The following is a 72,089-nucleotide window of genomic DNA, read 5'->3' as shown; positions in this document are numbered from 1 at the left end:
ATCCACCACCATGGGGAAGGATAAGACGGCGGCGCTGGAACGCGCGAAGAAGGCGACCGCGAAGGCGAAGGGCAAGCGGACCAGCCGGGGCAGATCCTCGTCAAGGTCCGGCCTGCCGGCGGGCTGGATCCAGGCGACTGGATCTGCTCGGCAATCACGCAGGACGACCTCGACTACCTGGTGGAGGGGGGATTGATCCCTCACAAGTCGGCTCGGCTCCCGGGGGATGAAACCGAGCCGTAGCCTAGAGAGGGTGAGTGTGTCCTCCTTGCAACCCACATAGATCGCGGATTCTCACTGCCTCCCCACCCTTTCTTCCGGGGTTTTTTGAACTTCTTTGGGGCTCGGCTCCACCATTCCACTCCGAACACCATAGTCTATCTGGCCGCTTTCATGTCCATGTGCGAAAACTTCTTGGGCTGTCGACCGCACTGGGGGCTTTTCAAACACATCTTCACTTGTCGTTCCCAGTCGGTCAAAAAGGCCAAGTCAAGTGATGAGAGGACGCGGGTAATCCAGATGTGCGGTGGTCTGGGGATCCAGATGAGGAGCAAGAGTACTTTCCCAGCCATGATCCTTCCTGACTCGGTCCGGGGCTGGCAGTCGACTTGGTTTTACTGCAAGGATCAGCCAACCCCTGGCCAGTCGACTGGACTTCCTCCTTCTTCCTTGGCTCGAGTGGAGAAGCCTGCTCCCCTGAAGGTAGTTCCAAAAGAAAAAGCACAGGTTAAGGAGCTGGTTGAATGGGTCGTCCAACTTGTCCGTGACAGAGTGAACGGGATGGATCTGCTGGAGGTCTTTCTCGGTCGACGCATCCAACCTCTTCAGGCGCGCGATCATCCGATGTGGATGTACTCTGGGCTCGAGGATACCACTCGGATCCACCCAAAGGAGGTTAGCGAGGATATCTTGGAGAACTGGTTGAGGGGAATCACTGGCAACAAAGACAACCCTCGGGGATCCAGGAGGGTGATTCCATTCGACAACTCGCACCAGCCGGAGCAGGTATATTTCTGTTTTATCAAGTATCTTTCCAATTCACCACGTGATGTCCCTTTTGTGGTCGACTGAATGTCTTTTGATTGTTATCCTTTCAGGCCCTCATTGAAATGTACTCGATGCCCAACGGAGTGAAGGACCCAGGCGCTGAAGAAGAAGGGAGCGGGGGCGAGAGCGGCGAGGAGCATTCGGAAGCCGAGGAGGACGAGGAGAGCAATGAATTGACCGATGAGGAAGAAGTCAACTCGCCTCCTCGCAGGGAGAGGAGGTCCAAGCACACTCATGACCCGGCACGCGCTCCGGACTTGGTGGCTGCGCCGATCGGGCAATCCTCGAAGTGCCCCAGGACGTCTTCCCCGACGCCGACTGAGAAGCCTCCAAAGCAATCCAAGGTCGCGCCACTTCCAGCGTCGAAAGTGCCGAAAGCCATCTCTTCCAAACCGCCCAAAGCTTTGCCCCGGATCAAAGTGACCGTTCCTACTATCTCCGGGTAACCATCTGACTTGTCCTTTATGTGGATTCGATTAACTGGGTGTAACCGATTGAATGCGGGCCTTTGTAGTGCTGCTATGTCAGGGACCTCTTCATACCAGTACTGGGACGAGGAAATGGAGGATGCGGTAACCTCTAACCCAGGTATGAACTCTTGCGATTTCGATTCTTGATCCTTTTAGGGTCGAGTGGTTCACTTGGGGTCGAATGTTCTGTCTTGCAGCTCCACCCAACATCATTGATCTTCCGGACGACGACGAAGATGTGGCTCCTAAGCCTAGGAAGAGCAAGAAGGTAACAGCTGGCAGGGTGGCTTGGCAAGAACCAACTGCAACGCCTCCCATCCGTCAAGCTGAAGACGCGGGCAGGGCCACTGTGACGTTCGCTGCATCCTTGCCGAGTGGGCATCCCACGCGGTCGACCGCGCCTGTGGTTCCTTCAACTATCCAACTCCACACCATGGAGCCTCAAGCAGCCGCACCTGGGTCATCTGCACAATTTTCACCGGCTACCCCGTCCCAGACAACCAGTCGGAAGCGGCTGCGGAAGCCATCCGACAGGCTGATATGATGATGGAGCGGGTGAAGATAGTGCACGAGAGTAGTCAGGCTGCCTACGACGCTAGTGCCGCCCTTCGGGCCAACGTCCAGGTGAGTAGACTTTCCGACTATTTTTTGTTCTCGAAAAATCTTGTTCTACACAATCTCCTGTTGTTCGCGTTGAATTAGAGCACCCACTGGGTGTTGCTGTTGTTTTTGGTAGTTTCGCTCTTCCACTCGGTCTAGGTGAGTGGGATTAGAACCGGTGGGGGCATGCTAAGTGCACCCACTGGGTGTAGTCCCCGAGACCGCGGTCGACTGCTGGCAGTCGAATGTGGTCTGAGTTCTTCTTTCTTGACGGCGCAATTGTTCTTTCTCTCTCTTTTTTTACTCCTTGCACTCGACTCCGGCGGGCCGGTCGAGTCGGATCAGAACCAGTGGGGGCACGCCAAGTGCACCCACTGGGTGTAGTTCCCGAGACCGCGGTCGACTGCTGGCAGTCGACTGGGGTCTGAACAGCTTGTTGTCCACTTCTTTAGGTTTTATTCACTCGGAAATGAACTGCCTTCGAACCTATCGATTGATCTGTCTCTTGTCTCCTGCAGAAGTCTTGTACTCTTATCTCCAAGTTTGCCGAACTCGAAGAGAAGCAGAGGCAACTCAACTTAGACTTGGAATTGGCTCAGCAAAATCTGAAAAAAGCTCAAGACGAGGCCGCTGGTATGGAATGTAACTAATTGCCGACTGAATTTCAATATATCTCTTTGATCTCTTCTTTGATTCGATTACTTCTTTTGCAGAGAAAATGAAGTTGGCTCTGGACAAGAAGGACTCGGACCTCGCCGCCGCGCAAAAGGAAGCCCAAGACAAAACCGCTCTTGCAGACAAGAAGCTTGCTTCAATCGGAACGCTTGAAGGAGAGGTGAATAAACTAAAATCTTGTATTAATGAAGCTAACCGCGAAGTGACCAGCCTTAAGAAGGACAAGGTCGTCCTGAACGAAAAGTTGGAGTCTGCGATCCGCAAGGGTAATGACACAGAAGCTTATCTGAGGACCCTCGCCAAGAAGCTTTATCTCGCGCTGGAAGGTATTTCTTTTAATCCGACTGTGTTGATGCTTGCAATCGGATTTCGCTCGGTTGATGAACTGACTTTTGGCTGCAGAACTCTGCCAAGACGTCGACGAAGAAACTGGAAGGGTCGAGACGGGTCTGGACCCTATCGCTTCCCCAGTCTACGACGAAACTGCGATGAACGTTCTCCGACTGGAGTCCCGTATCGCCAGCGCCACAAGCTACCTCGCACGCCTGAAGGAGGTTGTCTCTTGAATCGACTCGACGCTTTGGCTGGGGGCGACGCTTCAGAATGATCTGGAATCTCTGATGACTCGACTGAACGAGATCCCTGACCGAGTGCAAGAATGGAAGAAATCCTCCGCCCTGTGTGGTGCTGATGTGGCGCTGTCCCTGGTGCGAGTCCATTGCAAGGAGGCTCGTGAAGACAAGCTGGCTGCGATCAAAGTCGCTAACACCAAAAACACGTCTTCCAGTCCTTCATGGAGACTTTCCTTGCTGCCGCCACTTGGATCGCTGACAGGATCGATCTGGACTCATTCGTGGAGCCTGCCAGCCCTCCTCCGGCCGAGTGAACAATCTTATGAAACTTGGATACGCTTTAAATTTGCCTCGGAATGCCGAGTGGTTTCTGTAACCGTTAAACTCCTTCGGGCTTGGTGCCCAAGTACTTTCGATTTGCTGCTTGGAACTTTTTTAGGATTTATCTGAATTTGGTTTATCTCCGAATGTGCTTGTGTTTGTCTTCGGATGGACTTTGCTTGCTGCACCTCTTCGTCCTTAAGGATAGGGATGGATCGGACGTTGTATTTGTGCCGCAGCTCCGAAGGAGAAGGTTGCAGTCGACCTGCACCTCATCGTCCTTGCGGATAAGGATGGAGCGGACGTTGTATTTGTGCCGCAGATCCGAAGGAGAAGGTTGCAGTCGACCTGCACCTCATCGTCCTTGCGGATAAGGATGGAGCGGACGTTGTATTTGTGCCGCAGCTCCGAAGGATAAGGTTGCAGTCGACCTGCACCTCGTCGTCCTTGCGGATAAGGATGGAGCGGACATTGTATTTGTGCCGCAGCTCCGAAGGAGAAGGTTGCAGTCGACCTGCACCTCGTCGTCCTTGCGGATAGGAATGGGTCTCAAACTTAGGCGAGTACTGGACTGCAGCTAAGCCCCCCAGTGGGAGGGTTGCTCTCCACTCGGTAGGATTTTTCCAAACTTAGGCGAGTGCTGGACTGCCGTTAAGCCTCTTAGTGAGAGAACTTAGGCGAGTGCTCGACTGCAGCTAAGCCTCCGAGTGAGCGGATTTCTCTCCACTCGGTAGGGTTTTTCAAACTTAGGCGAGCGCTGGACTGCCGTTAAACCTCTTAGTGAGAGAACGTAGGTGAGTACTCGACTGCAGCTAAGCCCCCGAGTGGGAGGATTGCTCTCCACTCGGTAGGATTTTTTCAAACTTAGGTGAGTGCTGGACTGCCGTTAAGCCTCTTAGTGAGAGAACATAGGCGAGTACTCGACTGCAGCTAAGCCCCCGAGTGGGAGGATTGCTCTCCACTCGGTAGGATTTTTTCAAACTTAAGCGAGTGTTGGACTGCCGTTAAGCCTCTTAGTGAGAGAACTTAGGCGAGTACTCGACTGCAGCTAAGCCCCCGAGTGGGAGGATTGCTCTCCACTCGATAGGATTTTTTCAAACTTAAGCGAGTGCTGGACTGCCGTTAAGCCTCTTAGTGAGTGAACTTAGGCGAGTACTCGACTGCAGCTAAGCCCCCCGAGTGGGAGGATTGCTCTCCACTCGGTAGGATTTTTTCAAACTTAGGCAACTGCTGGACTGCCGTTAAGCCTCTTAGTGAGAGAACTTAGGCGAGTGCTCGACTGCAGCTAAGCCCCCGAGTGGGAGGATTGCTCTCCACTCGGTAGGATTTTTTCGAACTTAAGCGAGTGCTGGACTGCCGTTAAGCCTCTTAGTGAGAGAACTTAGGCGAGTACTCGACTGCAGCTAAGCCCTCCGAGTGGGAGGATTGCTCTCCACTCGGTAGGATTTTTTTCAAACTTAGGCGAGTGCTAGACTGCCATTAAGCCTCTTAGTGAGAGAACTTAGGCGAGTGCACGACTGCAGCTAAGCCCCCGAGTGGGAGGATTGCTCTCCACTCGGTAGGATTTTTTCGAACTTAGGCGAGTGCTGGACTGCCATTAAGCCTCTTAGTGAGAGAACTTAGGTGAGTGCTCGATTGCAGCTAAGCCCCCGAGTGGGAGGATTGCTCTCCACTCGGTACGATTTTTCCAAACTTAGGCGAGTGCTGGACTGCCGTTAAGTCTCTTAGTGAGAGAACTTAGGCGAGTGCTCGACTGCAGCTAAGCCCCCGAGTGGGAGGATTGCTCTCCACTCGGTAGGATTTTTTCGAACTTAGGCGAGTGCTGGACTGCCGTTAAGCCTCTTAGTGAGAGAACTTAGGCGAGTGCTCGACTGCAGCTAAGCCCCCGAGTGGGAGGATTGCTCTCCACTCGGTAGGATTTTTTCAAACTTAGGCGAGTGTTGGACTGCCATTAAGCCTCTTAGTGAGAGAACTTAGGCGAGTGCTCCACTACAGCTAAGCCCCCGAGTGGGAGGATTGCTCTCCACTCGGTAGGATTTTTTTGAACTTAGGCAGAACGGATTCGCGACTAAGCCCACCCACTGGGGGATTTCAGGAGTAAATAAGAACAACACAATCGAATGAGAGAACCGTAAGCTCTTGTCTTTGATAAACAAATTACAAAAGGTGTTGCTTATTAGATTTATTCGAACGAGTGTTTAGGTATAAAAGGGGCGGAGCAGCTCCGCGTTCCAAGCCCGTGGCTCGTCTTTCTGATGCTCGATATTAGAAAGATGGTATGGTCCGTTGTGGAGAACTTTGGTGACGATGAAGGGGCCTTCCCAAGTTGGAGCGGGCTTGTGTGGTTTCTGCTGATCCACTCGAAGAACCAAGTATCCTTCTTGAAAGGCCTGACCCCTCACATTCCTGGCATGGAATCGACGTAAATCTTGCTGATAAATGGTCGAGCGGATCAAGGCCATCTCTCTTTCCTCCTCTAAGAGATCGACTGAATCTTGTCGGGCCTGCTCTGCTTCCGTTTGGAGAAGAGTTCAACTCGGGGTGCATTTTGGAGCAAGTCACTTGGCAGAACAGCTTCGGCTCCATAGACTAAGAAGAAAGGAGTTCTTCCAGTCGACCGATTAGGAGTTGTCCTTAAACCCCACAGAACTGACGGAAGTTCATCAACCCAAGCACCTGCTGCGTGTTTGAGATCACGCATCAGTCGGGGCTTCATTCCTTTGAGAATTAGGCCATTGGCTCTTTCTGCTTGTCCGTTCGACTGCGGGTGAGCAACAGAAGCATAGTCGACTCGAGTGCCCTGAGAGACGCAAAAAGCTCTTAACTCATCGAAATCGAAGTTCGATCTGTTGTCCGTGATGATGCTGTGTGGGACTCCATATCTGAATGTCAATTCTCTGATAAAATTGACAGCGGTGCTAGCGTCAAGGTTCTTGATAGGTTTGGCTTCGATTCAACGAGCAACGGTAAATTTCTCGACTGCAATGAGCACGTGAGTGAAGCCGCTTTTGCCGGTTCTCAGCGGTCCAACCATATCCAGTCCCCAAACAGCGAAGGGCCAGATGAGGGGGGTGGTCTTCAGGGCTGACGCTGGCTTGTGAGACATATCGGAGTAAAATTGATAGCCTTCACATCTGTCGACTATATCTTTCGCCATCTCATTTGCTCGTGGCCAATAGAACCCAGCTCGGTATGCTTTAGCCACGATGGCCCGAGAGGACGCATGGTGACCACAGGTCCCCGAGTGGATGTCATTGAGGATCATTCGACCTTCTTCTGGTGTTATGCACTTCTGACCGACTCCAGTCACACTTTGTTTGAACAGCTGCCCTCTTATCACAGTAAAAGCTTTGGATCGACGGACGATCTGTCGAGCTTCTTCTTCATCCTCTAGGAGCTCTTTCCTGAGGATGTACGCAATATAGGGCACCGTCCAGTCGGGAGTAATGGCCAGAACCTCCATGATCAGGTCGACCACAGCAGGGACTTCGACTTCAGTCGGATCCGTGGCGCTCTTGGGTTGCGGGGGCTCTTCAGTGAAAGGGTCTTCCTGAACTGTCGGCGTGTGAATATGCTCCAAGAACACATTGTTGGGAATGGCTTCTCTCTTGGAACCTATCTTTGCCAATTCATCGGCTGCTTGATTTTTCAATCGGGGGACGTGGTGGAGTTCTAACCCCTCGAACTTCTTCTCAAGATTTCTCACCGCGTTGCAGTAACCAGTCATGGCTGGACTTCTGACGTCCCACTCCTTCATCACTTGATTAACTACCAAATCTGAGTCGCCATAGACCATGAGGCGACGGACGCTGAGTGAGATGGCCATGCGCAACCCATACAGGAGTGCTTCATATTCTGCTTCATTGTTGGAGGAATCAAAGTGAATCTGGAGGACATATCTGAGCTTGTCTCCTCGGGGGGATACCAGAACTACTCCAGCACCAGAACCGTTCAACATCTTGGATCCGTCAATGAACATGGTCCAGTGCTCAGAGTGAACTTGAGTCGGCAGTTGCTGTTCGATCCACTCGGCGAGGAAATCTGCTATTGCTTGGGACTTGATAGCTTTCTTTGCCTCAAACTTGATATCCAAGGGAAGGAGTTCAATCGCCCATTTTGCCACTCGACCGGTTGCATCTCTATTGTGCAGAATCTCTGACAATGGAGCGTCGCAGACGACCGTAACAGAGTGATCTGAGAAGTAGTGTGCAACCTTCTTCGTGGTCATGTAAATTCCATAGACAAGCTTCTGATAGTGAGGATATCTCTGCTTTGACGGGGTCAAGACTTAAGAAATATAATAAACTGGGCGTTGGACTTTGTACGTTTTTCCTTCTTCTTCCCGCTCGATCGTAAGTACTGTACTGACAACTTGTCCAGTGGCTACTATATAAAGCAGTAGAGGCTCTTTGCTGACTGGAGCAGCAAGCACCGGCTGGGTGGTAAGCAGGGCTTTTAGCTCTGCGAATGTTGTATCAGCTTCTGGAGTCTACTCGAACTTATCTGATTTCTTCATCAGTCGGTAAAGAGGCAGCACCTTTTCACCGAGGTGAGAAATGAATCGACTTAGGGCGGCCAAGCAACCAGTAAGCTTCTGGACATCATGCACACGCACAGGGTGTTTCATTCGGAGTATAGCGCCTACTTTCTCTAGGTTAGCATCAATTCCTCGTTCGGAAACAAGAAAACCGAGTAACTTGCCACTTGGAACTCCAAACGTGCACTTTGATGGATTGAGCTTGATATCATACCTTCGGAGGTTGGCAAAGGTTTCAGCGAGGTCGGTCAGCAGGTCGGAACCTTTACGTGACTTGACCACAATGTCATCCATGTATGCTTCCACATTCCAACTGATCTGAGTGAGCAGGCACTTCTGAATCATCCGCATAAATGTGGCTCTGGCATTCTTCAAGCCGAATGGCATTGTGACATAACAGAAGCACCCAAACGGGGTGATAAAAGCTGTCTTTATTTTGTCGGGTCCGTACAGACGGATCTGGTGGTACCCGGAGTAGGCGTCCAAAAAGGACAAACGCTCGCACCCAGCAGTCGAATCGACTATCTGATCGATGCGAGGGAGAGGGAAGTGATCTTTCAGGCAGGCCCGATTGATATGCTTGAAATCGATGCACATGCGGAGTGAGTCATCTTTCTTTGGGACCATGACAACATTGGCTAACCACTCGGAGTGGTAAATCTCTTGGATAAACTCGGCTGCCAAAAGCCGAGCCACCTCTTCGCTGATTGCTTTTCTTTTCTGGACGGCGGACCGTCGGAGATGCTCTTTGTCTGGTTTCACCTTCGGGTCGACTCGCAAACGATGCTCAGCCAGTCCCCTGGGAACACCTGGCATGTCAGAAGGCTTCCATGCAAAGATGTCCCAGTTCTCACGGAGGAACTGGATGAGCGCTTCTTCCTATTTGGAGTCGAGTGTGGTTGAAATGTGGGTCGGAGCTGCGTTGGGGTCCGTCGGGTGAATATGAACATACTTCGTCTCGCCAGACGACTGGAATGCTGAATCTGTGGCTGACTTCTTGGCTCGCAGCAAGTCACTCGGGTCTGCATTTTTCTGGTATTCCTGCAATTCTACCACGGCCATCTGGGCATCGGCGATCTTTGAGCCCTTCTGGAAACACTCTTCCGCCTTTTTCCGATTACCAGAGATAGTGATCACTCCTCTGGGACCAGGCATCTTCAATTTGAGGTACACGTAACAAGGTCGAGCCATGAATCGTGCATAAGCTGGCCTGCCCAGAATTGCATGATACGCACTCTGAAAATCCATGACTTCAAACGTCAACTTTTCCTTGCGGTAATTTTTGCATCACCGAAAACCACATCGAGTGCAATCTGACCGAGGGACGCAGCCTACTTGCCTGGGATGACCCCATGGAAACTCATATGGCTTTCACTGAGTCTGGACATCGGAATGCCCATTCCTTTCAACGTTTCTGCATACAGAATGTTCAGGCCACTGCCACCGTCCATCAGGACCTTTGTCAGTCGAGTGCCTTTGACCACCGGGTCGACCACCAGCGCTTGCCTCCCAGGGGTGGCGATGTGCGCTGGATGATCAGACTGGTCGAACGTAATGGCAGTCTGCGACCATTTCAAGTAACTGGGTGTCCCCGGAGCGACCATGTTCACTTCTCTATTGATGACTTTCAATCGACTCTTGTTTTCAACATCAGCAAAAATCATCAGAGTGGAATTCACGTGAGGATAACCATCATCATCTTCTCCTTCACTCTTAGCCTTGTCTGCCTCCTTCTCCTTTTCCTTGGGCTGTTTCTCTCGGAACTGCTGGATCAGGAGCCGACACTGTCGAGTGGTATGCTTCGGGTAAATGAAATTACCTTCTTCGTCTTTTTTGGTGTGGATATGGTACGGCAGATCCAACACGTCATTTCCATCTTGATATTTTACTTTCTTGGGGTTCCACGGCCCTTTGGGCTTCCCCTTGAACTTTCCTTGAACCACAACCAAGGCCTCACCCGGAGCAGCTGGTTCGGCCTTGCGTTTCTATTTCCGACTGGAGTTTCCTCCTCCGGCTTCGTGGGCGACTGCTTTGTGCTTGCCGCTCCGCAGTCGCTCTTCCTCTTCACCATTGGCATACTTGGTGGCAATTTCTATCATCCGAGTCAGAGTCATGTTTCCTGTCCGACCGAATTTCAGATTCAACTCCCGGTACCTGACGCCTTCCTTGAAAGCACAAATTGCCTGATGATCAGACACATCTTCCACCGTGTGGTGCAGGGTGATCCACCTCTGGATATAATCTCTCAAAGTTTCATTCGGTTTCTAGACGCAACACTGTAATTCTGTCAAACCTGCTGGCCGTTTGCAAGTACCCTCAAACGTTCTGACAAACACTCGGGCGAGATCTTCCCAAGTATAGATGCTTCCAGGTGCCAACTGATTCATCCACGCTCTAGCCGAGCCCTCCAACATCAAAGGAAGGTGTTTCATGGCACCTCATCATTGCCGCCACCAATCTGGACAGCCACTCAGTAGTCTTCGAGCCAGGTGTCAGGCTTGGACTCTCCAGTGAACTTACTGACTCCAGTCGCCAACCTGAAGTTGGGAGGAATCACTGCAGCTCTGATAGCTCTGCTGAAGCACTCTGGGCCAGAGACATGCACCCTATTGCTGGTTTGCGGGCCTCTGTCATGGCCATCTCGGTGAGCTCTGTTTCTGTCAACCAAGCCTTGTACGAGAATAGATCTCGCATCAAAGCCTGGCTCCATGTGGTCGACTGGAATACCTCTTCTGACGCTGTTAGGGCACCTGTCTTCATGTGGCCACGGCACGTATGACCCACTCCTTGGAGGGGGCGTGGGCACTCGACGGCGACCATCGTGATCGGCTCGACGATCATACTGCTCCTGGTTTCTGTACTGATCACGCCGCTCTCCAGGTCCCTCACGCCTCGGGGGCGATCTTGGGCTATGGGTCGACTGGACCGTATCTGCGACCACAGATCTGCTATGGATCCTATCCCGTGACTGAGACACGGCCATATTCTTCTCTCCTGCTGCCCGGAGCAAGGCCCTGATCTGTGCCAGACCTCGGCCAGCTTCTGACTGGGAAGGTTGAATCGACTCTGCTATCCGGGCAGCAGCTGCTAGGTTTTGGATCGGTGTTTGGTATACCTGAGCCGGAGGTGGAAAAAGTTGGCGTCGGCTGGACTCGGGAGCATGTTGACGAGCGCGATCGTCGAGTGCGCGCTGGAGGTTCTCCAGCCGAGTGCGCTCAGCCAGATTGGCCAAGCGAGCCTGTTCCAAGGCCTGGGCCTCGGGCGTTTCTCCAACTATAGGAGTATGCAGGGCATCCATGTTTTGGTGACGAAGTTCTTCTCTCTACTGCGAGGAGAGAGGCTCGGGATGGTACTCCTCGTGAACGCGCGACGGATCGCCGTTCCCGTCACCTCCGTCTTCATGATCGAAGCCAGGAGGACCGCGTGGTCCATTGACCATCAGGACTTCCGCTGCCGAGTCATTGCTTCCGCACTCGGATGCAGTCTCTACGGAGCCAGTTGACAGATCGAACAGGCCGTAGAGAGACTCGTCGGGATCAATCACCGCGACTTGAGGGGTGGCCGACTGGCGGGCCACCGCATGCTTCACCCACCGTTGAATCCTCGACTGGCTGGTGCGCTTGCCCCGGCGGGTCGCAGGGAGGGGGAAAGCCGTTGGAGTCGACTGGTACTGGGTCGATGGTTGCCGCAGGAGGACACCGCGGACGCACGCGTGAAAGTGTGTCGCCCCGCGGGCGGGGAGCGTGTCGATGTCGAGTGGTGCCTCCTGTAGCCAAGCGGAGTCGTCAGCGACAAACACGAGCGCGCCGAGACGGATCTCGCGGCCCTCAGCCAAACCTCCGCCTAGAACCATGATGATGGGGATCGGAAAAATTGCAACTCCTCCAATAAGTCGCTAAGACACCTGCCCCACGGTGGGCGCCAACTGTCGTGGATCTAAGATTGACAGTAGAATGGGGGGTAGGTATGAGGAGGCAAGATCCTAGCTATGGAGTAGTTGTACACACGAGTTTTACGAGTTCAGGCCCTTCTCGGAGGAAGTAACAGCCCTACATCTCGATGCCCTGAGGTGGTCGACTGGATTATATGTGTGTGTGTGTGTGTGAGTTTACAAAAGTGCGAACCCCTGTCCCAGAGGAGGGGGGTGGCTTATATAGAGTGCGCCAGGACCCCAGCTCCCCTCCGTTACACAGGGTTCAATACTCGTAAAGGAAAGGCGTTACTGGTAACGTCTACAGTAAAGTGTCATAAATGCTCATAATGCTATGGTTTAAGTCCCAACCGTTTGCAGACTGGAGGGTTCCTCATCTTCTGGTGGTCGAGTGTCTTCAAGGTGGTTGAGTGAGTGCATCTCCACGGTCGAGTGGATGATGGTTTCTCTTCGAATGCTTCTGATTCTTTGTAAAGATGTCCTTGGGGAGGGTATGCTGGACAGGTCCATGACCCTACCCCAGGTACATAGCTTCATCAGGGTCCGCTCGTCACAGAAAGTGGATTAAACAGAGTTAAAAACTAATCTAAACATAGTTAGTTAAACTACTTGGCCCACCTGTCAGTGTCTAATTATGTTAACTAATTATCTTAATTAATTTCGTTAATTAGGGGGCAGTGGGCCCCTTCTGTCAGTTGCACGGGCCGGTCTAGTCAGCATAGTTGACTGAGTCAACTCAGTCAACAAGGCCCCATGGGCCCACGGTCAGTGGCTCAGGGGGAGGGGCCCCAGGCGTGCTCGTCAGCCCACGTCGGCGCTGGTGACCGGAGTTACTCCGACGGGCCGTTTCACGGCGGCGCATCACCTGCGAGGTTCGGAAATAGCCGTCCGGCGTCTATTTGACGAGCGAGAGGCGCCGTTCGGACGCGGTGAACGAGCCACCTCGAGTGGCGACCGCAGCAGCAGCTGGGGAGGCCGGAAAGGGCGCCGGCGACGAGCTGCAGCGGCAGCGGCTTCTGGGCAACAGCGGAAATGATGCTAGAGAGGACGGTTGGATGAACTGGAGGGCGCTACGGGTCCTTACGGCGTCGAGGAGCACGACCGAGAACCTGATCGATCTCAATGTCGATCGAAACGATGGCGGCGAACGGCGCGGCGGAGACGTCCTACGACCATGGTGGCTAGCTGGGCTACGGGGACGGAAAGGAGCAGGGGAGAGAGGGGAGGACGTGCGGTGCTCACTGAGGAGCACACGGGTGGCTCGTCGACAGCTTAGGAGCGCAGATGGCGAGGAATCACGGTGACGGCGTCGCGATGGCCGGAGAAGGGGATCGGGTCACCGGCGTTGCTGCGCTGCTCCCCGACTTGATCCAACGACACCAGACGAAGGGGTTAACGACGCAGGGGCTCCCGGACAAATCGGCGGGGTCGGAAGGGCTCGGTGGCCGCGGGGTCGACGGAGATGTGGCGGCGGCCACGCTCGGTTGTGCTCGGCAGAGAGAAGGGAGGAGTGGGCGAGCTCTAGGGAGAGGGACAGGGGGAACTGGGCACTAGGGTTAGGAGGGGGAGAGAGCCGGGGCGTGCCTTATCATCGCTGGGGAGCGGCGGATGGCCGACACGGTGACGCCCTGGACGGTGGATGGCCGCCACCTCCCCTGCTTCTCTGTAGCGAGGAACAAGACAACAGGGGGAGGCAGGCTGGGCCGCCACTGTGCACTTGGCCCAGCGCACAGTGGGATCTTTTACCTTCTTTTTTATTTTTAGCTTTCCTTTACTATTTTTCTTTTTGTTGACCCGTTTTGCATTTTCTTTTAGTACCAGTTGAGTTTTGTTTTGAACAAAACTTGACACATAATTCTAGCACGATATCTTGAGATGGAACAAAAAGTTTGGATTCAAAAGGAGTTGTCTAACCATTTTTAGAAATTGAAAAGGCCAATTGAATTGCTGCTAGAGCACTAAATTAATACCCAAAGGGATTTTGGGAATTCAAAAGAGGCTGGTTCCAACATGAAAATGGTTTGGGGAATTTATAGGACAAAGTGAACATTTTTGTTTTACTGCTTGAAGAAATAAATATTTGACTTGCATTTTAAATTTGAAATTGAGGTTGAAGTATTCTTAATTATTTTTCTTAGGGCATGATGATGATAACTTGGCATCATTAGTGTGGAGTTACTGTAGCACGATTCTCGGGGTGTTACACAGTGCTTCAAGGACATATGCTTTCTTGGTAACTATGAGGATGATCCTCAAGTTACGTACCCAATCCGTATAGTTGCTACCATCGTCATTCAGTTTGGTTTTCTCTAGCAATGTTGAACTTGAGGGCAACATTAACGTGGGCCATTTGATCTACAAGACATATTGTAAAGACATTTTAGACTAAGTTCATGATAATTAAGTTCATCTAATCAAATTATTTAATGAACTCCCACTCAGACAGACATCCCTCTAGTCATCCAAGTGATACATGATCCGAATCGACTAGGCCGTGTCCGATCATCACGTGAGACGGACTAGTCATCAACGGTGAACATCTTCATGTCGATCGTATCTACTATACGACTCATGTTCGACCTTTCGGTCTCTCGTGTTCCGAGGCCATGTCTGTACATGCTAGGCTTGTCAAGTCAACCTAAGTGTTTTGCATGTGTAAATCTGGCTTACACCTGTTGTATGCGAATGTTAGAATCTATCACACCCGATCATCACGTGGTGCTTCGAAACAACGAACCTTCGCAATGGTGCACAGTTAGGGGGAACACTTTTCTTGAAATTTTAGTGAGGGATCATCTTATTTATGCTACCGTCGTTCTAAGCAAATACGATGTAAACATGACAAACATCACATGCAAATCATAAAGTGACATGATATGGCCAATATCATCTTGCGCCTTTGATCTCCATCTTCGAGGCACGGCATGAACACCATCGTCACCGGCATGACACCATGATCTCCATCATTGTGTCCTCATGAAGTTGTCTCGCCAATTATTACGTCTACTACTATGGCTAACGGTTAGCAATAAAGTAAAGTAATTACATGGCGTTTTCATTGACAAGCAGATCATACAATAAATTAAGACAACTCCTATGGCTCCTGCCGGTTGTCATACTCATCGACATGCAAGTCGTGATTCCTAGTACAAGAACATGGTCAATCTCATACATCACATATATCATTCATCACATCCTTTTGGCCATATCACATCACATAGCATACCCTGCTAAAACAAGTCCTGCTAAAACAAGTTAGACGTCCTCTAATTGTTATTGCATGTTTTACGTGGCTGCTATGGGTTTCTAGCAAGAACGTTTCTTACCTACGCAAAACCACAACGGTGATATGACAATTGCTATTTACCCTTCATAAGGACCCTTTTCATCGAATCCAATCCGACTAAAGTGGGAGAGAAAGACACCTGCTAGCCACCTTATGCATCAAGTGCATGTCAGTCGGTGGAACCAGTCTCACGTAAGTGTACGTGTAAGGTCGGTCCGGGCCGCTTCATCCCAAATGTCGCCGAATCAAGATATGATTAGTAACGGTTAGCAAATTGAACAAATCATCGCCCACAACTGCTTTGTATTCTAATCATGCATAGAATCTACGCATAGACCTAGCTCATGATGCCACTGTTGGGGAACGTAGAAATAATTTAAAAAAATTCCTACGTGTCACTAAGATCAATCTAGGAGATGCTAGCAACGAGAGAGAGGGAGTGCATCTTCGTACCCACGAAGATTGCTAAGCAGAAGCGTTGTAAGAACGCGGTTGGTGAAGTCGTACACGCAGCGATTCAGATCGCGGTCCATTCCGATCTAAGCACCGAACAACGGCGCCTCCGTGTTCAACACACATACAGCCCAGGGACGTCTCCTCCTTCTTGATCCAGCAAGGGGAGAGGAGAAGTTGAGGGAGAACTCCGACAGCACGACGGCGTGGTGGTGATGGAGCCCGTAGTTCTCCTACAGGGCTTCACCAAGCGCTACAGAGGAGGAGGAGGAGGAGGAGGAGGAGGTGTAGGAGAGGGGAGGGGCTGCCCCGGGGGAAGGGGTGCAGCTTCCCTCCCCCCACCCACTATATATAGGGGCAAGGGAGAGGGGGCCGGCCCCCTAGATGCATCTAGAGGGGGGAGGGGCGGTGACGAAGGGAAGGCTTGCCCCCTAAGCCAGGTGGGGGGCGCCCCCTCTAGGGTTTCCCCCAACCCTAGGCGCATGGGCCCTAGGGGGAGTTGGCGCCCAGCCCACCTAGGGTCTAGTTCCCCTCTATATTCAGCCCATAGGGCCCTCCGGGGCAGGTGGACCCTCACGGTGGACCCCCGGAACCCCTTTGGTGGTCCTGGTACAATACCGGTAACCCCCCGAACTTTTCCGACGACCAAATAAGGACTTCCCATATATAAATCTTCATCTCCAGACCATTCCGAAACTCCTCGTGACGTCCGGGATCTCATCCGGGACTCCAAACAACCTTCGATAAACACATACTATTTCCCATAACAACTCTAGCATCACCGAACCTTAAGTGTGTAGACCCTACGGGTTCGGGAACCATGCAGACATGACCGAGACATCTCTCCGGCCAATAACCAACAGCGGGATCTGGATACCCATGTTGGCTCCCATATGTTCCACGATGATCTCATTGGATGAACCATGATGTCGGGGATCCAATCAATCCCGTATACAATTCCCTTTGTCCATCGGTATGTTACTTGCCCGAGATACGATCGTCTGTATCTCTATACCTCGTTCAATCTTGTTACCGGCAAGTCTCTTTACTCATTCCGTAACGCATGATCCCGTGGCTAACTCCTTAGTTACATTGAGCTTGTTATGATGATGCATTACCGAGTGGGCCCAGAGATACCTCTCCATCATACGGAGTGACAAATCCCAGTCTCGATTCGTGCCAACCCAACAGATACTTTTGGAGATACCTGTAGTACACCTTTATAGCCACCCAGTTACGTTGTGACGTTTGGTACACCCAAAGCATTCCTACGGTATCCGGGAGTTGCACAATCTCATGGTCTAAGGAAATAATACTTGACATTAGAAAAGCTTTAGCAAACGAACTACACGATCTTGTGCTACGCTTAGGATTGGGTCTTGTCCATCACATCATTCTCCTAATGATGTGATCCCGTTATCAATGACATCCAATGTCCATGGTCAGGAAACCATGACCATCTATTGATCAATGAGCTAGTCAACTAGAGGCTTACTAGGGACATATTACGATCTATGTATTCACACATGTATTACGGTTTCCGGTTAATACAATTATAGCATGAACAATAGACAATTATCATGAACACGAAAATATAATAATAAGCACTTTATTATTGTCTCTAGGGCATATTTCCAATAACTACTTCCATTGACCGCACAAGTGCATTTGGTTCGATCTGATCTAGAAGCCCTCTGCCCCTCTCAAGTCTGAATTATTTGCTTGTTTGGCGCTCCGCTACACATTATAACTCTTTCTTCCATCTTAATACAAAGACACACAGATCTCCGCGTTCCTGAAAAAATGATGGTGCGCACTCATCCTCCTTTCTTCTCGGCTCTTATATTAGCACTACTGGGTTGGATCAGTAATTGCATGTTGCTCCTCAATCTCGTGGTAGTAGATATGAGTAAGGGAAAACGTTTTCACTAAGAAGTTGAATTGACGACTTTGTGTACATGGTTTAGGAAGTGTGGGATTCGGTGCCTCCTGTAGTCAATCTGTTTAAGTGCCTAAGCGCAAAGCTGAAACACACGACGAGGAAGCAATTTAGATGGATCCTTAAATATGTGGATAACGTCAAATTACGGATCCTACTATCTACCGATGTCATCCTGCATTTCGATGTATTTGATGGAATTGCGGCAGTTGTCACCTCAGGGATGAGAGACACGTCCTTAGCGCAAGCTGGCATGCTTGTTCTCACATGAATGAACGATCGAGGTCTAAGGATTGGGGGGGGGGGGTCCTATCAAAATAAATTGGTCTATTATTAGTTTTAGGGTTCCAATTTTAGGACAGCTCATAGTAAAATTACTCAACAACTTAAGAATCAAGTTTTAAAGAGTACTAGGTATCAAAAAACTCATAATGTGCGAGTAAGTTACATAGACAGAGTTGATGAGATGCAAACACAAGGGGTTTGACGTTGTTTTCTTCGTGTATCGGATATACGATATCCTACTCGATGTTGATGGAGAATTTGAACCTAAAATCACAAGGTTCTTGATTGCATCACCCACCAAGCGGTGAATGTGTACACACATGAGTCCTATATTCATATATTGCCCTTCAAGGCAAATTAGATTGCTCACACCGATAAGCCCACTAGTTTACCAATGATAACCCACCTATCTTCTATTTCTTGTTGCTCCATCAAATGTCATCACCCATCCTAAGGCACTCGTAGGTCCCCTCGTGGCGGCAAGCACGTGACCCCTCTGATATCAAAAGTTAGGCTTTGCCCTCCAGATCGATCTCATTAAAATCACGGCAATGCAGCAAGTCTCATTTTTTTTATAGTTCTATGTCCTGATCATGGGCAGCCAGGCCTGAAAGCCCGGCATCTGGGTTGGGCTCAGGCTTGACTTTCCGCATGAAACCTGGCCCAAAAGCTCGAGATGATCCAAAATACATTATTTATTCAAAAGTTAGGTATAATATATTATTTTTATACCTTGAAAACGATTATTTTAATTAATAAATGTCATTGTTCTTGTGTTTCGGACCGGGTTGGGTCGGGCTTGGGCTTAGATTGTTAACTTCAGGCGTTGTCAAGCCTGGCCCAAGCCCCAAGGTATGATTAGGTTTATTTTTCTGTCTGAGTCTCATGGTAGTACCAACTCACGTAGGGCTCAGCTAATACCATGCATACAAGCCGACTGAAATAGGAGTACAAGAAATAGCTTGAAGACTAGTACTAGGCCACTATCTGATTAATTATTTCTATCTAGCAGGGAGATCCCGATGTTGACCCCAGCGCGTCTTTCCCGGTACACGGAGAGCCACCATGCACGGTCACGGTCAAGCTTCCTCCGGCAGCACCATTCAACGCTGGCTCCGCGGCCGCCACCGACGACGACGACGACTGTGCCTTCCCGTGCTCGCCGGGCAGTCCCGCTGCCTGGGCCCGGCAGAGAGGGCACGTCGTCCTGGTGCGCAGCCAGGCGTCGACGCACTCCAAGTGGAACAGGTGGCCGCAGTTGGGCAGCTCGCGCGCCTCGTCTCCGTCGGCGAGCTCGGCCAGGCACACGGCGCACTCAGCCCTCGCGGCAGCCCCGCTCTCCTTCTGGTACGCGGTGACCGGCAGCGCCGAGAGCGCGGACGCGTCCAACCCGTGCCGCCGGCTGCGGATCACGCCAACGGACCGGAGGACGCCGCCGGCGAGGCCGTGGCCGCCGCCTCTGCGTGACCGGGTGATCATGAGGTAAACCATGAGAGGGATGACGACGACGACGACGGTGATCATCAGGATGACCAAAGAGACGGTGAGCGCGAGGCGGGCGCTGAAGTTGTAGGTCGCCTGCGGCGCATACGGCTCGGGAGCACCCGGCGCGCCGGCCACTGGGTTCCCTGACATGGCACGGCGACAAGCTCTCTGTCTGGTACTACAAATCAAGCACACTAGGAAAGCAATGTGAAAGTGCAGATGGATTTATCTCATAGCTTAGCTTGGGCAAGACGGTGCTCGTGTCAACTGTGGTGTCAGTGTCACGTACACTAGGATATGTTTGATGCGACGCTGACACACGGGGTGACGAGTAAAAAATTGCCACTGAGACGATCATTGTTCCTTTGGATTAATTTGATCGGCGCGGTTTGACTAAAAGGCTTTTTTAAGGCTTCCCGAGCTTTCGGTAAACAGAATTTTCTCCCGTTTGAGATCATCTCTAGCGGGCCCTTAAACCGCGAAACTGAAAACACATTTTTCAGCTTGCGGAAAACATATCTTAAGGATCAATTTAAGCTGCGGCTGAACAGATCCCACAAACTTAAACTGTAAAATCGGATATTCGCTTATATTTTTTTCCTATGCCTTCTTCTTCCTCGCCTCCCGTGTCCACAGTCAGCTAGAGATGCTCTGAACATGCATACATACATTTGATTTCGACGAATTGAACGCATGCGCACGACATGTACGTACGTTCACCCGTGCAGCACTAGTGCTCCACGACCCAGTCGAGCGCCGAGAGCCCCGAGATGGCGAGCGTGCCGGAGGCGGCGAGCCCCGCGACAGCCAGCGCGGCGGGCACGAGCAACTGACTGAAAAGAAGGATGAGAGGCCGCCGGGATGGGCAGGGCGGCGGACAGGATAGGCGGGGCGGCGGCTGCGGTCCGGAGGGGTGGGGCGGCTTCCCAGATGAGCAGGGCGGTGGCCCGGGCGGGTGGGGCGGCGGTCGGGGACGGACGGGGCGACGGCAGGGAGCGAGACATGAAGGTTCCGATGGCAGTTGGACTCCCGCCAACAGTCTTTTGCATATACAGGGCACCCTCGGGTTGGCTCCGAAATCCTTATTTTCACAGGTTCGGTGGGAATGTTTTTCACGTCCCTTAAAAAAAATTATAGGTCAGAGTTGTTTACGGGTTCTATTCGGGTCATTTTTTCCGCCTAAAACTGTAAACTAGCAGTTATTTTACAGTTTCCTGTATTTTAAAGCATATAATGGTGCTCTACATATATGTAATTAAAATAAAAAGGTGCACATCAGTGCACCCACAATAACTTTTTTTTTGCGGGGACAATAACTTTTTATTTGCTTGTAGGGTTTGTTTGACTCAAAGAAATTTCATAGCAATATTAGAGGATTCCATTTCTTAGGATTTATTCTTCTATAAAGCTTGTTTGGTTTATAGGAGTGGAAATGATAGGAATTTTCCCATGGTCTGCTTTGCATACAACTCCAAACGAACAATTCCATTGTGTCCAATCTCATAATTTTCTTTGTTTTTATGACAACTCTGGCTTGCACCTAACGCTTTGGGAAATTTCCTCCGTATTTTCTTGATGCAACCATACAACTTCTATTATCTTCGACTTCCCATGACATCTAAATCTATGCTTTGAGAAACATTACCACTGACACGGTCGGTTATTGCTCCTGTGGATTAATTTGATTGGCGTGGTTTGACTACAAGGCATTTTTAAGGCTATCTGAGCTGTCGGTACACAGAGAATTTTCTGCCGTCTAAACTTGTCTAAGTTTGGTCAGAGCGGCATTTCACGTTATAATATGATAGACAAGAGCATATATGTACCCTAGTAAAATAAAAATGTATACATCAATGTACCCACAATAACTTTTCATTTGGTCTAGACATGTGCGGTTTACTTGTAGGATCTGTTTGGTTCAAAGAAATTCGGTCGGAATTTTAGAGGATTCCATTTCTTAGGATTTTTTTATCTATAAAGCTTGTTAGGTTTATAGGAATGAAAACTATAGTAATTTTCTTATGGTCTGCCTTGCATAACAAATTCAAAGGAAAAATTCCATTGAGTCCAACCTCATAATTTTTCTTCATTTTTATCCCAACTTTGGCACGCGCCTAATGTTGGGAAAGTTCGTCCATATTTTCTATGATGCAATCAAATAACTTATATTTTTTCAGACTTCCCGTGTTTTCAATTCCTATAGGATTCAACATGACATGACATGACATCTAAATTCTATGTTTTTCATATTCCCATTTTTTAATCACGTGAACCTAAGAAGCCCCTAACCTTTTAGTTTTGTAGCATCACACTGGTACTTTTCAAAAGAATACAAGTGTGACAAAACTACAAGTAATTTTTCATCATATACCCTAACTATTGCACAAAACAAAAAACCATATACAAAAGTTGTTTTTGACCCACAACAATTCATAACAGATACCAACATATGTGTTTGTGATAAAAAAAACATGGTTGTCCTATAAACTGGCTTTTCGTGATACAAAGTTTTTTTTCTTCCAAAAAATACAAGTGCATGACCTCAAAATTGAAATGTTTCTTTTAGTGATATACAAGTAACTATATACTCCCTCCGTCCCAAAATTCTTGTCTTAGATTTGTCTAAATACGGATGTATCTAATTACGTTTTAGTGTCAGGTACATCTGTATTTAGACAAATCTAAGACAAAAATTTTAGGATGGAGAGAGTACTAGGCTACTAGCTATTAATATCCTGTTCATGACATAATCACATAAGATACTTTTAGATTCAGAAACATATGTAGGCTGGCTGTCATTGGTTTTAGCTAAGCAATTCTAGCAAATTGGCTAAATATCATCGTCTTTACAAACACTATTATTATAACAAATAGAGTGCGGCTCCGAGGCGTTGCTCCTTAGGGGCATGTGCACGAAGACTTCCCGGCTGTCATCGACAAGGTCAGGCCAGCTCCAGTATGGGAGCGGTGACAACTGCGCGTCGGCGGCTCGTTCTGACGGCAGCAATGGTCGTTCGGTGGTCCATTAACCTCGATGTAATTTTTATTATGTTTGAAGCGTTTTGTACTTCCGGTGAATTTTTATAATAGATCTGATCCTTTTCGCAAAATAAATAAAGAAATAGAGACTTGACACGTGGCAAAATCACATTCTAGCATATTCCCTAAATCTTACTCAATACTAAATCATTTGAATCCCAACTCTTCTTTTATTCGTCCAAATTCTAGCTTTAATGTGTACTTTCATCCTAAAAGGGTATGTAACTCGGTAGTCTATATTAGAGGGGGTTGTGCACACCCGTGCGATAGAGTCCAATTTTATTTGTACTGTACACTAACGAGAGTGGGCCCCACCGGATGACCATATTTAAAGCTGTTGGAGGGGCTTTTGTACAAAATTTTAAAAAACCCAGGGGTTTCTGCAAAGAAAAGATCACAGGTTGAACCAAGCGCCTCTGACACTACCATCCACTGACAGTGGGCCTCTGCCATTTTTCGCATGCCACACATACATGGGATATGACGGGATACAGGAGAATGCACCATATATGAATGCGAGGACAAGTTCGTTGACTAAAAACATATTTTGTAAATTTTTATACCATCAAATGTAAGTTGTAGTACTCACAATTTTTTATATTTAAAGAGAATAAGGATGACCTCGTCATGCTGGATGTTGGAAGTATGAACCCATATCTAGTTTATACATGTTGTTTATTTGTTTTTTACATTGATTATATATCTAAAAATAGTGCGACTCACCTAAATTGTGTACCCACTCTGGACAACGACTTGCCATTTCTGCAGCTAGCTCGAGACCAGTTATCTTGAACCAGCTAAATTTGTTAGGTTCTTTGTATCCACATGCTATCTGGTTGCAAAAATCATAAATCTCCTTAGAAATTATAGATGTGCAACCATATTGCTTGTATATGTGAGTATCGTACTACATATTCATTTACATTTGATATATCCCAAATGCTTTCGAATGTGTGTGCTTTTTTTTTGGCTGGGCGACTTAAGGCCGCGATATAGATGCTGTCACGCTGATTTTTCTCACTTGTAATGCAAGGACACTCCAAGAAATTACAAGGGGCTACAAGAAATTACATGTATAACTCCAGATTAGATGATGTCCGCACCGTGCACAACTATCCTGAATATTATAATGCATTTTTTTTCGAGTTGACCACACTACGATTAGTCCCTCCGTTCCTAGATATAGGGTGTACCGTTTTTGGCACAGAAATTAAAGAACGCACGTGGAGGAAAAATTTCACAAATTTTGGGCGAGATTACACCTGACTAATTGACATGAGGAAATAGAGAAGCTTGCCCGATAAAAGGAAATGTAATCAAATCCCTAAAAAAATTATCCAAACAAGTGATGCAATGCAATACACCTTATATTTCAGACTTTTTCTCAAAAATCTATACACCTTATATTAAGGAACGGAGGGAGTATTAAGTTTATACGGTTTTAAAAGTAGCATGACCTGAAAAATGCAAGGATGGTTTCTTAATGTCCTTCTTTTGTAAGATAAAAAAGTTTTATTGCTTACTTAAGCAGGCATACATTCACGATACAACATGTTCATTAGAAAAACAGGAGTGTAATTAAGCCATAAACATCTCCTCCTAACACTTGTCACCTGCTTCGCACATAAGTGAGCCGCCTCATTAGCTTCTCTCCGTAAGAATTTTAGCCTAAAACTCTCAAATTGATCACGAAGCTGCCTGATCTTTTGAAGAATGCTTAGGCAAGTAGTTGTATACTACTCCCTCTGTTCCGAATTACTTGTATTAGATTTGTCTAGATACGGATGTATCTAACACTAAAATGAGTCTAGATACATCCATATCTAGATAAATCCAAGACAAGTAATTCGGAACGGAGGGAGTAGACACTAGTAGTTTTCTACCCAAACAATTCAAATTTGTCGGTTTAAGAGTGAAACTGAAAGCATATGTTCCCTTCGTCATTTGCTTTTCAGAGAGAAATACAGACAGATATACCGAGTGTCATTGGTGTTAGAATTAAATTGGTAAGCGCGTACTGCAATATGCCAGCCAGGGGAAATACTAGTATCTTGTACAACAAGGAAATTAAATAAATACTACTGTAGTCCTGGAGATACACGTACGATACGTGTACGTTGGCCTCGGCAATATGTTGCGGCCGGGCTGTCTCGCCTCACGTACGTACGACGTGGATCCGGTCACGAGCGAGCAGTGGAGCACCCACCGATCGACAAAGACGGCAATGGCACCGAGGCCGGGAGCGGCAGTGGTGGACGCGCGGTTCTGCGCGCCGCACGCGACGGAGTTCACCTTGACCAAGACGAAGAGCTGGTTCCGCGACTTCGCCATCACGGACGCCAGCGGCGCGGCGGTGATGCGGGTGGACGCCCCCCCGTTCACCTTTGTCCGTCGCTCCATCCTCGTCGACGCCGCGTGGCGCCGCCCTTTGGTCACCACGGAGCGCTCGCCGTCCCTGTTCGCGCCCGGCCGGAGGTGGGAGGCGTTCAGGGGGGACGGCAGCAGGCCGAGGGATCTGCTCTTCACCGCCGTCGTGCAGCCCTGGCTGTTCGTCATGAGCGAGGTCCACGTGCACCTCGCCGGCGGCGACCCCAGCGAGAGGCGCCCGGACTTGGTGGTCCGACTCAGTTCCTGCGGGCGCGAGTGCACCGTCTCCCGCGGCCGCTCAGACGGCGGCGCCGCTGTTGCCACGATCAAGCGCACGACGGGGCTGTTCGAGGAGCTGGCTTTTGCCGTGAGTGTCAGCCCAGGCGTCGACCATGCTTTCATCCTCGCGCTCGCCGTGATTCTGGAGGAGATACGTCAGGACGGAATCCAGCGTGCCGCCTTCTTGAGTTTTTCACCACAAGGAGATACTAATCCGCCTTGAGTTCACGAGATACTACGTCAACAAGTGAACTGCCGCTATTTTCACATCTCTTTTCTGTCTTTTCTTGCCACATGTTTGCCCAATATTTCCCAATCAGTTTGCTAAACTGGATCAATTTAGACAGAGTATAAATATAATCTAATTTATGTTACTATTATAATTGAACTGTCTCAACTCATGATTCGAAACAGCAAAATATTGTTTTTAGAAAATACCACCATGGCTAGCTTTGTCGGCCGCAGCTCGCGCTCTAACTCACAGAGGAAGAATATACTCAAGAACATGGGATTTTGCCTACAACTTTTATGTTTCTTCTTTGCTATTTATTCTTTTCAAAACAAACGGGAGGATCCGATCTTTGCACCATGCCTCGCCCTCGCATGCATGCTCGATTGTGTCATCCACCACCACGAAGCCCGGCGCTGAGCTCGACCTCGGCTTGGACTAGACGCGCACGGCACGCTCAGATCGCGGCTCGTGCTTATTACTTTGCATGTACCTAACACCCCTTTATTTCTCCCCTCCCCTCCACCTCGCGTCGCCTCCCCTCGGGCGGCGCCATGGGTCCCCAATCCTACGCCGCCAGCCCCTCCCCGCTCCTCTATCCCGAGCCGCTGCGGCGCTGCTGCCGCAGGCAAGGACCGCGGTGGCGGCGGCCTCGCACCGCAGAACCAGGGCGGGTGGTCGCCACGGCGGCGGTGGGAACCTACATGGCCGGCGGTGTGGCGGCCGAGGGCGCATGGGTGGTTTCGATGGCTGGGAATCTGGCGTCCTGTTCAGATCCGTCTCGGTACGGCCTTGGCCGGCCGGCGGCGAGATTCTCCACGGCGAGGTTCCGTTCGGTTCTAGCCAGCTACGAGGTTGGAGGGACACGATTTTCGGTGAAAATCACGCCGACTTCGGTCATGACGGACGATGGCGGTGTCTATAACGCCGTTCCCTTCTTGCAGGTCGTGACACCCCACTCGTGATGCTCCGGGGGAAACCTTAGATCTGGATCTACCGGATCGGACGATGATGGTACCTTTGATACCGTTGTCCCTCCTGAGGTCATCGTTTTGGAGCAAGTGCTGATTGGACAGGACAAGCGGAAGAGCGGTGTCTCATCCACTGCAAGGCCGACGGTGGATCCCGGTGGCATGGTGCTGCGGAGGTTCGGGGACGGGCGCGTGTGGATGAATACGTGCAGGATGATGAATTTGTCTGGCGTCATGGTGGCGTCGACGGCAGGCCAGGCATGGTCGATGGGTCAGTTTCTTCAGCAGTCCATCTCCAAAACAGAAACTGACCCACACCGCGAGGGCCTAGCTAGAGAGCATAACACCGGGCCCTCGCAGTGGCTTTTGATGATTCATGACAACAAGGTTAATGGGACTAACATTCTCTCTAAGTGTTGATCAGTTTTATTCGCAATATGTTATGTATGGAATATGGTTCATGACCCCTAAAAATCTAAGGATCAAGCATCGACGAGATCAAGAAACATTTTCTGGCTTTTTAGTGATCAAAGATCACTTTGAGTCATAGGTATTTTTCAATAAAGGATGTATTTTATTGGCTTAAAATGGAGCATCAAGAGGATACAAACACTATAGCAAAGTCGTATAAGACCAAAGCTATGCATAGGCGAAGTAAAAAAAAAAAGGCCCAAAGCGATCAGATCCACAGTCAGCAAACTATAGCAATGGCCATATCCGCACCAACCATCTTAGGTATAAAAGTACTATCAAAATGGAATCTTCAACCTTGTGAGAGGAAGTTTATCTTTCTATGTTCTCAAAGATGAAACTCTAAGACCCCTCAGTTCTTCCAAGTACTAACTCTCTCATGTTTCATATGCTTAGGACCTTCGAGAGGATTCCATCTGAAGCCTCCAAATGTAAGCAAGGAGTTACTTTACTGAGTTAAACTTTGTGCAACTCGGACCCTATGCCCAAGATGTTCCGTATATCTGAGACGCTACAAAAGCTTACTGCTCATGTTCTCCGAGTGGCATTTTTCCAGTACCCTCCAATCTAGCTAAGTTTGAATCAAAGTAAGTACAGACACCCCAAGAGAGTTTTAGCCGGACATTCAGAAAACATCCAGCAGCAAAATCCCACGATTCCAATATTGTTGTAACCATCATAATGGCTCAGCCTCCGAGCCTTTCGTGGACAATTCAATCTCTTGTGTTTAGAGCCTCTGAGTGAAAACACTTTGTACCATTTGCGACCCTTTTGTTTATTGTGGCTTGTACGTAACATGAGAATGAGAATAGTATTGGTCCGGACCATCCAAGAATATCTAAAGTTGTGACCTTTGAACTCAGTTGGAACCTCCAAATACAAATGTATGCAACATCCAAGCCATGCGATTCATGTGTAACGGTCAGAATCGGGGTCCAGCCTATATATACCCCATCCCATCTCACCACCGAAAGTGAATTCTTCAATTCTTGTGCTCTCTGAACTTTTCTTCGCACTGAGATCAAGTCCTATGCTTTGAAATTTTCATCCTCTCCTATCATATAGATCCATCAAATAAGAGTTTCTTGTGGAGCACTTTTAGCTTATGAGCAAAAGTAAGTGATTAATCATCAACCACGCCATTTTTTGTTATTTTGGTGGGTGTGTGCTTCCTAGATCAATTAGATGTGTTTAGAAGCCTTAACGTGTGAAGGCGCCAATAATTTTGTGAAGATAATGAGATCCCCTATTTGTATGAAAATCTACCCTCAATGAAGCTTCCTTTATATATGGTCGCCATGGAGGTGGGCCAAGGGACTTTGTACACTTCAAGATTATATATTGGACTCTTGTGGTCAACCTTTGTTCTCATTGTATGATACTTTGTGTCTGAACCAACAATCTCAAGCTGAGGACTCTTGTGGGCCAAGGGAGTATGATTGAACCGACAATCTCAGGCTGAGGATAAAATCCTTGTGTTCATGATCTCTTTCCCTTACTCGCATTAATTTATGCAAGTTTGTTTCCAATCTTTAAAATCCCCGTGATTATCCCAATGTTTTAGGCAATGGTAGCCTTCATTAAAATTGCCTAGTTGTGAAAATAGTATATTCACCCCACCCTAGACTCATAAAATGGTTCTACGTTGGGATACCGAGGGCGGCGAGGGGCCTCCGTCTTGAAACAGATTGCTCATGGGAAGGCCCGGGCTAGACAATACCTAGCTCTTGAGAACTACACTACCACCCAAAATACACATTTGCAACAAAGAATTGTGGTCTTGTTCGCAAACCCTTCCCTTGAAAATAATGGGGATAATTCACCTTCCCAACTCAGAATATTTTCACGAGCCACGGTACCGACACAAGTAAGCTCATAGAGCAACTCGGTGTGCGTCATGTGTCCTCTGAAAAAATGGTCACAATTGAGTTAATGATTCTGCTTCATCGTAAGAGTTTTGGAAAGGATCCGGAGAAGTCAAGGATCGGAAGATACTTACCTAGCCGAAGCAGTCTCTTAATAGTTCTTGCCTCATGTCATGTACTGGAGGTGGGGTGGGTGGGGGTCAATGTATGAGCATGGACAGACTGAGTGCACATACCCATGTGTTGGGATCCCCGGGACTTGCGCATAGTCATGCTAGAGTAGACACTTGGAAGGAATAAGGATGGACATGGTAATTCTAGGATTGCACTGCGATAGGAGACATGTTCCCTTTTAACGGGCGATGTCGGATGCTTTTCATCATTGCCGACAAGATAACTTCGGACTCCACCCGTCTCTATTGTTCTTCATGCCATGTGCATTGTTGATTTTGTAGTTGTGCACACACAATTTTGGTGAGACAAAGTTGTTTTTTCTAAAAATACGAGTGCTTGGCCTGAAAACTGCGATTCCTATTCTACACACGATTTAACGATGTGCAAGCAACTATTACCTCCGTCTCTAAATTCTTGTCTTAAATTTGTCTAGATATGGATGTATGATCAGAAGAATTTTAGGGCTGATAGAGTATATATAAGAAACTCCTTTTCTAGAGAAACAATTCTAAACTTATCAGTTTGTGAGTGAAGAAAAAGGCTTTGTACTATAAACTTGCTTTTCATGACACGAAAAAGTTTTGTTTCGTAAAATAGATCTCTACTCCTAATAGAGCACTTGGTAGTCTTCGCCGGTTAAATTTTGTCCCATCACCACCGATTTTTTTCCGTCCTTCCTCCCACGCGTCGAACCAAAAAAAACTCCTAGCGATGCCCCACGCAGTCAAGGCAAACCTCCGGTCGCAGTCGCACCAGAGAAAAACGTCCAAAAAAAACCTACGAAAAAAATCTATGAAATTAAACGAGCGAAAAAAACTGCCAAACGAACCGCACGCATGTCCGAGCGACCTCCTGCTCCTCTCGATCCCCTCAACCTACGATCTGTGACTGCAGACGCACGAGATCGCCGCCGTCGCGGACCTAGCAGGAAGGCGCGGACGAGATCCCAAGACGCTCCTCCTCCTCTCGCGGGATGCAGCCGCCGCCGCCGAACCAGGGAGACGTCGGCGACCGTCGCTGCCGCCTGCACCGCCACCGCCACGCCTCGGATACGTCGTGGATCACCGGGACACCACCGGCGGCTGCGCCTCGGATACTGGCGACCGGCGGTGATCTGAGACCAACGAGTCGGCACCACATCCCTGGTACTTCCCTTCCCCATCCGCCAACCCTTTACCCTTCCCCTCTACGACACGACCATCTGGGCAGACGCGGCCATCATGGATGACGAGAACGCCGGCGTCACCGGCGCCTTGGATGCATCGCCCGTCACCACCACGATGGCACCTCGCTGCTGCCGCTCGGCATGGATGCCCGCCCCAAGACATGGATAAGCTCTCGTGATCCCCACCCACCCCTCTCATCCCCTGAATCCGTATCCTCTGCTCGTGCTCTCCTGTTCCTCCTGAAACGATGAGGGGTAGTGCCGGCCGTGGCTCAGCAGGATAGCATAATTAACCTTCCCTTTTTCTTTTGTGTTTGAATCAGATTTGCTGGTTCTCAGTTTTACATGCACGTATCAATCTTCTTCTATATGCAGGTTACACACCTGATGATTTTTACAACCTCTTCTGTAGATCTTCAGAACACCGAGCGAAATATTGGCTTGGAACGATCTTGGGTTGGCGGGGCGGCCAGACCAGGTGGCAAATGTGGTGCACGAGTCAACCTCACAACATACTATGGTGTCTAGGATGGGCGTGGTATAACATGACGCTTTGTAGAAGCATGTTATCGAACATCTCCACAGAATCCCGAGCTTGCCTAATTCCCAAAGCATGTTATCATAAGGATGAGTACGGAGGACAACTCTCTCAATTCCCAAAGCACTAATCTTGTCCTAATTGCTCATATATTGAATCACTTTTCGCTGCAAATATGTTTTCTGTTTGATGAGCTAGAAGATGCTTGGAGGCTAAGGACAAAGAGGATCTGACGTTCATGTTTTTGGGAGGCAATAAGTACTTTGTGCACTTTGGCTGTGGATATGGGTACACATTCTTGATGTCTCGATGAATTGGAGAACAGATGTGATGGTACGTGCTCTATGCAAGGACATGAGAACAATCCTCCAAATTGAACTACGTGATGGGAGAGTAGTTAGGAAACTTTGTTCGTGTACGGGTTGCTTTTCCTGTATATAGCGGGCGCTGGAAATTTCAGTTGCGATGATAGCAAGGATCAAGGAAAAGAGAACAATGGTGGGGCTTAAACTTCAGTACGAGCGCTTGCCGTGGTTCTGCTATGCATGTGGCTACATCGGGCATCAGGTCATGTCTTGTGCGCGTAAGTTCAGGTGGTGAACCTGTATGATGACGACTACGATGCTTACGACCGAGGAAGTTCGTGCAGCAAGCAGGAAGTAAGACCTGAATTTAACTAGATGACCCACAATATCTAGCAATTCAAACCATTGTGTCACATTAGAGTAATTTTTAATACAGTCACATAGCTATCCATGCTGACATGCTATATTATTATTTTAATTTAAGGTTAATTAAGTATTTTTTTCAGGCACCTTGGACAAATTCTGGAAAGAGGGGCACGACTCGGTGGTATGAGCCCCAGCAAGGGCCATCACAGCTGCGCCGACAAGCGAGTGTAAGTTGGTGATGGTGCCACCGTGTCAGAGTTCGGAGACTACCCTTGGAAGCACAAATTGGACAAAGTGCCTTGTGCCACTGGTGTTTCAACACCAGGGATGTGATTTTGCTCTATAGTTTGCAGTACGTTAGACAATTTTGTATGCTATTCAGTAATTAATGCTAAAGTTTATTCCTACAGCTTGTACATGAACAGGTCCCTGTTTACTGATGGCGAAAACTCATCCTTGATCCAGCTTACTCCTGCAAATGTTGACAAACGGACAATTCTCTTCATGCCTTATTCATAACATCAAATTTCTCAACCTGATGCCATCTGTCAAGGATCTCTAAAGCCGATGGATTAAACTTGTGTTTTTCTCGTGTGTTCAGTATACATGGTTATCTTCGTAGGCTAATTTCACTTTTGATGAACTGATGATAAAGCGACAATGGAATCAGAAGGTGAGCTAAAAATAATCTTGTTATCTATTGTTGTTGCAAATTTTCCAGTATGCGTGTATCTATATCATAAAAAAGGAAGCAAGTTTATACCATGATTATAATGTCCTACTGATGTGCTTATTGTATCGATGAAACATCTCGATTGTATTTCTTTTTACAAATCTAATTAATTGGATTCTTTTTTTCTTTCATTTTATATTTAACATTAAAGTTTGCTTTTCTATATTTTCTGATTCACAAATTACGGTCATGCCAATGGAAATGATGAATACACTTCTATAGTTGGTCGTAAAACCAGTCGAGCATCTGGCCAAACCCATTTGCGATGCAGGCCCAAAAAACTTCATCATACATTCTGCAAGCTGCCTAAAGAAAAAACAGCACCACTGAAACATACAGTATGACTTAAAGGTAGCAATAAAAAACCGTATCTGGTTCATTAATTGGTTCGGATAATCAAATTATTCAATTGAAACATGTGAGAAATTATTATAAAAAGAATCTGGATGCATCATATTAAAAGTGGAATAGGGGCAGCAGCATCGATCCTTCGTAATGACCATCTGCTGGAAGGCGATGCGGTTGGCGAGAATTTGCTTAGCTCTTTCGATGACGCCACACGGGCATTCGTGAATTCCGAGTAAGCCGCGACCTGGTTTGACAGGGTGAGGGATGCGAGAGTGGTTGACAATGAGGTGGCCCTGTCTAAGGGCACCCAGTAGACTGCGAAAGGAACATTGTTTCTGTAACACAATGATATTTAGACTTTCAGAGCACCCCCTGCACTACGTGAGATTTAAAAGGTACTCAGATTAGTGTTTGCTGATTTCTGTAAATTCCGTTTGTGTGAGTTTTATATTTTTCTATCCCTGTCGACGTACTAATCCACTGTTCATCGATGTGCAGGTGGTACGGCCGGCGGATGCATCCATGTGCTAATTATCTGGCACCAAGCGGACGGAGCCGAACGAGTTGGGGCCACCAGCTGGCTGACAGTGCAGACATGGGCGAGCATGAGCAACATGGAGCTAGGGAGTAAGCTGGGAGCGGATGGACGGGGCGTGATGTAGAACGGGGTTTGTTAATTACTTTATGCACTATCAGATTTATCTCTTTATTTGTGTGGCTTATCAGGCTTGCCGCACGATCACAGATTTATCTCTTTATTTATGTGGGTGGACAGAAACATCCTTTCTAAAGTTTTCTTGGGGCTGTACTGACGAACACTCAACCCTTTGACAACACTTATTCAGTTTCTCACCACAAGTGAGTTATATTTGCACCAACATTCGTGTTAATCATTGTACGTGCCGGTAATCAGAGTTTAGATAAATGCTACTAATGCTAGCGCTCGCCCTACATGGACAGAGTGGTGGCCGGACGATATGGTTAAATAATAAACTGACTTGGAAGAAGCAACAGAACTTATTATGGACAAAGAGAGATACACAATTTTTCTAATCTGTTTATTATTGGTCGTTTCATGCATCGTATAGGGTAAAAAATTCCTAGAACATGAGTTTGTCCTTGCATAATTATCCATGCTTGATGGCACTACATTGTATCAGCATACTTTAAGTTTGTCCTTGTATTACCACGTATTCAGGGGCAAAAATGCCCAGAACAAAGAAATGATGAATTGTATTGTAGTCATTCTTGTAGTTAAATATTATGTTTAAAATTGGTCTTCACTTGGGATGTTGCCAACTGCAGGGTCGATGAGACATTGAATTTCCATATTGCTTTTCCCTCTTATTGACATGTTAAGAATATATCTTTAACAATAGAATTTAATATTTGTGCTTTCAGGTAGTAAGAGACATGATCAGATCGCTAACCAGTGATGAAGGCGTTATGTGGTCGTTGACGTCATGGTAAATGTTGGTGTAGTGCCAAATAAGAAGACACGGAACAAAATCCCTAAGCTAGACATTATGGTATAATGGAAATTTGAGGATTCTTGCCTATCATACCCATTTGTAGTCTACATCATATTGCAAAATTCCATGAACATTTGGTCCACAATATTTTTTTTGTTATATGGTTCCTGCCGAAGCGTGGATGTAGGTGGATGTGGGCGCTGTGGCCACCACCAAGGATGTAGGGGTCGCGCCCCAAGCTGCAAGTACGTGGTAGGTGCATCAAAACTGACGAGGACACGGGAGCCGCACTGCAGCATGAGTGTTTTTCATAATTTATTTAGGTATGTGAGGTCTTTTTAATGTTCACATATATGCTGAAATTTTGACATTCAAGAACCAGCAATGGAGTTGTATGAAATTTCTTGCGAGAGCTATACCATTCATTTTAGTACTAACTAATTCCCATGAGTGCCAATGGTGAAATTTTCAGGCCTATGTACTGGATGATATTTTCATTGCTGGCAATCTTCATCAACCTATCTAAGAGGACATTGATATACTAATTGCTGCACAAGTGTTCTCAGCACCAGCTAGCAAGAAGTGAGTATGATTGTTCAATGCTCACTGTTGTAAGCTTGTTTCACGAGGAGCTTCTCAGTGTTGTACATGTAGGGTGTGGATAATATAAATAAAATATATTTGTTCATTCTTCTATTGTACCTCCGATTCGTCCCCCACGTTTCAGTAGAGTAGAGTTATGTGCTTAATGAAGGAAATATGCCCTAGAGGCAATAATAAAGTTATTATTTATTTCCTTATATCATGATAAATGTTTATTATTCATGCTAGAATTGTATTAACCGGAAACATAATACATGTGTGAATACATAGACAAACAGTATGTCACTAGTATGCCTCTACTTGACTAGCTCGTTGAATCAAAGATGGTTAAGTTTCCTAGCCATAGACATGAGTTGTCATTTGATTAACGGGATCACATCATTAGAGAATGATGTGATTGACTTGACCCATTCCGTTAGCATAACACTTGATCGTTTAGTTTGTTGCTATTGCTTTCTTCATGACTTATACATGTTCCTATGACTATGAGATTATGCAACTCCCGTTTACCGGAGGAACACTTTGTGTGCTACCAAACGTCACAACATAACTGGGTGATTATAAAGGTGCTCTACAGGTGTCTCCGAAGGTACTTGTTGGGTTGGCGTATTTCGAGATTAGGATTTGTCACTCCGATTGTCGGAGAGGTATCTCCGGGCCCACTCGGTAATGCACATCACTATAAGCCTTGCAAGCATTGCAACTAATGAGTTAGTTGCGGGATGATGTGTTACGGAACAAGTAAAGAGACTTGTCGGTAACGAGATTGAACTAGGTATTGAGATACCAATGATCGAATCTCGGGCAGGTAACATACCGATGGCAAAGGGAACAACGTATGTTGTTATGCGGTTTGACCGATAAAGATCTTCGTAGAATATGTGGGAGCCAATATGAGCATCCAGGTTCCGCTATTGGTTATTGACCGAAGACGTGTCTCGGTCATGTCTACATAGTTCTCGAACCCGTAGGGTCCGCACGCTTAAGGTTTCGATGACAGTTATATTATGAGTTTATGAGTTTTGATGTACCGAAGGAGTTTGGAGTCCCGGATGAGATCGGGGACATGACGAGGAGTCTCGAAATGGTCGAGACGTAAAGATCGATATATTGGACGACTATATTCGGACATCGGAAAGGTTCCGAGTGATTCGGGTTTTTTTCGGAGTACCGGAGAGTTACGGGAATTCGCCGGGGAGTATATGGGCCTTATTGGGCCATACGGGAATAGAGGAGAGAGGCCAAAAGGAAGGAGGCGCCCCCCCCTCTGGTCCGAATTGGACAAGGGGTGCAGCCCACTTTTCCTTGTTCCTCTCCCCCTCTTTCCTTCTCTCCTACTCCAACAAGGGAAGGAGGAGTCCTACTCCCGGTGGGAGTAGGACTCCCCCTTCACTACTAGGGAAAAGGCTAGCAGCAGCGCGGGTTTTAGGCCTATCAGTAGCGCGGGGATATGCGCTACTGATAAGGCGCTACAGCTATTCCTTAGCAGCAGCGCGTGTTACACGCGCTACTGCTAGGACAAGTAGCTGCAACGTTTGTTCAATCCCGCGCTACTGCTAATATAACTACGGGCAGCGCGTTTTCCGTCCATCGCTACTAGTATTCCTTTTTTATTTTTTATTTTTAGTGCATTTATCGTACAAATATTGGTACAATACCAGTTATGAGGTTTACATCATTATGTCCATAACAGTGTGTCAAATGAAGGTGGATTAGTTTCAAGTGGAGGCAATATGTGGTGCATGTCAAAAGTATACTACAAATCCAAACTTGATCTAGTTTGGACTAGTAGTACTTTCGATGTGCACCACATGTTGCCTCCACTTGAATCTAATCTGCCAACACAAGCTATTTAATCATCATCATAGTCATTACCACCAACATTAGCTATTTAATTATCATAGTCATAGTGTAGCACACATCATCATCTTCAAACTCTCATTCTAGCTAGCTAATCACCACCAACACTAGCTAATAATAATCATCATAGTCATTACCACCAACACTAGCTATTTTATCATCATAGTAATAGTGTAGCACATCATCATCCTCAAACTCATTTCTAGCTAGCTAATCACTCCTGCTGCTCTCTCTTAGGTAAAATAACATAAAACATGTGTAGCTCTCCTCCTTGATCAAGTTGGAGCATGCAGATCAACATGTCTCCTAATTTTGGATAGCACATCTGTTTGCTGCCCCCTAGTACTTCTTTGCGCTCCCCCATCACATATCTGGTCCAGTCTTGCACTATTAAGCATTCATCGTTGATCTTGAATGCACTAAAGTAACATGTAGGATATCTTGGCCGTAAGCTAATAATACTCATGGTACCTTTAGTCTCGATCCCATAAGGCACAACATTCATCGGGAGTCCCTGTTGAAAAAACATCGTATGGTAACATACTTAGCAATGAAGTTTAGCTTCACAAATAATGTATGGAAAAGATGCACTAAGGACAAATAGTAAAAATCTTACCATCCTTCCTAAATAGATGTGACCTTAGTTCATTACGAACACTATTGGTCGCACGTTTTCAGTACTAACATTTCTGAGTCTAGGAAGAAAATTTGTCTTGACAGTATCATGATCCTCAAGCCATGAAACATAATGACTTAGCTCCTCGCAGTTTAGTTCAGCCCCGGGACAGTAGTAGGTCCTGTCTACCAAGCGCTGGACATGTTTGCTTGCACCGAAATAAGCTGACAATACAAATTAGTTGTCAACTAATTTTGAATAAACAATATCAAAGACATAAATCTGGTTGAGAAACTTACATAATGGTGTAACTCGAGGCGTCTGCACATCGACCCAGATGTCGGTATTACCTTCAATATCATCTTCCGGACGAATATCAAAGGTGATAACCATATCAGACTCAAATGCATAAGTCTTGCATAGTGCTCGCCATGTTTTGCATCCAAAATAGGTGTAGTCGTCTGAATTGTATAATTTTGCGTGGAAAATATAACCATGCTCCGTCTTCAAGTAAACTTTCTTTACCTCCATAGTATGACCGAAACCTATCTTATCCAATACAAAAACTCTTGCATGGCAGGGGATACGCTAGTAGAATAGTAAAAAAAAAAATAAGTTGAAGCAAATGAAGCAGATGTCATGCTTAATTACGAAAAAAGACTTGTCATTGTGACTTACTGTATCCACTTCGAAGTTCTCGTCCAGCTTGATGCTGAAGCGCCTATCATTACCTAGGAAGATTCCGTCACACAGGTCGCACTCGTCTTCGCAGTATTTGCAAATAGCGAAATCCTTTTTGTCGTCAGACATTTCCTATGTTCATAGTTAAAACATTAATTAAAAATTGATAGAAGACAACTACCAGGATACTCAACACACAAATCCGGGGCACTCGATATTTCCTACATATTCTGGCAAAAGTCATGCCAAAATTCATGAAAAAATCCGGCATGACCTTTGCTAAAATAGGCCATATCGAGCGCCTGAAATTTGCCGGAACGGAAATGAATCAACACTCCGGCAAAACATAGGCCACTCGGAGGTGTAACCTGCAAACATCATCGGCCACTTGGATATTGAGCAACACAAGATATACATTTCAAAATATCTTATAGGACTCAAATTAGCATGCATTCAATAAGAAAAAGTAAATCATCTCATGCGTTCGTACATCGTCGAATATTATCACTAATACATCCCAAATAGTGTCATACATATAACATCACTAGTACAACTAAAACCCTAGCACACGACGGGTATCGGCGCGGGCGGTGGACACCCACAGAGAAGGAACCATCACGGGATCATAGCTCCAGTGAGATCCCTGGAGAACCTGCCAGGTATTGGAGAACCTGTGCTCCAACACAAACAAGTAGCGACGGACGTGCGCGTCCTCCTCACTGACACGGTGACGCACCACCTCCGCGGAGTCCTCGAGCCTCTGGACCGTCACTGGCCCACGCGACCGCCACCAAAGAAGGTTCGGGTCAACGACAGGCTGGCTCCTCACCAACCTGCGCCCCCGGTAGGTAGCGCCTCCCAGTACCACCCCGGCGGAGCCCAGTCCCGGACATGGCCCATCTGGTCAAGCAGTTGTCGTCCTCCGCCGACTCGACGACGAGGATGCGGGATAGGCATCGTCCACGTCGATGCAAGAAAAATTGCTTTAACTAAAAAAATAGCAACAAGTTCTTACTAACTAGTTCTATTAATTCAACTCGTTCTTACTAAATATAAACTTACTATAAATAGAAAGAAACTAGCACATCTACTACTACTAATTAACATCTAACTACTACATCTACTACTAATTAACATCTAACTACTACATCTACTACTGCTAATTATACAACTAGTTTACCATCACTACTTCTAAAAATCATTATCTATGAACCCTAAATTAACATCTACTACGACTAAAATCATCTACTAACTAAGCAAAGAGAGAGGGGGTGGGGGAGGGGTGGGGGGCTTACAGAGGGAGAGATGTTGGCGGGGAGGTGCTCGGCGATGGAGGGGCGGCGAGGGCGGGCTCGAGATCGGGAGGCGGCGGTCCTGGGCGGCGGGCTCGGTCGAGGGCGGCGGCGGCGAGGTCGAGGGCGGCGACAGTGTGGTCGAGAGCGGCGGCGGTGAGGTTGAGGGCAGGCGGCGACGACGACGGTGAGGGCAGGCGCGCTCGGGCTCGGGCGGCGGCGACAGGAGTAGGGGAACCGGCCGGGGTGGGGGAGGGGGGAAAGGAGGACTTAGCGAAATTTTGATTCGGGGGGTGGTTACCTCGAACTAGCAGTAGCGCTCATATGGAAAACGCGCTATAGCTAACTTATCTATAGCGCGTTTTAGAGAAAACCGCTACTGCTAATGGAAGCAGTTATTTCTTTTGTTTATCCCAATATCAGTAACGCTTTGTTCTGAAAAAACGCTATAAGTCTAAGCAATGTAAAAACATCAAAAATATACATTGGTCATCATTGATCTTTTTGTGTATAATCTAAATAGTCAACATGAATCCTCACTTTACCTGTATAGGTACAGGCGAGGATTCATATTGCAACCACAAATCATACACATAGTTCAATGAAGACCAAGTGCTCGAGATAGGTTGAGAAGTAACATATTTAAGGTGGTAAACACCTTGTTCACTTAGCAGTATGGGACTAAACTTAATTAGTTGCGGTGATACTTAGCAGCAGCGAGTTTTAAAGAAAATCGCTGCTACTAAGTTCTTTAGCAGTAGCGCGTCCACGGGAAGGGCGCTACTACTATATCTAGCCTGGGGGCAACACCGTGGCAATTATAGTAGTAGCGCTCTTTTCACCTAGAGCGCTACTGCTACTTAGTCATTAGTAGCGCTCTTTATTGAAGCTCGCTACTGCTAATTAGCAGTAGCGCCTGTTTTTAGACCGCGTTGCTGCTAAGATTCTGTGTATAAGGTTTTCCCTAGTAGTGCTTGGCGCGCCCTCCTCCTAGGCCGGCCGCCTCCCTCCCTTGCTCCTTTATATACGGGGGCAGGGGGCACCCCATAGACACAACAGTTGATCATTGATCTCTTAGCCGTGTGCGGTGCCCCCCTCCACCATAGTCCTCGATAATATTGTAGTGGTGCTTAGGCGAAGCCCTACGACAGTAGAACATCAAGATCGTCACCACGCCGTCGTGCCGACGGAACTCTTCCCCGACATTCTGCTAGATCGGAGTCCGGGGATCGTCATCGAGCTGAACGTGTGCTAGAACTCGGAGGTGCCGTAGTTTCGGTGCTTGATCGGTCGGGCCGTGAAGACGTACGACTACATCAACCGCGTTGTGCTAACGCTTCCGCTTTCGGTCTACGAGGGTACGTAGACAACACTCTCCCATCTCGTTGCTATGCATCACCATGATCTTGCATATGCGTAGGAATTTTTTTGAAATTACTACGTTTCCCAACAGTGGTATCAGAGCCTAGGTTTTATGCGTTGATGTTGTGCATGAGTAGAACACAAGTGAGTTGTGGGCGATATAAGTCATACTGCTTACCAGCATGTCATACTTTGGTTCGGCGGTATTGTTGGATGAAGCGGCCCGGACCGACATTACGCGTACGCTTACGTGAGACTGGTTCTACCGACGTGCTTTGCACACAGGTGGCTGGCGGGTGTCAGTTTCTCCAACTTTAGTTGAACCAAGTGTGGCTACGCCCAGTCCTTGCGAAGGTTAAAACAACACCAACTTAACAAACTATCGTTGTGGTTTTGATGCGTAGGTAAGAACGGTTCTTGCTTAAGCCCGTAGCAGCCACGTAAAACTTGCAACAACAAAGTAGAGGACGTCTAACTTGTTTTTGCAGGGCATGTTGTGATGTGATATGGTCAAGACATGATGCTAAATTTTATTGTATGAGATGATCATGTTTTGTAACCGAGTTATCGGCAACTGGCAGGAGCCATATGGTTGTCGCTTTATTGTATGCAATGCAATTGCGCTGTAATGCTTTACTTTATCACTAAGAGGTAGCAATAGTCGTGGAAGCATAAGATTGGCGAGACGACAACGATGCTATGATGGTGATCAAGGTGTCGCGCCGGTGACGATGGTGATCATGACGGTGCTTCGGAGATGGAGATCACAAGCACAAGATGATGATGGCCATATCATATCACTTATATTAATTGCATGTGATGTTTATCTTTTATGCATCTTATCTTGCTTTGATTGACGGTAGCATTATAAGATGATCTCTCACTAAATTTCAAGATAAAAGTGTTCTCCCTGAGTATGCACCGTTGCCAAAGTTCGTCATGCCCAGACACCACGTGATGATCGGGTGTGATAAGATCTACGTCCGTCTACAACGGCTGCAAGCCAGTTTTTGCACACGCAGAATACTCAGGTTAAACTTGACGAGCCTAGTATATGCAGATATGGCCTCGGAACACTGAGACCGAAAGGTCGAGCGTGAATCATATAGTAGATATGATCAACATATTGATGTTCACCATTGAAATTACTCCATCTCACGTGATGATCGGACATGGTTTAGTTGATTTGGATCACGTGATCACTTATAAGATTAGAGGGATGTCTTTCTAAGTGGGAGTTCTTAAGTAATATGATTAATTGAACTTTAATTTATCATGAACTTAGTCCTGTTAGTATTAGCATATCTATGTTGTAGATCAGTAGCTCGCGATGTTGCTCCCAGTTTATTGTGTTCCTAGAGAAAAATTATGTTGAAAAATGTTAGTAGCAATGATGCGGATTGGATCCGTGATCTGAGGATTATCCTCATTGCTGCACAGAAGAATTATGTCCTTAATGCACCGCTAGGTGACATACCTATTACAGGAGCAGATGCAGATGTTATGAACGTTTGGCTAGCTCAATATGATGACTACTTGATAGTTTAGTGCACCATGCTTAAACGGCTTAGAATCGGGACTTCAAAGACGTTTTGAACGTCATGGACCATATGAGATGTTCCAGGAGTTGAAGTTAATATTTCAAGCAAATACCCGAGTTGAGAGATATGAAGTCTCCAACAAGTTCTATAGCTAAAAGATGGAGGAGAATAGCTCAAGCAGTGAGCATGTGCTCAGATTGTCTGGGTACTACAATAGCTTGAATCAAGTGGGAATTAATCTTCCAGATAAGATAGTGATTGACAGAATTCTCTAGTCACCATCACCAAGTTAGTAGAACTTCGTGATGAACTATGATATGCAAGGGATAATGGAAACGATTCCCAAGCTTTTCATGATGATGAAATCGACGAAGGTAGAAATCAAGAAAAGCATCAAGTGTTGATGGTTGACAAGACCACTAGTTTCAAGAAAAGGGCAAAGGGAAGAAGGGGAACTTCAAGAAGAACTGCAAGCAAGTTGCTGCTCAAGTGAAGAAGCCCAAGTCTGGTCCTAAGCCTGAGACTAAGTGCTTTTACTGCAAAGGGACTGGTCACTAGAAGCGGAACTGCCCCAAGTATTTGGCGGATAAGAAGGATGGCAAAGTGAACAAAGATATATTTGATATACAGATTATTGATGTGTATTTACTAGTGTTCGTAGCAACCCCTCGGTATTTGATACTGGTTTAGTTGCTAAGAATAGTAACTCGAAACGGGAGTTGCAGAATGAACAAAGACTAGTTAAGGGTGAAGTGACGATGTGTGTTGGAAGTGGTTCCAAGATTGATATGATCATCCATCGCACACTCCCTATACTTTTGGGATTAGTGTTGAACCTAAATAAGTGTTATTTGGTGTTTGCGTTGAGCATGAATATGATTTGATCATGTTTATTGCAATATGGTTATTCATTTAAGTAAGAGAATAAATTGTTGTTCTGTTTACATGAATAAAACCTTATATGGTTACACACCCAATGAAAATGGTTCGTTGGATCTCGATCGTAGTGATACACATATTCATAATATTGAAACCAAAAGATGCAAAGTTAATAATGATAGTGCAACTTATTTGTGGCACTGCCGTTTAGATCATATTGGTGTAAAGCACATGAAGAAACTCCATGCTGATGGGCTTTTGGAATCACTTGATTATGAATCACTTGATGCTTACGAACCATGCCTCATGAGAAAGATGACTAAGACTCCGTTCTCCGGAACAATGGAGCGAGCAACTGACTTATTGGAAATAATACATACTGATGTATGCGGTCCGATGAGTGTTAAGGCTCACGGCAAGTATCGTTATTTTCTGACCTTAACAGATGATTTGAGCAGATATGGGTATATCTACTTAATGAAACACAAGTCTGAAACATTTGAAAAGTTCAAAGAATTTCAGAGTGAAGTGGAGAATCATCGTAACAAAAATAAAAGTTTCTACGATATGATCGCAGAAGAAAAATATTTGAGTTGCGAGTTTGGCCTTCAGTTAAAACAACGTGAAATAGTTTCACTACTCACGCCACCTGGAACAACACATTGTAATTGTGTATCCGAACGTCGTAACCGTACTTTATTAGATATGGTGCGATCTATGATGTCTCTTACCGATTTACCACTATCGTTTTGGGGTTATGCATTAGAGACAGCTGCATTCACGTTAAATAGGGCACCATTTAAATCCGTTGAGACGACACAGTATGAACTATGGTTTGGCAAGAAACCAAAGTTGTCGTTTCTTAAAGTTTGAGGTTGCAATGCTTATGTGAAAAAGTTTCAACCTGATAAGCTCAAACCCAAATCGGAGAAGTGCGTCTTCATAGGATACCCAAAATAAAATGTTGGGTACACCTTCTATCACAGATCCGAAGGCAAGATATTCATTGCTAAGAATGGATCCTTTCTAGAGAAGGAGTTTCTCTCGAAAGAAGTGAGTGGGAGGAAAGTAGAACTTGATGAGGTAACTGTACCTGCTCCCTTATTGGAAAGTAGTTCATCACAGAAATCTGTTCCTGTGACTACTACACCAATTAGTGAGGAAGCTAATGATGATGATCATGTAACTTCAGATCAAGTTACTACCGAACCTCGTAGGTAAACCAGAGTGAGATCCGCACCAGAGTGGTACAGTAATCCTGTTCTGGAGGTCATGTTACTTGACCATGACGAGCCTACAAACTATGAGGAAGCGATGATGAGCCCAGATTCCGCGAAATGGCTTGAGGCCATGAAATCTGAGATGAGATCCATGTATGAGAACAAAGTATGGACTTTGATTGACTTGCCAATTGATCGACGAGCCATTGAGATTAAGTGGTTCTTCAAGAGGAATACGGACACTCATAGTAGTGTTACTATCTACAAAGCTAGAATTGCCACAAAAAGGTTTTCGACAAGTTCAAGGTGTTGACTATGATAAGAGTTTCTCACTCGTATCTATGCTTAAGTCTGTCCGAATCATGTTAGCAATTGCCGCATTTTATGAAATCTGGCAAATGGATAAACAAAACTGCATTCCTTAATGGATTTATTAAAAAAGAGTTGTATATGATGCAACCAGAAGGTTTTGTCAATCCTAAAGGTGCTAACAAAATATGCAAGCTCCAGCGATCCATCTATGGACTGGTGCAAGCATCTCGGAGTTGGAATATACGCTTTGATAAATTGATCAAAGCATATAGTTTTATACAGACTTGCGGTGAAGCCTGTATTTACAAGAAAGTGAGTGGGAGCACTACAGCATTTCCGATAAGTATATGTGAATGACATATTGTTGATCGGAAATAATGTCGAACTATTCTGCAAAGCATAAAGGAGTGTTTGAAAGGAGTTTTTCAAAGAAAGACCTTGGTGAAGCTGCTTACATATTAAGCATCAAGATCTATAGAGATAGATCAAGACGCTTGATAAGTTTTTTCAATGAGTACATACCTTGACAAGATTTTGAAATAGTTCAAAATGGAACAGTCAAAGAAGGAGTTCTTGCCTGTGTTACAAGGTGTGAAGTTGAGTAAGACTCAAAACCCGACCACGGCAGAAGATAGAGAGAGAATGAAAGTCATTCCCTATGCCTCAGCCATAGGTTCTATAAAGTATGCCATGCGGTGTACCAGACCTATTGTATACTCTACCCTGAGTTTGACAAGAAAGTACAATAGTGATCTAGGAGTAGATCACTGGACATTGGTCAAAATTATCCTTAGTGGAATAAGGATATGTTTCTTGATTATGGAGGTGACAAAAGATTCATCGTAAAGAGTTACGTCGATGCAAGTTTTGACATTGATCCAGGTGACTCAAAGTCTCAATCTGGATAAATATTAAAAGTGGGAGCAATTAGCTACAGTAGCTCCTTGCAGAGCATTGTTGACATAGAAATTTGCAAAATACTTACAGATCTGATTGTGGCAGACCCGTTGACTAAACTTCTCTCATAAGAAAAACATGATCACACCTTAGTACTCTTTGGGTATTAATCACATATCGATGTGAACTAGATTATTGACTCTAGTAAACCCTTTGGGTGTTGGTCACATGACGATATGAACTATGGGTGTTAATCACATGGTGATGTGAACTATTGATGTTAAATCACATGGCGATGTGAACTAGATTATTGACTCTAGTGCAAGTGGGAGACTGAAGGAAATATGCCCTAGAGGCAATAATAAAGTTATTATTTATTTCCTTATATCATGATAAATGTTTATTATTCATGCAAGAATTGTATTAACCGGAAACATAATACATGTGTGAATACATAGACAAACAATATGTCACTAGTATGCCTCTACTTGACTAGCTCGTTGAATCAAAGATGGTTAAGTTTCCTAGCCATAGACATGAGTTGTCATTTGATTAACTGGATCACATCATTAGAGAATGATGTGATTGACTTGACCCATTCCGTTAGCATAGCACTTGATCGTTTAGTTTGTTGCTATTGCTTTCTTCATGACTTATACATGTTCCTATGAGTATGAGATTATGCAACTCCCGTTTACCGGAGGAACACTTTGTGTGCTACCAAACGTCACAACGTAACTGGGTGATTATAAAGGTGCTCTACAGGTGTCTCTGAAGGTACTTGTTGGGTTGGCGTATTTCGAGATTAGGATTTGTCACTCCGATTGTCGGAGAGGTATCTCCGGGCCCACTCGGTAATGCACATCACTATAAGCCTTGCAAGCATTGCAACTAATGAGTTAGTTGCGGGATGATGTGTTACGGAACGAGTAAAGAGACTTGTCGGTAACGAGATTGAACTAGGTATTGAGATACCAATGATCGAATCTCGGGCAGGTAACATACCGATGGCAAAGGGAACAACGTATGTTGTTATGCGGTTTGACCGATAAAGATCTTCGTAGAATATGTGGGAGCCAATATGAGCATCCAGGTTCCGCTATTGGTTATTGACCGAAGACGTGTCTCGGTCATGTCTACATAGTTCTCGAACCCGTAGGGTCCGCACGCTTAAGGTTTCGATGACAGTTATATTATGAGTTTATGAGTTTTGATGTACCGAAGGAGTTTGGAGTCCCGGATGAGATCGGGGACATGACGAGGAGTCTCGAAATGGTCGAGACGTAAAGATCGATATATTGGACGACTATATTCGGACATCGGAAAGGTTCCGAGTGATTCGGGTTTTTTTCGGAGTACCGGAGAGTTACGGGAATTCGCCGGGGAGTATATGGGCCTTATTGGGCCATACGGGAATAGAGGAGAGAGGCCAAAAGGAAGGAGGCGCGCGCCTCCCCTCTGGTCCGAGTTGGACAAGGGGTGCAGCCCACTTTTCCTTGTTCCTCTCCCCCTCTTTCCTTCTCTCCTACTCCAACAAGGGAAGGAGGAGTCCTACTCCCGGTGGGAGTAGGACTCCCCCCTTGGCGCGCCCTCCTCCTAGGCCGGCCGCCTCCCTCCCTTGCTCCTTTATATACGGGGGCAGGGGGGGCACCCCATAGACACAACAGTTGATCATTGATCTCTTAGCCGTGTGCGGTGCCCCCCTCCACCATAGTCCTTGATAATATTGTAGTGGTGCTTAGGCGAAGCCCTGCGACAGTAGAACATCAAGATCGTCACCACGCCGTCGTGCTGACGGAACTCTTCCCCGACATTCTGCTGGATCGGAGTCCGGGGATCGTCATCGAGCTGAACGTGTGCTAGAACTCGGAGGTGTCGTAATTTCGGTGCTTGATCGGTCGGGCCGTAAAGACGTACGACTACATCAACCGCGTTGTGCTAACGCTTCCGCTTTCGGTCTACGAGGGTACGTAGACAACACTCTCCCCTCTCATTGCTATGCATCACCATGATCTTGCGTGTGCGTAGGAATTTTTTTAAAATTCCTACGTTCCCCAACACTTAAGTATTAGGAAGTCATCATCTTCTAAATCATATTGTTACCTACTCAACCCAGCAGTAATCAAATAAAGAGTGTGGTGAACTTAACACCCTTCTATCTTTATTTGTTGTTACTCTTATTCATAGCGTCTTTTCCCCTTTTGTACATCTAACGGTGGTGAACTTAGACTTTGTGTAAGGAGAGCCATTCTGTTTTCTTGAACTTAATAACTCTCTATATCCTTATTTATCCAGAAAGCTTTCAGACGATACTCACACCATCTGACTCTTTGAAACATATAAATGTTTTTTCAGATCTATTACAATTCAAGATTTGTTAATTAATCATATTATTTATACTCATAGGTAGTATAAAGTTACCCCAAAATTTTTAATATGATTTTGGATTATATATTATGATGCTGAAAAGGACGTTATTGGTGCCCATTAAAATAACAATATGAAATAACCCTGCATATGTTTGTTGTTTTTAATTTAAGTCTTTCAACTCAACTGAAATTATTATTTGTACTCCTGCCGTTTCTAAATATAAGTCTTCTTAGAGACTCCAATATGAACTACATACGGAGCAAAATAAATGAATCTACACTTTAAAATATGTCCATATACATCTGTATGTGGTCCTTATTGAACTTTTGTAAAAGACTTACATTTAGGAATGGAGTGAATACAACATTTATTGACTTTTACCTCCCGTTGGCTATCTGGAACGATTGTGGGTATTAATGAAGAAGTCCTTGTTAGGTGGGCTATCTCAAAATGGAGAAGTATGTTGGTATTTTCGGTTGATTGTTTTAAGCATTTAAGCTCGTAGCAACTTGTAACGTCAATATCTTTGGGATGCCTTGCAATATTTTAGAAAACTATATTTTTTTTCCAGCGTGACGTGATCCGGTCTGATCTAGCGTGCTGCCCTGAGACGTCCTGACCCCATTCCTTCTCACATATGGCGGTTTTCAGATACCGTAGACACATGGAGACAATTTGGAGATCCGATTCTCCCTCCCTCCCCCCCCCCTCTCTCTCTCTCTCTTAGTTGCTAATGGAATAATGAAAATCGGTAAGACTAATATTATAGACCTCCTCCTCCTCAATCCTACCATGTATTATTCGACTTTTGTGCTAATACAGAAAAAACTATGTTGTAAACTTGTGAGTCGTGAGCGATATTCTCTGGGCAAGTTTTAGCCTGCTTATTCACAATTGATGCTGCAGTCAATCGCCCTTTCACCCTTATTTTTTTATTTTAATGTCTTAGTGTATGTATAATTAGGGTTTTTCTCCAGTTGGTATTTGAATAGGAGTTGGTCGCTTCCCTTTACATCATAGTCCATAGTACAACACACATTTCCTTTTGAGTCTCATGTGAATTTCATTTTGAGCCGATACACCAAATCTAAAGTTACATAATTCTAACAAAACTAAAAATTACTATAAAAATATAAATAAATGCCAATAAATTTTTAATCAACAAATGTTATCAAAGATTGATGTATCTACCTCTCCCAAGATAGCTAGGAGTAGCATGTTCTAGAAGATGTGTTTTGCTGCAGCAGTTTCTAAATGGTAAATTGTATGGTTTCAAGTGCCTAAGTTCATATGCAATAGTTTGCCAACCAATTGCACATTGCAATTAAGTTTCTGGTTGTAACATCTTGGAACATTTTTTTAAAGGGAACAAAATCATCCATGTGTTAATTTTAATTAATGGAGAATAGCAATACACACGCTTTCACGAGACAATCGATCTTAAGCATGAAAAGACATTCAAGTGTTATTATCATTTGTAATGCAATGCACAATAAAGAGGTCAATGTTTGTGTACCACCTTTATTTTGTGCATCAGATATGATAACCCTTTTGTGTATAGGATAGAATTACATTTTATTATCGAAATACATTGCAAGCGAAGTACATTATTATTATTTTGGCTATATTTTCTATCTATATGAAATTTTACATGCAACCAATACAAATTATGAAAAGCCCGTGGCAACGCACGGGCAGTCTACTAGTATAGGTTGGATGCGTGTCATTGGTGTTACTGTTTGCTAAGAGGCATCATGGGTATGCCAGAGATAATGACTTGTACGACAAGGAAACAGTAACCCTTCCGATGCACGATTTTCCTTTGGTGTTCCCCAGCCTCGTTACGTATGTACGTAGCTGCACGTTGGCCACGGAAAATCTGTTGCGGCTCTGTCTCGACTATCGACGGGTAACCGGTCACGAGCACATGCGGATCGACAATGGCACCGAAGACGGAACCGGTGGTGGACGCCCGTTTCTGTACGCCGCACGCGACGGCGTTCACCGTGACCATTACCAACGGCTGGACGTGGCGCGACTTCACCGTCACCGACGACGCCCGCGATGCGGTGGTGATGAGGGTGAAGGCGGCGATGTTGAGCTTCCGCAGCCGGTTCAGCCTCGTGGACGCCGCGTCGCGCCGCACGGTGGTCACCGTGCAGCGGCGCGCGCCGTCCCTGTTCATGCCCGACGACCGGAGGTGGGAGGCGTTCAGGGGCGCCAGCACGAGCCCGACGGATCTGCTCTTCGAAGCCGTGGCGCAGCCTGCGCTGTTCAGCTGGGGCGAGGTCGACGTGCACGTCGCCGGCCGCGACCCCAGCGAGAGGATCAGGCGGCGCGAGTTCGTTGTCGTCTGCCGCGGGGCAGAGTGCACCGTCCGCCGTCGCGGCTCCGCCGCTGCCGTTGCTAAGATCGAACATACGTCGGAACAGAGGCTGGAGTATAGCGTTAGTGTCAGCCCAGGCGTCGACCATGCTTTCATCCTGGCGCTCACCGTGATTCTGGACGAGATACGTCTCGATGAAACTAGTTGATGACGCATCCAGAGGCTCCAGCTAGCTCAGGAATTGAATTTTCTGCGACAATTTTATGTACTCTTTGCGTGCAAGATGTTTGCCTCTTATTTTCCGATCAGTTCATCAAATATGTTTTTTCTTCTTTTCTTCTAAAAATATGTGCTTTTCAAAGATGCAATTTGATTTAGTTTACGCGGTGGTGGAAAGTAGCCAATGATTCTGTAGAACATATAGTGAGTGTTTTCGATAGTATTTAATACCCCTGAGTTGGACACATGAAACCTATCTTAGTTATAGAGTTTATGTAAAGCAAACATAAAGTGCATAGATAGTTGTGATTAGCACACATAACTGGGTAGAATAGGAAACCTACCTTTACCTCCTATGAGGTATTGACACTCGTATATTTCAACATCCACTTTGAAAAGTGGTAGAATAAATCTATGCACTTGGGGATTATCACACCCTCTAGGTCCATCTCGATGCTTTTCGCGTCCCTTGGTCCATCTCCGGCTACAGACGGGGTCGTACATCCACCTCCAGTCGGCGAATGCTGGATCTGTGGGGGAGAGGGTGCAGGAGAACCTCATCAGATCTTTTGAGGAAGAGACACCATATTGTGTCCCAGTTGGATCTGCTCAAAGTAGTTGACGAAGACATTGTGCCGGGTCTTGTGAAGAAGATCCATCGCCTCACGTGCTAGTTCGATCTTCTCAGAGTGGTCGACGAAGACGTTGTGACGGATCTTGTGAAGAACATCCACAACCTCATGTCCTAGCTAGATCAGCAAGACACGCATGGTAGACTGGTAGTGCAGCGGCGGCATAGGGGAGGAACGGTAACGAATCTCACCAGCGGCAGTTGCAGAGCTCCTCAAGTGGCCCGACGATGGTGAGCTCCTCAAGTGGCATGACAACGATCATCTCCTCTATTATCCTGGCGACGGCGAGCTCCTCCAGTGGCCCAATGACTCCAATCTCAAAGTAAGAGTAGCGCGTGCCAAGATCCTCAATGGCCTCGGGCTACTCCTGGGTCAGCGACCAGGTGGAGAGGATGGCGGACCCATGCCTTGCTCCACCTGGAATGACCCGAGATCTCAGTGAGATCCACCCCGCTAGTGTTTGCATGATCGCAAGGAGAGGAGGGGGAGGGTGGAGGCTCCAGCAGAGGGGTGTGGATAAGTTAGAGTTGGGTAAGTACTTTATAGAAAGGAAAACGATGTAATCATCCGGCTGAGAATGCGCTGGAAATCAACCGCCCTGTTCGCTCGCCACACGTCCCTTCTGGCCCACCCTCTCCATCTCCCCTCCAACCTTATCTATAGTTCTACACGATGATGTCATCTCTTCCATAAATTTCTCAGTGGCAACCCCATCCTATCCCTTTCCTCTCCCTCTAATTTGGACCCCCCCCCCCAACTTCTCTCTCCCTCACCTCTCTCAATCCAACCCCACATTATGAGCCCAAACTATTACACAAGTCATCTGGCTACTGCAGAGCAAGCCAGCGTCGTCGCTCCATTGCAGGGAAGCATGCCACTGCGTTGCTGCAACTGGAGGAGCAGCTGCTCACATTAGAGTGCTTCAAAGGAAGGGGCCACCACTACGGAAACTTTGTCGGTGCTGCCCATCTGCTCCAATCGCGGAGACCTCATTGGAACACGGTCGTTGGCAATGGCGACTTGGTGCTCCTGCAACATGGATAATGGTGATGGGACATCGGCGGTGTTTCTGGAACATGGGCGGTGTTGCAAAAGGGCTCTGTGTAACAAAAAAATTTCTGCAACAAGACCTTTGCTGCGAAAATTTTTTGTAATAAGATCTTCGTTATAATATTTTCCTGTAACAATCATCTGGTTGCAGTGGCCTTTCCGCAACACAACTCTTGTTGCAAAGGGAGGTTGCACATGTGGGTAGACCGGATGGCCATCGGCGTGTCTATCCAATGGTCAGCGAGGTGGCAGCTCTTTTTTCAATATCGGCCGGCTGACACGTAGGACAACCCTTATAGAAAGGGGCGAACTACATAGGATTTGGGACCCATATGATTATAAATATTTTTGGAATCAGTAATTTTAAAAATCTGACGTCGGGTTTTTAAGCATATAAAATCAAACGGTTTTTGTGGCAATTTATGTTGTCTTTGGGATGGTATTATTTTTTTAGCGAGCACGTCAAATCCTGGCAAAAAAGATAAACATGGCATTTTTTTGCTTTTGGTCTAATAGCAGCAGCAATCGGTGTGGTCGTGTGGACATGATGTTCGTCCCTTTTGTTTCTGACTGCATGTCTAGTTTGAACAATCATTTGCTTGACTCGATTATCATCTCTTTTATGTTAATCATGTTTTCTCACTGTTTTCTGGATTAAACTTAGTGAAACATAAAAAAGAATTAGCAGTTGAAAAATTGCTTAAGTATTCAACAAGAGTTAGGTAGGCAAGCAAGCTCCATGGGCTTTGGGGCCCATATGATTATAAATATTTTTGGAATTGTATTATTTACACTTTAAACCCCACCGGCGGGACTCAAGCAAGCTCCATGGGCTAAACTCTTGCCGAGTTCAAAATGATTTTTCAAAGAAGTCGTGACAAAATTTTTTGTCAAAGACGTCGTTATGGACTTATGCCAGGGACAATGTCTTGTACGACAAGAAATACTATGGGATTCCTTCCGGCTGGTAACTTGAAAAAATTAAAATCCTTCCGGCGGTCCGGCCGGTGCACGATACAAGGGAAGGCCGTCCTTTCCTTTAATTTGGTGTTCCAGCGCGCCTGGGTACGTACGTGTACGTCGTTGGCCTCTGTAATCGATCTGCCGCAGCTCTGCCTCTACTCTCGGCGTCGATCGACCCGGTCACGAGAAGACTCGCCACGAGAGCATCCGCCGATCGACAAAGACGACAGACAATGGCGCCGATGACGACGGAGCCGGTGGTGGACGCGCGGTTCTGCGCGCCGCACGCGACCGCGTTCACCGTGAGCAAGAAGTCGGAGCGCAACATGAGCATCACAGACGACGCGGACGGCGCGGCGGTGATGCGGGTGGAGGGGCAGGCGTGGTGCTGGCCCCGGCGGTCCCTCCTCCTGGACGCGGCGTCGTGCCACACGGTGGTGACCGTGAAGCGCTGCCCGTCGCTGCTGCCGGTGACCCGGAGGTGGGAGGCGTTCAGAGGGGGCAGCGCGAGCCCGGAGGAGCTGCTCTTCGCCACCGTGTCGCAGCCATGGGTGTTCTCCAGGGGCGTGGTCCACGTGCACCTCGCCAGCGGCAACCGGAGATACAGCGAGAGGCGCGTCGACTACGTGGTCGTCTGCGGCGGGCAGGACGGGCGCGAGTGCACCGTCTCCCTCGGCAGGGCCAACGGCCCCGTCGTCGCCAAGATCAACCGCACGACCGAACCGTCCGATGAGCAGCCGGAGTATAGTGTCAGTGTCAACCCAGGCGTCGACCGTGCTTTCATCCTGGCGCTCACCGTGATTCTGGACGAGATACGTGTCGACGAATCTTGGCGACACAGGAACTGAAGTTTTATGGGTTGTTTTCATGCAATATGTTTGCCTCTATTCTTTGTTTCTCAGGGGATGTTACCTTTTCTAATCAAAGATGCGGCATGACTTTGTTTACGTGTTCTCTCTCTCTATGGAACTGATTGATGCTGCACAACAGAAAGTGCCTGTTTTGGATAGTATAGGGGCAACTATTGGGAAATACATCTTGGTTCCTGTTTGTATCTACACCCTTTCCCACAAAGAAAGTATCTACACCCTACATGGGGATTTTTTTACTAATTATAAAAAATCAAAACAGTTTAGAAGTTTTTTTACAATAAACTTTACTTTCTTTTGCACTTGTATATAAATTTGCACGGGAAAACCCCAGCATTGATTTCAGGGCAAAAAGAATTTATTTGCCATTATAGGGTCACTATTCATACTATTTTGGTCGATTTTGTTTTTCTTAAAGAACTCAAGGGTTTTTCCTTTTCTTTTTGTGGAACTTTTTTTGCAAGTACAATGGCAGGTCAAATTTATTTCAGAAATATTTTCAGTTTTTTTTGACTTTTTACTAGCAAAAATGCCTGTGCATTGCAACGGAATAAAAAGTTAACACACCATCTAGCCTCAATAAGCATTGCTAAGACCACCTCCCCCCCCCCCCTCCCCACCCATACACAAGTCAATGTCCTATATTTTAACCCCCACCCGTGTGGCCGCCTATATTTCTTTCCACCATGATCGCGACAGATATATGTTAATAAATTTGTATGAAAATATATTCTTGTACTCTATGCTTATTTGTATTAAAAAAATATTGACATCTAAATGAATGGTAAAAGTATGCTGAAAAGGTCTATATCTTGGGACAACTACTTCTCAACTATCCCCAAGGTGTAAGTTGTGCCATCTATGATCATATCACTAAGGAAAACAATGGAAGATTCTTATCAATGATTTATGCTCAGACATGATACACTTCTTCGACACTTATTATGAGTGCACGGCATAGTAAATCTTTGTGATGTAGCACCTGTTAGCATATGAGTTGACCTTGAGGCTTATTGTGTCTCTACGTCAGTTGTCTTAAATCCACCATCTGAAACTACAATTATGACATCATTGTGCAACTTATAAGTACAAATTTATTTAATATCTTATTATATGCGACTGCAAGCTAAGCATGGAATTGAACTCCGTTGGTACATGCTAATGATCATAAAGGATGCCAGTAAGCCAGTAATTTACTCAAACAACCATGACCGGAAAAAAAAAACCATGACCAAGATGCAGACTCATCACATTCACACTCGTTTCAGCCATACACCACCCCAAACAAGAGATCAAAGTACTGTACGGGGATAGAGATCGCCGGCAAAGGCAGGGATCACATGGATGCCGACGCCGCGGTTCGAAGGGCCTGAAACACCTCACCCACCATTACCACATCCGGGCAGGATCCCAACGGGACAGAGATTTTCACCTATAAATTGTACGAGCAGGAAAAAAACAGCAGAGCACGGAGAAAATCCACCAATGGTTTTGATCTAGGGTTGATGTTAGCCAACAATATGAAACTCACGTGTTTTCAGCAACCATCCTATGCATCGCCGGCGTCGCGTACGCCCCAGCCGCTCCAAAACCAATAATTGACGGCGCCGCGCCAGGAGCCGCCCTGGCTGGCTGGGGACAACCGTACCCCTCGGCACCGGCCACGAAGGCCGACGCGGCGCGCTGCTGCGCGTGGGAGCTGTAGCCGGTCAGGATGCACGTGCGCCCCGACTTCTCGTACTCCCGCCGGCTCACCACGCGGGTGCTCAACTCCCGCAGCTCCTCCACCAGCGCCGTGCACCTCGCGTCGTCGGCCAGCGCCGGCACCAGCGCCTCCCGCCTGCGCTCCAGTATCCTCGCGGCCTCCGCGTACTCGCCGCACTCCGCGGCCGCGCGCGCCGCCGCGATGTCCTCCGCCGCCTCCACGCGGAATGTCTCCCGTGCCACGTCCATGGACGGCTGCTGGTCCTTGGCCAGCTCCACCGGCCTGTGCACCGCCATGTGCTCGCCGGCCACGTCCAGCACCAGTCCGGTCGCCATGTCGCGATAGATGCAGGTCACCTTCACGAGCTGCGTCACGTCGTCCGCGTTGTCGGCCCTCGGCATGTCCACCAGGAGCAGGAAGCGCCTTTCCTCGTCTGCGTAGAGCTCGCCGCGTCCATCGAGGCGGAGCGCCCATACGTGTCAATGCTGGTGTTCTAGCGGCCGGACTTGACTGCACAGACGCGCACCGGGTGCACGCACTTGACGGTGATCAGCGCCTCCTGCACGACCACGGAAAGGAGCCCACCGATGCCGTATGCTGGTCGGAAACGGATCGAGCGGGATCGAGAGATAGCCGTATGCTGGTCGAGATAGATCGGTTTTTTTTGGAACGGATTGGGTTGATACGTGCGATATACGAACCAGGTCGGATGGACGGACGAACATGCTATTAGTACCACCTTGTTTATATTACGATTTTGTCCATACAAATTGTAAACGCGTATTATGATATGAAAAGAAAGCGTATTGTGATGGTGAACCCAACAAAGTCAATCCGTGCTTTATTATTAGGGAGAGATTTGATAACTAATTTTTTCCATATAGGGTGTATACACTCATAGACCAAACTTCGGCCACCCACAACTATTGCATGTGTGCCTGATTTTCTTTCGAGTCTAGTCATATCAATCAACACCATTTGATATAGACCAAGCCGAGAGCCTTTCGACCTCCCCAAGTCGTCTTCCTCCTGCTGAAACCCTCCCCCCTTCTAACGCCGACCCCCGCCAATGACGACACAGATACGTCTCCAACGTATCTATAATTTTTTATTATTCCATGCTATTATATTATCAACTTTGGATGTTTGTGTGCTTTATTATGCACTTTTATATCATTTTTGGGACTAACCTATTAACCCAGAGCCCAGTGCCAGTTTCTGTTTTTACCTTGTTTTAGAATATCACAGAAAAGGAAAACCAAACGGAGTCCAATTGACCTGAAACTTCACGGAACTTATTTTTGGATCAGAAGAAGCCCAGAAGACTTGGAGTGCACGTCAGGGGATCTACGAGGAGGCCACGAGGTAGGGGGGCACGCCCTCCTCACCCTTGTGGCCCTCCTGAAGCACTTCTTCTTCCTATATATCTTCATATACCCTAAAACGATCGGGGAACACAATAGATCGGGAGTTCCGCCGCCAGAAGCCTCCGTAGCCACCAAAAGCCAATCTAGACCCGTTCCGGCACCCTGCCGGAGGGGTGAATCCCTCTCCGGTGGCCATCTTCATCATCCCGGTGCTCTCCATGACGAGGAGGGAGTAGTTCTCCCTCGGGGCTGAGGGTATGTACCAGTAGCTATGTGTTTGATCTCTCTCTCTCTCTCTCTCTCTCTCTCTCTCGTGTTCTTGAGGTGGTACGATCTTGATGTATCACGAGCTTTGCTATTATAGTTGGATCTTATAATGTTTCTCCCCCTCTACTCTCTTGTAATGGATTGAGTTTCTCCTTTGAAGTTATCTTATCGGATTGAGTCTTTAAAGATTTGAGAACACTTGATGTATGTCTTGCCGTGCGTATCTATGGTGACAATGGGATATCACGTGATTCACTTGATGTATGTTTTGGTGATCAACTTGCGGGTTCCGCCCATGAGCCTATGCATAGGGGTTGGCACATGTTTTCGTCGTGATTCTCCGGTAGAAACTTTGGGGCACTCTTTGAGGTTCTATGTGATTGGTTGAATAGATAAATCTGAGATTGTGTGATGCATATCGTATAATCATACCCACGGATACTTGAGGTGACATTGGAGTATCTAGGTGACATTAGGGTTTTGGTTGATTTGTGTCTTAAGGTGTTATTCTAGTACGAACTCTAGGGCTGTTTGTGACACTTATAGGAATAGCCCAACGGATTGATGGGAAAGAATAACTTTGAGGTGGTTTCGCACCCTACCATAATCTCTTCGTTTGTTTTCCGCTATTAGTGACTTTGGAGTGACTCTTTGTTGCATGTTGAGGGATAGTTATGTGATCCAATTATGTTATTATTGTTGAGGGAACTTGCACTAGTGAAAGTATGAACCCTAGGCCTTGTTTCAACGCATTGCAATACCGTTTACGCTCACTCTTATCATTAGTTACCTTGCTGTTTTTATAATTTCAGATTACAAAAACCTATATCTACTATCCATATACCACTTGTATCACCATCTCTTCGCTGAATTAGTGCACCTATACAATTTACCATTGTATTGGGTGTGTTGGGGACACAAGATACTCTTTGTTATTTGATTGCAGGGTTGCTTGAGAGAGACCATCTTCATCCTACGCCTCCTACGGATTGATAAACCTTAGGTCATCCACTTGAGGGAAATTTGCTACTGTCCTAAAAACCTCTGCACTTGGAGGCGCAACAACGTCTACAAGAAGAAGGTTGTGTAGTAGACATTAGATACTATGTGTGCCTTGGCGCCTTCTCTGAACCGCCGCTCCCGGCCCACTACTAAACCCCGAATGATCCATGCGCACGCACCCAAGCCCGTCAAATATCCGACTCCCCTCCACCTCAGAGACTGCTGCCATATCATTGTTGGCTCTGTCTCGCCGTGAGGCTACGAGGAGAAGGTGACTGACGCCAGTATTTCATGGTGGAGTTTCATCGTTATGCATGTTGTCTTTTTTCTTTTCTTGGTATGCATGTTATATTGTGTTTCTATGAAAATAGGCCAATAACATGAGAAAACAATTCACGCTAATACCAATAAATTCCGTTAAAGAAAAGAATGTTGATTTGCTATCACAAGTCGTAATCAATTTCCGACGAAACATTGAAGGCTAACGACGGTTTGGAGAACTTGGAGGACATAGTTAAGTATGAAAACGTAAAAAAGTTGACCTGGTACCCTGTAGTGCATTCAAAAACTAGTTCATGCCCTAAATATTGCAGAAAGGCCATTTCAATGATACATAAATAACCACATACTAGAAACGTGTTGTTTACGACAAAAAATTATAACAGATAGTCAACTTATGATTTGTGATAGAAAAACATGTTTTTATTACAACTTGCATTTTGTGATACAAAGTTGTTTGTTTTTCCACAAATATGAGTGCATGTCTTCAAAATTGCCAAGAGAGTTTCAAGTCTTCATTTTTTTAAAAACACAGACGACTCTCATGTCGCCTGCTTAGGGAGGACCGACGTTTACACTGTCCAGCCCCCTCTCCTGCCACACCCTCTTCGCCGATGGCTCCACCGCGGGTCTACCGGGCCAGTAGCTAAAGGTTGTTGGATCTCTCTCTTGTGGACTCTCTAGTGTGTGGATAATTGGTGGCGGTGGTTTCAGGCCTTAGTTGCTCGTGACGGTGAGTCAGGCCTCAAATCCAGTTTGTATGACTGTCAGCAGTCCCCCTCATTTTGGTGCTCGAGGTCTCCAACCTCGGGAGCCTGTGAATCTGTCCCACCCATGCATGTGGGAGTGCAACACTTCCGTTGGCAATGAGATGTGTTGTTTTAGCATGATGGCATCTTTGTGGCCTCGTGCTGGGACTGGTGGATGCATAAATGTTGAGGTGAAGCCAGAGGGTGGCAAGGCCATGCGCTCAGGTAACTGTCAAACTCGGCAAGTAACGTGTTTCAACGAGGTGGAAATGTGATGCTAGGGGCAAAAGCCTTGTGCTAGCTTTACCGGCACTGACGAAGGCAATGCCTTAGGACCGGGTGTCACATTTCTTAGATGCATCATAATGGAGCTTCCTCCTCTTTCAACCGCATGTGCACTCCGGGAAAAAACCTCATATCCAGATCGAACAACGACAATATCATTGACATTTTACCTTCTTTGCGGTATTATCTCCGAGCCAATGGTCGTTGATTGTTTGACCTCTCGGACAAAGCATGGTTGGTCAGTATAGGGTCCATGGGTGCGGTTGGTGGTCACGAAGGAAGGTGCAGCATGTCCTAGTTTTTTCTTGCTTCAGGTGTTGGCCATGTTGTTTGACCAAGTTTGTTGAAATTGCTTGATGGTTTCATTCGAAACCGGGATAGCAACTCTGGGATCCACTTGGATCACCTTGTTCCCATACGACACCCTCCACCACCCTCCTTTTAGAGGGGTGTTGTTAGGTGGCAATGAGACAACCAACACACAAGGTGTGTATGCCTTGGTTGATTAGATGAGAAGATAAAAATGAAACCATTGTGGAGGTGTTGCATCAGGCCCACCTAGCTAGGTTCCGGTCATATTGTTCGACCAAGTTTTGCATAAAGAGCTTGTGATTTCATTTGAAGCCGGGCTAGCGAGTCCGTGATCCACTTGGGTCATCATCCCATTCTTGACTAGTGTGATCCACCACAAACCAGCGCCCCCGATAGAAGTTTCCCGAAGGTTCTTGACTAGTTATCTAGATTCCCTCATCGGTATTCATTATCATCCTGACTGCGATTCTATCAAAGGTAAAGGTGTCATCTCGTACAATCACTTGTCAAAGCCACATGCGATATCACTGTAGAAGCCCAGGGTCAAGTGGACTGGCGCTGATGGGCTATTTTCTCTTGATGGTAGGGTTGGGGCTGGTGTGGTCTCTGAGACAATGAGGGTGCTATCATCTTCTCTTCATGTCGAAAAGTATTCTCATGTCGGGATGCAATGCAATCTGAAGTATCTGAATGTATGGGGGATTTATCCTTTTCTATCTAAAGATCTAAGCTATTAATCATCTTGGAGGTTGACTCATTTGTCGTGGTGTTTGCCGCCCTAGTGAAAGAAATAAAGCATTTGCTGAGTCTTCGTGAAACTTATATTACTCTCATTAATCATAGCCAAAATGGGGTTAGCAATTATTTAGCAATCTTTGCTAGTTTTTAAGGAAGAACTGTCGTATGTGTGGGTTCGGGTCCCCCAAAAGCATTTGAGCTTAGTTTGGTTGATTGTAATTATGTGGAGTTTTGAGTAATAATACAAGTTTATCTGCCAAAAAAGGATCCACCTCGTTCCCATAGGGCATCTTTCCCCTCCTTGTAGAAGGGTGTTGTCTGGTGGAAATCAAACAACCAACAGACAAGGCATGCATGCCTTGGTTGGTTATAGGGGCTCCTTTGATTCAAAGGATTTGCATAGGAATTTCGGGGGATTAGAATCCTTAAGATTTTTTTTCCTATGTTGATGTTTGATTCATAGGATAGAATACTATAGGAATTTTTTCTAAGGATTTGTTTGCACTACTTGTTATAGGATTTCTAGCACCCATTCAAAACTTTTTAAAAGAATTCTTTACTTTTCTAGTTTTGCTAAAGCACATCTAGATGTGTCTGAAGTATTGCACATCTAAGTCCTCTGTCATTGTTTTTAAGCGAAGATTCATGAGGGCATCTTCTTTTACAGTTTTGCTGAAGCACATCTAAATGTGCTATAAGTATTGCGCATCTAAATCCTATATTGTTGATTTTACATCGAGATTCGTGTGGGTATTTTTCTTTTCTTTTTTCTTTTTCATCTTTATGCTTGATTCACTCATTTAGATGTGCAATAGGTAGAGCACATCTAGATGTGCCCTAGACACACCCCTTCTTTTATCCTTTTTTTCCTTTTTAGCTTGATTGAGTCTCTTAGATGTGCATTAACTAGATGTGCCTTAGACAGAACTTTTTTTCCTATGACGCAAAAAACAACTTAAAATCCTGTAGAGAATTGAGATGACAATGACATTCCATTTCTAGATTTTTCCTATTCAAGTCCCGTAAATCAAAGAGGACCCTCCAATCTTGGTTGAGTCGATGAGATGTTTGATGCTCCCTCTGATTCAAAATAAATGCCATGGCTTTAAACTAAGGTTAGTTCAACCTTAATGCAAAACTTTCCTACCTCAATTCAAAATTACGACACTTATAGTATTATGGAGGGAGTATATACCCACGCCCTTCTCATTCTATCCTTGTAGCTCCGTGTTAGTCCAACTGAGATATGCCGGGATAATGTCTTGTACAGCAAGGAAATAGTGATCCTTCAGAATTCCTTTTTTTTTCAGAATTCAGATACTACATGAAACCTTGGGAGTACGAGGTTCGTACGTACATACCTACGTCTACGTGACGTACCTGGAAATCTCTTGCGGCTCTGTGTCAGATTCTCGACGTCACGAGCACCCACCGATCGGCAATGGCATTCTCGGTGGTGGCCGCGCGGTTCTGCGCGCGGCGCCCGACGGCGTTCACCGTGACTAAGACCGGCTGGCCGTGGCGCCGCGACCTGACCGTCACGGACGCCAGCGGCGCGGCGGGGATGCGGGTGGAGGGGCCCTTCTTGAGCCTCTTCCGTCGCTCCGTCCTCCTCGACGCAGAGTCACGCCCGGTGCTCACCGTGGAGCGCTCGCCGTCCGTGTTCGAGATCACCCGGAGGTGGGAGGCGTTCAGAGGGGCCGGGACTGTTAGGAAATAAGCCGCGGCGAGGCGTCGAACGAGCCGGGCGCGTGTATGGGCGCGCGCCGGGCGAGTTGGACGCGTCGGGACCGTGGCGACTAGGGCGTGCGTAGGGTGCACGGGCGTGTCCGTGCACCAGGGTGTGTGTGTGGGCTTCTGTTGGCGAGCCGTAGGTGGCCTGGTCAGGCGCGAGCCGTTGGAGCTGGCCGTGTGACGCGGGCGTCGGGCGCAGTGTGGGCATGGTCAGTGCGCGGAGAGCGCGGGGAGGATCAGGGGCGAGTGGAGGCGTGGGTGCGTGCCCGGTGCGCCGGCTCGGGGTAAAGCCACCTAATGGCATTGTAACAGGAGGACACGGGCGAGTTCGTGCTCGAGAAATCAAAAGGGGGCGTTTGTGCGCTGGAAAATCTCTGTGTCCACCACTTCTCTGAATCTCTCTGAACTTTTTCCCTTTCTTCTCCGGTGAGCTTGCGCGACGGCGACAGGGAGAGCTAGGCGGAGCGAGGCGAGGGACTAGAGGTTCCAACAATTGGTATCAGAGCCACGGTCAGCTCAGGGCGCGCCGGCGATGTCAATCGTCCCGTACGCCGGCGGAGCGGGCGGGTCGATGCAGCATGCGGTGCCACTGCTCACCGGCGACAACTACACGGCGTGGTCGATCAAGGTGGAGGCGAACCTTGATGCGGCCGGGCTGTGGGAGGCGGTGGTGGTGCCAGAGGACGTGGCGGCCGCCGTCATCGCCAAGAAGGACAAGCCCGCGCGCGCTTACCTGCTCGGTGCACTCGCCGAGGACCTGCTTCTGCAGGTGGCGGCGAAGAAGAACGCCGCGGAGGTGTGGGCTGCCCTGAAGGCGCGCTTCGTCGGCGCGGACCGCATGCGCGCGGCGTGGCTCGGCACGCTCCGGGGGGGAGTTCGAGCTCCTGCGCATGGCGAGCGACGAGTCACTGGACGCGTTCGCAGGGAAGATCAGTGGGATGGCGGCGCGTTTTGCAGGACTCGGAGTGACGCTGGAGGACGCGGCAATGGTGAAGAAGCTGCTGGACTATGTTCCCGATCACCTGTACGCGGCGGTGGCGGGGATGGAGCAGTTCTGCGATCTCTCGACGCTGCTCTTCGATGACGCGCTCGGGCGCCTGAAGGCGTTCGACGAGCGGCTGCGAGGGCGTGGACAGGCAAGCGGCGACCGGGCGGACGGTGAGCAGCTCATGCTCACCGCAGCACAGTGGCGTGCGCGCGAGCGGCGTCGGGGCGGTGCACGCGGTGAAGACGACGCGACGGCGCGGCGAGCACGGCATCAGGCGGCGGGGACAACCGTCACGGGAAGTGCTACAAGTGCGGCGTCAGAGGACACATCAAGCATGAGTGCCCACTGCTGCGGAAGGAGCCGGCCGCGGGGCCTGTGCTGATGGCGGACGCCAACGTCGAGGACGCTGGGCTGCTCTGAGCCGCGGCATAGGGCGCGAATGTTAGGAAATAAGCCGCGGCGAGGCGTCGAACGAGCCGGGTGCGTGTATGGGCGCGCCCCGGGCGAGTTGGACGCGTCGGGACCGTGGCGACTAGGGCGTGCATAGGGTGCACGGGCGTGTCCGTGCACCAGGGTGTGTGTGTGGGCTTCTGTTGGCGAGCCGTAGGTGGCCTGGTCAGGCATGAGCCGTTGGAGCTGGCCGTGTGACGCGGGTGTCGGGCGCAGCGTGGGCGCGGTCAGTGCGCGGAGAGCGCGGGGAGGATCAGGGGTGAGTGGAGGCGTGGGTGCGTGCCCGGTGCACCGGCTCGCGGTATAAAGCCACCTAATGGCATTGTAACAGGAGGACACGGGCGAGTTCGTGCTCGAGAAATCAAAAGGGGGCGTTTGTGCGCCGAAAAATCTCTGTGTCCACCACTTCTCTGAATCTCTTTGAACTTTTTCCCTTTCTTCTCCGGTGAGCTTGCGCGACGGCGACAGGGAGAGCTAGGCGGAGCGAGGCGAGGGACTGGAGGTTCCAACAGGGACAGTACGAGCTCCAAGGATCTGCTCTTCGTCGCCGTCGTGCAGCCTTCGCTGACCAACACCGGGGACATCGACATGCGCCTCGCAGGTGAGGGGTGCCGCCACTTCGTCGGCGTCCGCCCCTGGTACTGCGGGACCGACTGCACCGTCAACCGCGCCGGCACCGCCGTTGCTCGCATAGAAAGCTCCGGGGGTTCCTCTTCTGGCCGACCAAGTATGACGTTCGTGTCAGCGCGGGCGTCGACCATGCCTTCATCCTCGGGCTCACCATGATTCTCGAGGGATACGTCTCGACGACGCTAAACAAGAGAGGTCACGCGTCCTTGAGAGGTCACGAGCTAGAAATAATAAAACTTATAAGTACTGAATTGTTGCAATTTTCATGTATTTTTTTCCCGTGCAAGATGTTTTGCTCCAGCTTCCCAATCAGTTTGCCAAAGAGATGGATAAGTTTACACAGTGTTTGATCTAGTTTATTAGTTACATATTAAACAGTTTTAACTCATGATGCCAAACACCTATGACAGGGGCGAATCCACGTAGAAGGTTGTGGGGGCGAATACCCCCACTCGTTTTTTTGGCCCACTTGCACCCAGCCTAGAGCCTTGCCCCTGCTCAGCCCAAGATATTTGCCCCCGCTCACTTTCTTATTACTCTGTCATCTAAAGCCCATCTGCCAATGCGTGAAAAAGGCAGCAGCAGAGCAGCCCATCTAGAGAGAATACAGCTAGCCGCTAAAGAAAAAACTTCTCAAATCGCTAGAAACGTACGTGTGGGATTAGCAGAAAGCTTTATCAATCTTGTCCGTCCAACTTTATGTCCAGGTGGATTGGTAAGAGTAAGCGGTGTTTCAATCCTAAATGGCATGATCTGCATCGTAATTTGCTAGACTACATCGAGGTAGAGGACGAGGCATATTGCTCGTGTTGCTATTTGTTAAACTCTTCCATGCTAAAAGCGTCGTGGGATGAAACGGAAATTTGTTCAAGCTTATATTTTTATCTGTCAATGTTTACATTCACTCTATATTTAAACATGATTTGTGTTCTCAGCTTGAAGGCAAGAAATTAGGAGGTGCCAGCTAAAAGGAACGACATATTCATATTTATCAAGTTATTGTACCTCAAGTGGTTAGTTCACTTTTATCTTGGCAATGAACTTGTCATAGTTATGTGTGATGACATTATCTTGTAAGGAACTATATGATTTTGCTTCTTACACACTATATGTATGATTTGTGTGGTTGGTTTTATAAATTATCTAGCCATTAGTTACATATACATGTTTGTAGAAAAAAAATCATATACCTCTTTGCCCCCTCTCATTTTTTATCCTGGCTCCGCCCCTGACCTATGAATATGATAGAGTCCACAATATTGTGCATGAAAAACACACATAATAGTGATGAACACTGGTTGTCAGTACAAGTTATGTATGGTGTTCTTGCAGACATTAGCTAACAGGGCACTTCAATATAGCATGACAGAGTACCCTCCCCTCTGCGTGCACTATGCCTAAAGGCATGCACTGAATGCTGCTTGAATGTGAGGTTCAGGCGCCCGGGTCAAAGATTTGCCTTGTCGGTCACCCAGTGGTGCACTTTTCGGTGCAATGCTGGAGACCCCATGGAATAGGTGCCTTGATTGACCACCAAATATCAGAATGTCATCAGATTCAAGCTTAATCTTTGAAGCCTTGTCTTCATCTCTGACATCGCCATACGAGAACTCTATAGTGTCGTCCAATGAAAAGGAAACAACAGCAATCCCTTGGCAAGGCTAGATTTCTCTTCATGTCTGTCCTGTCACGTGACACAAATCAATTAGGCCCAGCAGCACTCGTGAAACAAGAGAACATGAGGGCCTAACTTCCCGCTAGTGGTGTAGAAATTAACAATTCAGATACCCGGTGACATCAGAGGAAATTCTACAGCAGGATGGGTAGCTCCCCCGCCTCTCTATTTCAAGAATTCGTGGGGAGCTTCAGTGGCATCTTTCATGAACTTAAGCAATCCTTCTGGTATCTTTGGTGGTTGAGCATTATCAAAAGGTCTTATATGCCCATATGAGCATGAATCTGGTCCCTGTTCTTCCCTAAGCACATCATCCGTAGACTTAACTTAGCACCTCCTCTGTACCCAGGTTGATAAAATCCTCCTGGGCCAACACCGATATCCTGACAATGGTTGAATCAATGATTTTCAAACCAACCTAGTTTCATCTCCCAAATTATGCAAAGATAATTTTTCATACTTCATCAACATGTATCAAGTATCTCAAAGCACAAAGGCTGCACAACCATCATGGATTATTGCCCTTGTGCACAACAATCATGACATTTATTTAAAAACAAAACAATTTATTGGATTTATTTTACGGGCAGCATTATTGAATGTTGAAACCCTTCACTTACATGTAACAGTTGAGGTAACTTCCAAGACATAGATTTATAGGGTAAACATACTAATAAGACACGAGGGGATTAGCAACATGACCAATGAAGAACACTACACCGGTGATGTCTTCTCGAATAAGGAAGAGGAAAGGGTGATTAGCGACGAAATCCATCCTTGAGGGTTGTGACTGATGTACTATCACAACACCAGTTGCTGCTGCTGCCTTAGTTCCTTCTTCATCAACTTCGACAAACGTTTTGTGGAAAACAGATGCAATGAATAGGCCCATGAGAGAATTCACCATCTCTGAAAGACTGGCCTGCATACTGAATGGCAACTGAAGACCCAAACCCTTGAGCAAATTGGATGCTTCAAATCCAAAAGATATCTTGAACTTTGGGAGCATGAACTGTCCGACTTCAACCATCTCTGTTGGGATATGGTTCTCGATGAACTCCGGTTCAGTAATTAACCTTTTCGACAAGCTCGAGAGACCATCATGTGCTTCACGAAGAAGAATGTACATGAAGAACTGCCTTTTGTCCCCCACCATGCTGGTATGGAAGCTTAAGTATCTTCAAGCCATCAGAAGATGAAAGGTACTGTTTACTTGTACTAGACATGAATGGTATAAGAACTATGAGGGACGGGGTGACGCGGGCGACGCCGCAGGCGATGACGGGGGTGACCTCTCCCACCGGGGATCGGCAGGTTGGAGGCCGTTTCTGGGCGTTATGCGACGACGCCGGTGATACGTCTCCAACGTATCTATAATTTTTGATTGCTCCATGCTATATCATCTACTGTTTTGGACATTATTGGGCTTTATTATCCACTTTTATATTATTTTCGGGGCTAACATATTAACCGGAGGCCCAGCACATAATTGCTGTTTTTTTTGCCTATTTTACGGTTTCAAAGAAAAGGAATATCAAACGGAGTCCAAACGGAATGAAACCTTCGGGAACGTGATTTTCTCAATGAACAAGACCTAGGAGACTTGGACCCTACGTCAAGACACAAAAGAGGAGGCCATGAGGTAGGGGGCGTGCCTACCCCCCCAGGCGCGCCCTCCACCCTCATGGGCCCCCTGTTGCTCCACCGACGTACTCCTTCCTCCTATATATACCTACGTACCCCCAAACGAACAGATACGGAGCCAAAACCCTAATTCCACTGCCACAACTTTCTGTATCCACGAGATCCCATCTTGGGGCCTGTTCCGGAGCTCCGCCGGAGGGGGCATCGATCACGGAGGGCTTCTACATCATCACCATAGCCCCTCCGATGAAGTGTGAGAAGTTTACCTCAGACCTACGGGTCCATAGTTATTAGCTATATGGCTTCTTCTCTCTTTTTGGATCTCAATACAATGTTCTCCCCCTCTCTTGAGGAGAACTATTTGATGTAATCTTCTTTTTGTGGTGTGTTTGTTGAGACCGATGAATTGTGGGTTTATGATCAAGTCTATCTATGAACAATATTTGAATCTTCTCTGAATTCTTTTATGTATGATTGGTTATCTTTGCAAGTCTCTTCGAATTATCAGTTTGGTTTGGCCTACTAGATTGATCTTTCTTGCAATGGGAGAAGTGCTTAGCTTTGGGTTCAATCTTGCAGTGTCCTTTCCCAGTGACAGTAGGGGCATCAAGGCACGTATTGTATTGTTGCCATCGAGGATAACAAGATGGGGTTTTCATCATATTGCATGAGTTTATCCATCTACATCATGTCATCTTGCTTAAGGTGTTACTCTATTTTCATTAACTTAATACTCTAGATGCATGCTGGATAGCGGTCGATGAGTGGAGTAATAGTAGTAGATGCAGGCAGGAGTCGGTCTACTTGTCTTGGACGTGATGCCTATATACATGATCATGCCTAGATATTCTCATAACTATGCTCAATTCTGTCAATTGCTCAACAGTAATTTGTTCACCCACCGTAGAATACTTATGCTCTTGAGAGAAGCCACTAGTGAAACCTATGGCCCCCGGGTCTATCTTCATCATATTAATCTACCAATACTTTGTTATTTACTTTGCTTTTATTTTACTTTGCATCTTTATCATAAAAAATACCAAAAAATTATCTTATCATATCTATCAGATCTCACTCTCATAAGTGGCAGTGTAGGGATGGACAACCCCTTATCGCGTTGGTTGCGAGGATTTATTTGTTTTGTGCAGGTACGAGGGACTCGCGCGTAGCCTCCTACTGGATTGATACCTTGGCTCTCAAAAACTGAGGGAAATAATTACGCTACTCTGCTGCATCATCCCTTCCTCTTCGGGGAAAAACCAACGCAGTGCTCAAGAGGTAGCAAGAAGGATTTCTGGCGCCGTTGCCGGGGAGTCTACACAAAAGTTAATATACCAAGTACCCATCACAATCCCTATCTCCCGCATTACATTATTTGCCATTTGCCTCTCGTTTTCCTCTCCCCCACTTCACCCTTGCCGTTTTATTCGCCCTCTCTCTCTCTCTGTCTTCCCTATCTTTCTCTATTTGCCTCTTTTTGCCCGCTTGCTTTTTGTTTGCTTGTGTGTTAGTTTGCTTGCTTGTCACGATGGCTCAAGATAACACTAAATTGTGTGACTTTACCAATACCAACAACAATGATTTTATTAGCACTTCGATTGCTCCTCTTACCGATGCTGAATCTTGTGAAATTAATACTACTTTGCTGAATCTTGTCATGAAAGATCCGTTTTCCGTCCTTCCTTGTGAAGATGCCGCTACCCATCTCAATAGCTTCGTTGATTTGTGTGATATGCAAAAGAAGAAAGATGTGGATAATGATATTGTTAAATTGAAGCTATTTCCTTTCTCGCTTAGAGATCGTGCTAAAGCATGGTTTTCGTCTTTGCCAAAAAATAGTATTGATTCATGGAATAAGTGCAAAGATGCTTTTATCTCTAAGTATTTTCCTCCCGCTAAGATCATCTCCCTTAGAAACGATATTATGAATTTTAAGCAACTTGATCATGAACATGTTGCACAAGCTTGGGAGAGGATGAAATTAATGATACGTAATTGCCCTACTCATGGTTTGAATTTATGGATGATTATACAAATTTTTTATGCCGGATTGAATTTTGCTTCTAGAAATCTTTTAGATTCGGCCGTGGGAGGCACTTTTATGGAAATCACTTTAGGAGAAGCTACTAAACTCTTAGATAATATTATGGTTAATTATTCTCAATAGCATACTGAAAGATCTACTAATAAAAAGGTGCATGCGATAGAAGAAATTAATGTTTTGAGTGGAAAGATGGATGAACTTATGAAATTATTTGCTTATAAAAGTGTTTCTTATGATCCTAATGATATGCCCTTGTATACTTTGATTGAGAATAATAATGAAACTATGGATGTGAATTTTGTTGGTAGGAACAATTTTGGTAACAACGCGTATAGAGGAAATTTCAATCCTAGGTCTTATCCTAGTAATCCCTCTAATAATTATGGTAATTCCTACAACAATTCTTATGGAAATTATAATAAGATGCCCTACGATTTTGAATCTAATATTATAGAATTTATTACATCGCAAACGAATTTTAATGCTTTGATTGAACAAAAATTTCTTAAGATTGATGAGTTGGCTAGGAACATTGATAGAATTGCTCTTGATGTTGATTCTTTGAAACTTAGATCTATTCCACCTAAGCATGATATCAATGAGTCTCTCAAAGCCATGAGAATTTTCATTGATGAGTGCAAAGAAAGAACCGCTAGGATGCGTGCTAAAAAAGATGCCTTTATAAGAGCGTGCTCCTCTAGTTCCTATGAAAATAAAGATGAAGATCTAAAAGTTATTGATGCGTCCCCTATTAAATCTTTGTTTTGCAACATGAATCTTAATAATGATGGGACAAAATATGATTCACCTTTACCTAGAAGACGTTCCAAGAATTCGGAGTTTTTAGATCTTGATCCGAAAATTGATGAAAGTGGGATCGAAGAAATTAAAACCCTAGATGTTGCTAAACCCACTATCTTGGATTTCAAGGAATTTAATTATGAAAATTGCTCTTTGATTGATTGTATTTCCTTGTTGCAATCCGTGCTAAATTCTCCTCATGCTTATAGTCAAAATAAAGCGTTCACTAAACATATCGTTGATGCCTTGATGCAATCTTATGAAGAAAAACTTGAATTGGAAGTTTCTATCCCTAGAAAACTTTATGATGAGTGGGAACCAACTATTAAAATTAAGATTAAAGATCATGAATTCTATGCTTTATGTGATTTGGGTGCTAGTGTTTCCATGATTCCAAAGACTTTGTGTGATTTGTTAGGTTTCCGTGATTTTGATGATTGCTCTCTAAACTTGCACCTTGCGGATTCCACTATTAAGAAACCTATGGGAAGAATTAATTATGTTCTCATTGTTGCAAATAGGAACTATGTGCCTGTAGATTTTATTGTTCTTGACATAGATTGCAATCCTTCATGTCCTATTATTCTTGGTAGACCTTTCCTTAGAAAGATTGGTGCAATTATTGATATGAAGGAAGGAAATATTAGATTCCAATTTCCGTTAAGGAAAGGCATGGAACACTTTCCTAGAAATAAAATTAAATTAACTTATGAATCTATTATGAGAGCCACTTATGGATTGCCTACCAAAGATGGCAATACCTAGATCTATCTTTGCTTTTTATGCCTAGCTAGGGGCGTCAAACGATAGCGCTTATTGGGAGGCAACCCAATTTTATTTTTATTCCTTGCTTTTTTGCTCCTTTTTAGTAATAAATAATTTATCTATCCTCTGTTTAGGTTGTGTTTTTTGTGTTTAATTAGTGTTTGTGCCAAGTAGAACCGTTGGGAAGACTTGGGGAAAGTCTTGTTAATCTTGCTGTAAAAAACAGAAACTTTAGTGCTCACGAGAACTGCTGCCATTTTTATTTGGAAAGTGCTATTTAGTTAATTATTTTTGAATATTATTAATAGATAAATTCCTCACTTCCAGAAATTTATTTTAGAATTTTTGGGGTTCCAGATCTTGCGCTAGCTACAGATTACTACAGACTGTTCTGTTTTTGATAGATTCTGTTTTTCATGTGTTGTTTGCTTATTTTGATGAATCTATGGCTAGTAAAATAGTTTATAAACCATAGAGAAGTTGGAATACAGTAGGTTTAACACCAATATAAATAAACAATGAGTTCATTACAGTACCTTGAAGTGGTCTATTGTTTTCTTTCGCTAACGGAGCTCACGAGATTTTCTACTTTAAGTTTTGTGTTGTGAAGTTTTCAAGTTTTGGGTAAAGATTTGATGGATTATGGAACAAGGAGTAGCAAGAGACTAAGCTTTTGGATGCCCATGGCACCCCCAATATAATCTAAGGACACCTAAAAGCCAAATCTTGGGGATGCCCCGGAAGGCATCCCCTCTTTCGTCTACTTCTATCGGCAACTTTACTTGGAGCTATATTTTTATTCACCACATGATATGTGTTTTGCTTGGAGCGTCTTGCATTATTTGAGTCTTTATTTGTTAGTTTACCACAATCATCCTTGCTGTACACACCTTTTTAGAGAGCCATACTGATTTGGAATTTATTAGAACACTCTATGTGCTTCGCTTATATCAATTGAGTTATATAGTTTTGCTCTAGTACTTCACTTATATCTTTTAGAGCTCGGTGGTGGATTTGTTTCATAGAAACTATTGATCTC

At 46.5% G+C, this 72,089-nt stretch overlaps 3 protein-coding genes, 1 long non-coding RNA gene and 2 pseudogenes across 13 annotated transcripts; 4 read left to right on the top strand and 2 right to left on the bottom strand.

Annotated features, from left to right (window-relative positions):
* Positions 1 to 19,026: 19,026 nt before the first annotated feature.
* Positions 19,027 to 19,924, bottom strand: LOC125506245 (uncharacterized). Its single transcript, XM_048671102.2, has one exon. The coding sequence runs from the start codon at positions 19,749 to 19,751 to the stop codon at positions 19,122 to 19,124; it is 630 nt and encodes a 209-aa protein (XP_048527059.2). The 5' UTR covers positions 19,752 to 19,924; the 3' UTR covers positions 19,027 to 19,121.
* Positions 19,925 to 24,864: 4,940 nt separating this feature from the next.
* Positions 24,865 to 25,514, top strand: LOC147973461 (protein LURP-one-related 15-like). Its single transcript, XM_087525010.1, has one exon. The coding sequence runs from the start codon at positions 24,865 to 24,867 to the stop codon at positions 25,507 to 25,509; it is 645 nt and encodes a 214-aa protein (XP_087381136.1). The 3' UTR covers positions 25,510 to 25,514.
* A 4,297-nt stretch (positions 25,515 to 29,811) lies between these two features.
* LOC125511131 (uncharacterized) lies at positions 29,812 to 34,723 on the top strand. 10 transcript variants are annotated; one of them, XR_015602931.1, is made up of 8 exons: positions 29,812 to 30,141; positions 30,574 to 31,358; positions 31,511 to 31,722; positions 31,836 to 32,846; positions 32,950 to 33,119; positions 33,227 to 33,309; positions 33,853 to 34,246; positions 34,396 to 34,723. It is a non-coding gene; the product is annotated as an uncharacterized LOC125511131 (long non-coding RNA). The 10 variants fall into 10 exon arrangements; XR_015602930.1 differs by having other exon boundaries at positions 31,796 to 32,846; XR_007284908.2 differs by having other exon boundaries at positions 31,511 to 32,043; positions 32,708 to 32,846.
* Positions 34,724 to 49,496: 14,773 nt separating this feature from the next.
* Positions 49,497 to 50,090, top strand: LOC147973460 (protein LURP-one-related 15-like). Its single transcript, XM_087524691.1, has one exon. It carries the CDS (start codon positions 49,497 to 49,499, stop codon positions 50,088 to 50,090), a length of 594 nt encoding a protein of 197 aa, XP_087380817.1.
* A 12,853-nt stretch (positions 50,091 to 62,943) lies between these two features.
* Positions 62,944 to 63,461, top strand: LOC147973459 (uncharacterized; annotated as a pseudogene).
* A 3,005-nt stretch (positions 63,462 to 66,466) lies between these two features.
* LOC125507544 (serpin-Z7 pseudogene) lies at positions 66,467 to 67,022 on the bottom strand (annotated as a pseudogene).
* Positions 67,023 to 72,089: the final 5,067 nt, after the last annotated feature.

This window comes from Triticum urartu, chromosome 5A (assembly GCF_056163025.1).
Source record: "Triticum urartu cultivar PI428250 chromosome 5A, HENAU_Tu73, whole genome shotgun sequence".
In the NCBI taxonomy this organism is placed as follows: domain Eukaryota; kingdom Viridiplantae; phylum Streptophyta; class Magnoliopsida; order Poales; family Poaceae; genus Triticum; species Triticum urartu.
This window is presented reverse-complemented; position numbering and strand designations above follow the sequence as displayed.

Bases quoted from the DNA above. Each gene is read 5' to 3' on its own strand.
- LOC125506245 (XM_048671102.2), bottom strand. From the start codon at position 19,751: ATGTCAGGGAACCCAGTGGCCGGCGCGCCGGGTGCTCCCGAGCCGTAT.
- LOC147973461 (XM_087525010.1), top strand. From the start codon at position 24,865: ATGGCACCGAGGCCGGGAGCGGCAGTGGTGGACGCGCGGTTCTGCGCG.
- LOC147973460 (XM_087524691.1), top strand. From the start codon at position 49,497: ATGGCACCGAAGACGGAACCGGTGGTGGACGCCCGTTTCTGTACGCCG.